The sequence below is a fragment of the Oreochromis niloticus genome, linkage group LG9, assembly GCF_001858045.2.
Source record: "Oreochromis niloticus isolate F11D_XX linkage group LG9, O_niloticus_UMD_NMBU, whole genome shotgun sequence".
NCBI lineage: Eukaryota > Metazoa > Chordata > Actinopteri > Cichliformes > Cichlidae > Oreochromis > Oreochromis niloticus.
In genome coordinates this window covers 7,227,988-7,288,935 of record NC_031974.2, presented here as the reverse complement: position 1 = coordinate 7,288,935, position 60,948 = coordinate 7,227,988, and the positions used below count along the sequence as shown (strand labels likewise).

Below are 60,948 nucleotides of genomic sequence, written 5' to 3'. Positions count from 1 at the left end.
AGGTTAGACAGTCAGTCAGTAACATGCTTAAACTGAAAAAGGCATTTCTATGAGTTACCTCTTCAGCACCTGGGCAAGAGAACCCAGGCTAAGTCCAACGCCAGACCAAAGCTAACGTTAAATCTACAGTTGTACAGTCAGAGAAAATATTTAGACTCTCTGTAAATCACAACAGGAGTTTCTTCCGAAATCTCACTTTTCTGCATCAAGCAGTCCTGCCACACACCTCAGACAGTGTCAGTGAAATATTCTTTAGGTTTTTTTTATTCTAATTCATTCAAACACTTTCTGGTTGCACAGTTGAACTCTGTGTTAAGAGGTTAATTACATGAATACTGTGAGCAGTTTATGATTAACTTGTTCCTCAGTGTGTCACAAAAAAGTATTTCAGACATTCAGATGAAGGGTGTGATTTTATCACATTAAGTACACTAACCTAGCATAAGTCACAAACCAGCTGGGTCAGATGTCATGTGACGTCACATAGTATTTACTCACCTTTTAAATGCTCAGGTGAAACACAGCAGGAGAATGGCCGGGATCAAGTGTATCGTGTTTTTGGTGGTCCTGACTTTTCAGTGGACTTTTATAAGAGGAGGTGAGTAGAAAATGTAATGCAGTCATTATGCAGTGAAGTAGGAATATGGCTTAAACAATGTTTGAGTGTATAATAGTGAGTTTGTCTTCTATACCAACAGTGAGGATTTAATTAAACCGATGTGGAAGCAGATTTCTTTTCTCATGTATTAATCACATATTTTAATCATATCACATTAGTGATAGTGATGGTACTTTCTCACTTAGTTGTATGCATGTGAACTTCAAGTGGGCCTTGTGCTCTACACACACAGTGAGGCCATTGTAATGGGAGACGTTAAACAGATAGTGAGACTCCTGCTTATCAGGGATGTAAATCCTTACGTGACAGCCAAGCAGAAAACAACGTCATAATTCTCTCTGTGAGGGAGAAGGTCCCTGTGAGAGGGCCAACATGTAAGAGTTTGTGGAATGTTCTTTGTCTGTGTCTCTGCGTATGAAGGTGCAATGGCGGCGGCCACAGTTCAGAGATCACCCTAGTATTGGTTGGGATGGTTCGCAATGCGGAGAGAATATCCTAATATCTTAATATCTTAATTGTGGGTGACATAGTTATTGTGAAATAAAGCTGTCAATGTTTGAGGTTTGACATTTCTGACAACATACTTCAGTTTGCTACTGTGTTGTGTTTTCTTATTTCAGAGATTTCTTTTTTTATTTTCATGTTTCTTTGCATGACTTTATTTAAATATGTTTTTATGTCTCAATGTGGAAGCCTTTAAAACATGCATATATGACTAGTCTATGTATCAGGTATCTTTGTTATTGATCGTATTTAGCAATTGTTCCAAATTTACACTAATTTAATAATAACACCATTAAATTATAAATTCTATTTTACCAGATTTATTTTGGATTTGCTCTTAACAGCACTACAAATAAGTAACTTTGTGCTATTTCGTGTTTCACCAAACTCTTTCTGTAGCATCCTCTGGTATGTGGACATGGTGTCTGCATCTTAGCCAAACTCTCTCTAAAAATCTTATTTTTTATCTTTCTTTGACAATGAATTGAGGGGCAGCACAAAAGTTTACTATGAGATAAATAATCATAGAATAATATGAATAACATAAAGCCAGAAAATGACCAAAATGGTCAGAATTTTCTTTCTTCCTGATATTTTTATTTTGATCTTGTGCTCAGAGCTTGTCCCTGCTAATGCTGCTAAGAGCTTAGATTCTGGGCAGTGATCCTCCCCAAGACAGATAACTGGTTTCAGCAGATCCCAGGAACAACATCCAAGATTTCTGTACAGAAATCCTAGGAAAAGTAGACATACTCTGCAGGACCTTGAAGCTCCCAGGCCTCTGGTGGAGGACTTGAGCTTGGAGGATAAAGGCTACCCACAGGGCGATTGTTTTTTTTGTTTTTTTTTTTTGGGGGGGTTATTTTGGTTTTTGGTTTTTTTCTAGATATATAATAGATATTACTTTAACTTTATTTACAAAGTTTAAAAAATTACCATGTCAGGTTAAGTGTCAAAATAACTGCTTTATTCGGTGGGATAAATTATATTGAATTAAACATTATATATAACTCACATTACACATGGTTTTATTTCTCATAATGTTGAAAGCTTCAAAACATGCATATGTGGCAAATGTTTGAGGTGTGTGATCATCATTAATCGTTATTGTGTATATTTTTAGTTTCTCATTTATCAGCTGTAAATTAGTTCAATTCTGCTTTCAGTGTCCTTTATTTTCATAACCTTGTACTTCAGGTTTTCAGGTGTTCAAGCCTGAATGAAGTCTGTTAGAGTTCTTTTGTAAAAACTGCAAAAATTCATCCACGCTGACTTCTTTGATGAATGATATTTTGAATGCATTTTTCCTTCAACAGTGAAAACCTTTTATTTACAGTATACACATTTTGGTGTATACTCTAGATAATTATATTATAATATAAAACACAATGATGCAAAATTGGAATTAAAAAGTTAAACATATAAAAATGGAACCCAAAACTCTATTAATAATGATCAGGCTCACTAGAATAATGAAACATAAAAGCATCAAAATTAATAAATCAAATTAAAAACAATCCAAACTTCCAACTCCATAATAAAGGAAAACCTAATAAGAAACACACTCAGATACGTAAAGACACACGATTTGATCGTGTGTCTTTACGTGTTATTGCAGATACTGAAGTGTCCTGCAGTTTCATGGAGAACTGCATGTTGCCGTGCAGCTATGGTGGCACTGCTGTAGTCATCCACTGGCATCAGGTATCAGCAGGAGACATTACTGTCCACTCATTCTACCACAACCAAGAACAGCTGAAAGATCAGAACCAGCGCTTCAGAGGCAGGACATCACTGTTCAGTGACCAGATCTCCACAGGAAACGCCTCACTGCAGCTGACAAAGGTGGAGGTTCAGGATGAAGGCAAATACAAGTGCTACATCAGCACTGACGGAGAAAGTCAATCGTCATTCATTAACCTTAAGATACGTGGTAAGAGACATATAATTTATTCATTCAATAAATTTGTCTCCCCTGTTAGTATCCTTTTTTCTGTTTTTATTTACTGCAAATGTGTCACAGTAATACTTAATACTTACTCAATGAAAGGTTGATTCAAAATACTACACAGAACTTTAATAGGTTTAAAAAAAATATTAAATCTAAATCTTTGTTGTTGTAACACTTGATCATATTTCTGTATAAACACGTGTCACACCAAAAATTGATGAAGCTGACCTAAAATATGTGAACATAACACCTGCTCCTTTTCTTTCTTTTGCAGCTCCTGTCAAAAAAAGTCAACATTCAGCAGGTAGGAAACATCATCACCTGCAGGTCAGAGAGGATCTACCCTGAGCCTGAACTCACCTGGTCCACCAGTCCTTCATCCAACATAACTTCTAACACCACCACCATAGTCCGGCAGACTGAACAGCTTGTTTACAACATCAGCAGTTCTTTGATTGTTTCAGACAGTGAGACCGATCAGGACCACAGCTGCACCATCAGCACTCCCAGAAACAGAAAGAGAGCAACTTTATTTAAACCAGATAAGAATGTAAAAAAAAGTGTTTGTTTTTTATTAAAGACATATTATCCAATAAACTATGATGATGTTAAATTAACCTTAAAAAAGTATTAAAATGATATTAGAAATAATAATCAGTTCATCAGTTTAACCAGTTATAAAAGTTCAATTTAGAGTCATTTTACCAAAGGTTGAGATTGACAATATGGTCACGTAAATTTTATAATTTGAACTCTATGGATCTAGGTCTTTATGTTAGGAAAACCACCCAATCCAGCTTCTCAAACCTTTGCAAAGATGATCCCAAAAGCACCAGTGATGGTGTTGTGTTTGTTTTATTCTGGGCAAACTAGACATTAGTTTTCTTTCATACCTAAATTTGGTTGATTGGTCCTCCAATCTCTTGATTGTAAAAGATTGGAGATCCTGTTGTAAAAGCATATGTGGTTTTAATATTACATTGGATTTAAAATGTGCTTATCCTGTTCATGTACATCTATGAGTAATGTTTTTTTTTCTTGAAGTTATGCTTCCTAGTGTGTTGCATGATGGGCCCTTTTGTATGAACCCAGTGATTGTTCCTACTAAATGAGACATTATGCTTGTGCACTGGTTGGTACATCCACTTCTTAGCAGGAGAGCTGAGGATGTTAATCAATAGGTTGTGTGAGCTTTCAGGTGTGTGAATAGGTAGTTTTCTTTCACTTTTCTACAAATTCATATGTAAAGGGACATTTTTTTAATAATCCCGAGAAGATAACTTTTCACCTTTCACATTTGAATCCCAGTGTTGTTCACACAAACATACTTAATATACAGAGTTTCTCTGATGTGTACTGGTTTTGTACCCCCAGCCCTAAAATACATTACATGGCTTAAAAACTTGACTTTGAAGGGGTCCTGCAGGCATCCTATTCAGGTGCCTGTATCACCTTATTTGATTTCATTCAGCGAAAAGGAGTAGTAGCTCTAAACTGAGCCCCTTCCACATTAGTAAGCTCAACACCCCATCTCTAAGACTGGGCCCAGATGTGCTGAGGAAACTCATTTATGTGTAATTTTAGTCTGTCAGTCGTTACTCACAGATCAGCCTGTAAATCAACAGTTTTCCTTTCACACTCAGCTTTCTCTTCACCACAACACACCACTACAGTAGCTTCTTAGATTGACTCAACATGACCCATTTTTTAGGGTTTCTCCATTAGGTGGCAGTACCTGCTGCGTTTTTAATACCTACTCAGCTGAGGTACGAAACAACTTGAGTTAATGAGAAAATGTGACGTCAACACTGCATGCCACCGACAGGCCAGGCAATGATCTCACTCAATGAGTCACGAGACCTACTCCTTCACAAGAATCAATCTTGCTGTTTTTGATACCCCACAACAAGCTGTCCAAAAACCAACACTGCTGCACGCTGCTTTCTCTGGCTCTCTATCATCAGCCTGAGTCTGACAAAAGCCAAAGACTAAGTAGCAGGTATACCGGGGCTTTAATGCGTCCAATGTTGTTGTCTGTGAGTCACAAACAAATAACAGCACAGGACCTTCAGGCCATCTTGTTACAATGACCCCAACCACACTGATGTGGTACTCAACTGTAAAGGAAAACAACCAAGACTGATGCAAGCCTCTTTGAGTTGATTAGGGAATCATGGAATAGATCCAATCTGTCAGTCTTCCACTTGACACTTCCCACACTTAGTTAAACTCCTCTACTTGGGTTAGAAACTAAACTTCACACTCAACTCAGCCCAATGTGAGGTCACTACCTTAGGACACCAAGCAATGCTCAAAAGCAAAAAACAGAGATAAGATCCTGAGTCCACACATTTACTTCACTTTGAGATTCCACAAAATTATGAATTACTATATTTGACAAGGGACAGCCCTGGTGGAGACCAGTGCCCACCAATAAATAAGTCTGACAAACAAAACTACAGTTGTACAGGGACCAAAAACAAAAACAAAAAAACTAAAGCATACTACAAGTAGTGATAGCACACAAATTTGCCTCATGTTTGCTCAGAGCAGGAGGAGCAACAGCTGGTACTTTGCTGTCTTGTATTTTTTCTAAAGCACTATAAATCCAGGAAATGGGGGAATGTTGCACATTATACTTATGATCCAGATGACAAAGTTATCCAAAGTTTTTACTTATTCCCTAATCAATGTTTCTGTTTCATTATTTCAGCTTCTGTCTTTCGGTCAAACACTGAAACAACCATCCCCTGCCCTCCCTCTGATGCTCCCTTCTCATACCTTATTTGGAGATTCAACCACAGTCAGTCCATTGTGACCAGGAGTGGGGCTGACATCTCCTACACAGTCTATGCAGGGTGGGAGCAGCACGTGAAGCAGGTCTCAGAGTCAGGAAGCATCACATTACAGGACCTTACTGCAGATCATGAGGGGATATACACATGTGAACTCAGTGATGCTGAGGAGACGAAAGTGTCTGAGAATGAAATCATGATGATGACGACAGATCAAGGTGAGGTACCATAAGTTTGATTTTCAAAAACTGTCTGCAAGTTAATTTAGTCAATTTAATGTAAAGCTGCATAAAACTGAAGAGTTTTTTTAAATATCAAAAAGCAACAAAGAAGAATGATGGGACTCAGAATTCAACCCATCTAGGAGTCATCGCAGCAGCGATTCTTTGCTCTACAGCATTATTATGCCTGATCCTGTACAGCAAGTGCAAATAAAAAAGGTAAAATTGAATTCTGGCTGAACTTTTTATTTTTAATTTTTAATGTTTGCACTGATAGACTCAGGCAGTCTATAGACCAAACCCAGAGTACAGAAAAGGCATTTTAATGAATTACTGCAATGTATGAATGACAGCATATGAACTAATATGTTAGATCAAACTATTGTTGCCATAAAATTACAACATTTTGTTTTGGGGTTTGATTTTGTTTTGTTTTTTACAAAAGCCTAATTAACTGCTGTCTCATCTAACAGATGAAGTGTCAGACTGAAGCTCCAGGAGATCAAAGGTATGAAAAATTCAGTGACAGTAGAACAGGAAAACAAAATCAAGTCATTTCTGATTGATGTTATAGCTTAGTTTGGTCTGCAGATTGTTTTCAATGATAAACATGTTTTTGACACACATTTTAAAATCAACATCTGACACCAACCAACCAGCTTCCAGCTAATGCCATTTGTCAAGTAACAATTCCAATTAAGACAAATGGTACTGTGTTACTAACACATGTAAGTGGGGTTTTTTTCTGTACAGCTTGTGTATAGTTATGGAAATAGACTCCTGCTGCCCCCCACCTCCCCCCAACCCCCCTTCACACAATAAACTAAGTTAAAAATTACTTAGTAAAAAAATTGTGTAGATGTTGTAATAATAGCATTAAAGTTTTCATAGCTCTAAATAGCATGAGGATGAAGCCTATATTTAAACACAAGACTTTTAGTTAGAGAAACACTTGGTCTTTAGTAGCGACAAATGTCTGCCTGTACTTATTGCTTCTCTCTGTCCTGCATGTCCTTTTCTTTGCCTCTAGAATTTTGAGATAATTTGGATGGTGGTTATTCCAAGATAAATCTTCTCCTGGAATAATTTTGCTACTATGGCTTTTTAAATTTCATTATTTGATTTCATGTATTATTTATATTGTTATTGTTTTTAATCCACAAAGCTGGTGTCACGTGATGCTGGAAGTGCTAGCCTCTTTGTTTTTCTTCTTCCTCTTTCATTGTGTGAAATGTAACAGTAACATGAGCAGGGTCTCCTCTACTGTGTTTTGGTGGATTATAATCTCTGTGTGGATGTTGATGACTCCCAGAGGAGGTAAGAGAATAAGAACATTTAGGAACAACTTTCATTTAAACAGTAAAACGGTGTGCAGAAAGATAGTCTTTTATTAATTTAATGCATGACCACAAGCCCAGGGCTGGACTGGCCATTGCATACCAGGCATATGCCCGGTGGGCCGCTCTCGTTAATTTTTCATTTTTATGGGCCGATGGGGTTTTATTTCTTTTCTTTTTTTTACGGTATAAATGAATGGTGTCAGATTGGCCAGTTGGTCATGATCGACTCTGGGCTGGAACAACTACAGCCAACTTTAAAGTTGAGGTGAAAAAGAACACGATTCGTCCCGTACTACTTCTGCTAGAAAGTTGCCCAGAAAGAGGAAACCAGCAGATGTCGCGTTAAACAACAGCAGCACGTTTAAGCTTGATCAGCTGTTGTTAGCATTTATTTAATATTAATTTCTAGTATCAGCTGATGTTTGCTGGAGCCACAGCTGTAAAAGCTGCTAGTCATGATGGTTTGTATATCTGGTGAGAGGGAAACATGAAGATGAAACCAGGAGATGTCCTTACTGAATCATCAGAGCTGAACAGGTGATGGAGAAACAGGTTTACCTTTTAGGTGACATGAATGAGTTGAAGGGAAGTTATGAACTGTTTCTGAGAGACAAATAACACCAGCATCCTTTTCTATGTAGCTGACAGCTGGTAACTGTGCAGGGGCGGGTCTAGCAAAGTGTTGCCAGGGGGCCAGGTAGGGCATTAACAGGGAGAGGGGGGCACAAAGAAATACTTTTCTTTCTTATTCTCATTTAAAAATGTCTAGTTTATAATTAACATTATCTGATGTAAAATGTATAGAAATCCATTATTGTATTCAGTAAATATTAAGTCTAGTATATATCCTAGTAAGTTATTGTATTCTCTCCTTTGGGAAGGGACCATCTGTGCAGTCTGCAATTCTGCTGAAGAAAGATGTTGAATCTATTTAATTACTAGAGAAAAATAATAGATTTATAGATTATACCTTTATAGATTTATAGAAACCCTTTGAAATGTATTTATTTATTTTAAACTTGAGTGGATTACTGCTGAGAATATGAGACAGACATTATACTAATCCACTGAATATACTGTAAATACAATTTAACGATAACATGTTAACATACATCATAACGTATAATGCTATAACATTAATTTTCCTTTTTTGAGTTTTGTTTTTCATTAATTTTCTTTGGGGTGGGGTGGGGTGTGGTGGTGGTGGTGGGGTTATCAGTGTAATTTTGAAATTGACTGATTGTTTTGGCAGTCTGGGAATCAACACATTCAGGAGATGTGACATGAAACCTTAGATGTGTGGCCACTAAAACTAATAAAGAGGCTTTAAAAAAGGTTGTTTTGAACTGGATCCTTTATTGTTATTATTCCCTGTACTTTTATTAAGTCAACAATTAAATTTTTTCTTACGACTGTGTATTTCACTGAAATCAAAAGTAAAAAAAAAATCTATCCTGCCTTTCCAAGGGTTGTCTTGTTGTTACCTCGCCACAGCACCTGTTGTCACTTTAATTTGCACCAAAGCAGGCAAAAGGGATTCACTGTCACGGACTGCCGGGGCAGACCGAGTGTGTGGAGGACTCAGGTGCGGACACAGGCGAGGACAAGAAACTGAGTTCGAACGAAATGCGAGCCTTTATTGTGGCTGGTGACAAGGAGTGAAAACAAGGCAGAAGCGCAGTGACAAAACTAAACTATAACTAAACTGGGAAAGTGATACTAGGATAAACTAGGAAGACACAGGAAACCATAACTATGAATACAAAGGCTGGCTGAGACAACATGGAGGGTGGGAACACAGACGACGCGACACAGACTGCATGAAACACAGACTAAATACACATGAGGGATGATCAGGGGAAGTGGCCACACATGGGAGCACAGCTGACACACATGAACCTAACGACAGGACAGGAGAAGTGAAACTAAATACACTGGCATTGAATATAGACTTTCAAAGTAAAACAGGAAACATGGAGATTAGACATTGAGATAAAACATGACATGAACTTAACATAACTGCATAGACAAGAAACGTAGATGCAGAAACCAGGAAGACTGAGTGCAGGGGGAGATGACATAAGGGAACAAGACTAAATTGCAATCTAGAAATAAACAAGGTGAACTAAGCTAAGGCACAAAAGAATACAAAAGATACATAAACTCAAACACTGGGTCGCTCGACCCAGGACCATGACATTCACAACAGTTTTTGCTTAATAACTGAACAGATATAACTCAAATATGAAAGCAGTAATATTATTTCTTCTTTTTATATGTAGGTCTGATTACGTCTCACTAATGTAATATTTACCTGATGTTTCAGATACTGAGGTTTCCTGTGTTTTGATGGAGAAATGCATGCTGCCATGCAGTTCCCAGGATGTCACTCAAATTATCATTCACTGGTTAAAGACATCAGGAGACATTCATGTCCACTCATTCTATGACAACCAAGACCAGCATGGACATCAGGACCAGAGATTCAGAGACAGGACCTCTCTGTTCAAGGACCAGATCTCCAAAGGAAACGTCTCACTCCAGCTGGCAGGGGTCAAGGTTCAGGATGGGGGCAGATACAAGTGCCACATCAGCACCCTTCAAGGAAATAGAGACTCATTTATCAACCTAAATGTTAACGGTATAAAAAACACCGAATATGCAGAGAATACAGACACGTCAGAAGGAAAGAATAAACAGCCACAAATTTCATAGTCTTAAAGTTTGAGAGGATGGAGTTTTGTGCTATTAGCTAACCTGATTAGCTAACTGTGAATGCAACACAAACACACAGGTTTGCTGATAATAATGTTAACATTTTATTTAAAACCTAGGTTTTAATGTAAATGTATGCTTAAATGTTGGAAACTGGATCCTTGTATGTCTGATGTATTATTATAAATATTTTTTTACAGCTCCAGTCCAAAAAGTCAACATTCAGCAAATAGGAAACCAGATGACCTGCAGCTCAGAGGGAATCTACCCTAAACCTAATCTCACCTGGACCACCAGCCCTCCATCCAACATGTCCCTCCAGTATAAAACCACAGCCCAGGAGACTCAACAGCTTCTTTACAACATCAACAGTTCTCTGATGGTGTCAGAGAGAGTTAAAGATCTGGACTACAGCTGCACTATCAGCACACACAGAAACAGGAAGCGAGCCACTTTGAGTCGAGCATGTGAGTATTTCATGTAAGAAGGAAACTTAAAAAATGGAGAAGCACTGCTTCCTAAGAGAAGCAACAAAACAGAATTTTCTTTTGAGAGGTCAGAATGATTAGTTTCATTTTAAGTTACTTGCTTATAAATAAGAACATTAATTTTTCATGCTCCCTGATCCAGAGGAACAATGAATTGGTAGCAGTTTTGAACAATTTTGTGCTCAAGGCACAACAGCGGGTAAAAATTTCAACACATACATATATAAATAACTGCTTCAAAACATCGTGTCATGTGACAGTTCTGAGTAATGCTTCTTTTTACACAAGTGCCACCACTTCTGCTTTCACATACTTTGCTCTTGAGCCCTGTTAGTGACCAAATGCACTGTTTGGCAACTACTGCATGAGAATATAATACTCCAGAATGGAGCGATGCTGACATTCAGCACATTGTAATGTGAAGAAGCAGTGAAGTGAGAAATGGTGGTTTTATTAGAAAATTACAGCGGTTTGAGTCCTTAACTATAAATTTAAATACATTAACCCTTTCAGGTTGTGGGTGATGATGACCCTGGCACCAACTCTAGAAGAAATTAGAATGTGTATTTGTGGTGCTTATTAAATTTATTAAATAATATAATCATTCTGTCAGACACACATTGTTGGGTTTGTTGTGTGGCATGCAGAGTTTGGACCCAAAGGCAGGACCTGAACACAAAGAGATAACTAAAGGAGGCAGCTTTTATTTGCTGAAGCAAAATTAGAACATGAAAAACAAGAAAACAAAACCTAACACTTCAAACTGGGAAATGAAAAACAATACATTAGGAAACTAGAAATCTGGGAACTAGGAGCAGGGAGGAAACCGAGCCGGCGTGTGTGGGGGGGTGGGGGGGAGGGGGACATCAGCACGGACAACACAACAAGAAGCAGAGGAAGACCGAGGACGTAAATACACAGAGGATAATGAGTGGGTGGGAAACAGGTGGGAACACAGCTGGAAGTAATCAATAACAAGGAGACAAGGAGGAAGCAAAACTGAATACACTGAACCCAGGATGAGATACTGTCAAAATAAAACAAGAAACACACTGAGAACACAGTACTAGAAATACAAATGACTAAACAAAGAAGAGCAAGGAAACTGAACCATGAAAAGCACTAAATCAAAGAATATTAATGAAACCCGAAAACATATAAACACTGTGTCACACATCCAGGACCATGACACACATGAAAAACTATTTACATGTTTATCCAAACATGTTTTTCTCCAAAATCCAGGCTTAGGTAGGATTAGGGTTCAAACATCTACACCAGGCTCAGTATTCATCTGTGGTTCAAAGCAAAGTCATTCACAGAATTTCTGACCTTTCAGGACTACACATATATATATATATATATATATATATACATACATATATATATATATATATATATATATATATATATATATATATATATATATATATATATATCTACATAAACTTAAACAACATGCTAGAATTCCATTAATGTTTGGAGTTTGGATGTCGTAAGATACTTTATTTCAGTGGGTTTTACTCCTTAAAAACGTGTATTTGCTTCTGTGTTATTTCAGCTTCAGTTATCAGTAGCTACACTGGAACAACGCTCCCCTGCTCGTCCTCAAACATTTCTCTGAGAAAACTCCTTTGGAGATTCAACCACAGTCAGATCATCCTAACAAAGACTGGGTCTGATGCTAACTACACAGTGTCAGGGAGGTGGAAGCAGCATGTGAGAGGTGTGTCAGAGTCAGGCAGCCTCACACTGCAGGACTTATCTGCTGATCAGGAGGGAACATACACGTGTGATCTCAGTGATGCTTCGGAGACAATAACGACTAATATCTTTGTGAAGCTAAATCAAGGTAAGATTAATTAGGAATTTGTAACTTATATGAGAAAAAGCTGTTATCACCTGTTATTACATGTGTAACTTGCAAAAACAAATAAATCAAAAACATATTAGGAAATCCAGAAAAAAATAATTAGTGTCTCACCTTTAAGGGAAATCTACCAATACTGAAAGTGCCATAGGATGGGTGTTTGCAGTGGTTCTGGTTGGAGCAGCAGTAGCTGGTTTGGTATTGCTCTGTAAAAAGAAAAGAGGTAAAAGGACATTAGTATTAATATACTGTACTTGTTTGTGGCGTGCATGTGCAGTTGCTTGTTCCCCTTTGACCTAGCACTTTCTCTTGTTCATGTGACCACATGGCCCTCTTTGTTTAATGTGATGATTTAATTAAGTTTATTTTTTGGTATTTGTGAGTATGAGTCTATTATACTGCATTTCGTTGCCTTGTACCTGTGACATGTGCAATGACAATAAAGTTGAATTCTATTCTATTCTATTATAAAAACAAAAATAAAGCCTCCACATGGAACCAGTGGGTCCAGCCAGCACAGAAACCTGAAGTTAATGCCTGGACATAGAATAGAATAGCCCTATATTTAATTCTACAGTCGTGGCCAAAAGTTTTGAGAATTACATAAATATTGGAAATTTGAAAAGTTGCTGCTTAAGTTTTTATAATAGCATTTTGCATACACTCCAGAATGTTATGAAGAGTGATCAGATGAATTGCATCGTCCTTCTTTGCCATGAAAGTTAACTTAATCCCAAAAAAACCTTACCACTGCATTTCATTGCTGTCATTAAAGGACCTGCTGAGACCATTTCAGTAATCGTCTTCTTAACTCAGCACAAGGCTGGAGATCATCATGTCAGGCTGATTGTGTTAGAATGGCAGACCTGACATGTTAAATGGAGGGTGATGCTTGAAATCATTGTTCTTCCATTGTTAACCTGCAAAGCAACGCGTGCAGCCATCATTGCGTTGCATAAAAATGGTTTTACAGGCAAGAATATTGTGGCTACTAAGATTGCACCTAAATCAACAATTTATAGGATCATCAAGAACTTCAAGGAAAGGAAAGTCCGTTGGGCATCTGTCTTTGCCTTTAGACAATAATTCTGATGGCAAAAGAGCCAAACGGGACAGGCAGAAAAAAAAAAAAAAAAAAAAAAAAGAACTTCAAGGAAAGACATTCAATTCTTGATAAGAAGGCTTCAGCACATCCAAGAAAGTCCAGCGAGCACCAGGATTGTCTCCTAAAGAGGATTCAGCTGTGTGATCGGAGTGTCACCAGTGCAGAGCGTGCTCAGGAATGGCAACAGGCAGGTGTGAGCACATCTGCACGCACAGTGAGGTGAAGACTTTTGGAAGATGGCCTGGTGTCAAGAAGGCAGCAAAGAAGCCCCTTCTCTCCAAAAAACCCATCAGGGACAGATTGATCTTCTGCAGAAAGTTTGGTGAATGGACTGCTGAGGACTGGGGCAAAGTCATATTCTCAGATGACACCTCTTTCTGATTGTTTGGGGCATCTGGAAAAAGGCTTGTCCGGAGAAGAAAAGGTGAGCGCTACCATCAGTCCTGTGTCATGCCAACAGTAAAGCATCCTGAGACCATTCATGTGTGGGGTTGCTTCTCATCCAAGGGAGTGGGCTCACTCACAATTTTGCCCAAAAACACAGCCATGAATAAAGAATGGTACCAGAACAGCCTCCAACAGCAACTTCTTCCAACAATCCAACAACAGTTTGGTGAAGAACAATGCATTTTCCAGCACGATGGAGCACCGTGCCATAAGGCAAAAGTGATGACTAAGTGGCTCGGAGACCAAAATGTTGAAATTTTGGGTCCGTGGCCTGGAAACTCCTCAGATCTTAATCCCATTGAGAACTTGTGGTCAATCCTCAAGAGGCGGGTGGACAAACAAAACCCCACTAATTCTGACAAACTCTAAGAAGTGATTATGACAGATTGGGTTGCTATCAGTCAGGATTTGACCCAGAAGGTGATTGAGAGCATGCTCTGTTGAATTGCAGAGGTCCTGAAAAAGTAGGGCCAACACTGCAAATACTGACTCTTTGCATAAATGTCATGTAATTGTCGATAAAAGCCTTTGACACGTACGAAGTGCTTGTAATTATATTTCAGTTCATCACAGAAACAACTGACAACAAAGATCTAAAAGCAGTTTAGCAGCAAACTTTGTGAAAACTAATATTTGTGTCATTCTCAAAACTTTTGGCCACGACTGTACTGGTCCTTATCGGTGGAAATTATGGGTGCTCCACGCCAACTGTGCAGGGATAAAATATAAATAGACAACAGGAATAAATGAAATAACAGGAGAAATATATACAATGAAGTGGAATATATACAAACTTCTATCAGTTCCTGATGACTGAAAGTGATCAGTACGTTGCAGGAAGATGGAACGAAAAGGCAGAAAAAACACAAACAACATACAAAGGTGCACAGTAGTTCGGAGTGCTGTGCCGCTGCTTATGTCCGTACACTTCTACAGTAGAGGCTACTGTAGTGGCGCTGTAGTTTACTGCTTATGTCTCATTTGTTAAAACAGCTCATTCTCTTATGAAAAAATGCCACAACATTACGGACATTGGTATTTGGAAATGCATGGTGGTAAATAAAAAGTTATTTTGTCACAGTTTGATTTACGTAGTTCCGTTTTCAAATTCACTTTAGGGCATATGTGTTATATCTCACAAGAGGAAATTTCACAAATGTCAACTCAGGAAGTTTCTGTCTTGACCATGATAAGCAAGCTTGCTTCATTTTAGTCACGCTCCTAACAGTTGTCCTCCTCCCCCTCTGCTGAGCGCTGAAGTGGAAGTTCCTGAGCACATGATTGCCAAGTCATCTTTTAGAAGGTTAAAATATATTCAACCTTAATGTTGTAACAATAGCTGTGAGCAGTAGCGGTTTTAGATACGGGCGACACGGGCGGTTGCCCGGGGCGGCATCGTGATGGGGGGCGGCATCACGGGCATCGGCAAAAAAAAAAAAAAAAAAAAATGCTCGTACTCATGCTGCCCCGACGGCAGCCAGGGCATATTGGGAATGGCATAGGCACCGATCGGTTTTCTATCGCCCATTTGCTGGGAGTAAGGGCGCCCTCCGTTTGCGAGGTGCGCCTGCTGCTTGCGGCACAGGGAGGAGAGGGCGGGGCGGCGGGGGATTCTCTGGCTGGCTGGAGCAGCATCTAATAACCAACTCGCAAAATAAAACAAAATAAAAACAAACCAACAAACACGAAAACACCAGACATTATGATACAGAGTTATAATTTGCACCGATGTTTTTTCGAAATTCTATACACGAAAACTGAGCGCGAGAGCCCTCGGTGCGCCTGCGCGCTGCTGAAGTCAAAGTAAACTTTATTGTCATCTCCGCTACATACAGTCCAGTATATAGAGAGACGAGACGACGAGGCTCCAGTTACAGCAGTGCAAATAAACGAACAATAAATATAAGAAGAGTAAGAAAATAAATATACACTTTAGGACTCGGAGTAAAGGGATCAATAACAATTTAAAATTTATAATTTACAGTTTGATGATTTAAAGTCTCACACATAACCCGTCGAAAGGGGACGGAGACCTGCTGCTTCCAAATAGAGCACATTTCATTCATAATGTTGTAAATCCAAGCCCATTATGTATTCATGATTTGAATCCTGGGTTGTGTGAAATCCCAGAAATGCACCCTAGACAAAGTTAATCTGTGATCTAAGGTGTAGGTCTGTTAGGTTATGTCGTGGTGATCCTCGGGTTGGGGGATGGGTGTTCATACTGGCGTGCAAAATTAAAACCAATGGAAGATGGACAAGAAAAGTTCAAAGCCATCAGGTGCTCAGTTTAGAAAAAATAGAAAAGAAGAGGAGGAGAAACGAGCAAAAGATACAGGTAAGCAGATGTGTCATTGGATAATGGCAGGTCATCCTGAAACAATCAGAATCAGAATACTTTATTAATCCCTAAGGAAATAATGTGGGTTACAGTTGCCCCAAGAAGAAATGGTAAAAATAGTAACAGTAACAGACTAAACTCCAAACAATACATTATGTTACAGATTTTAATATTAATTAGTCATTGTCAGTTGTTGATTTGTCCTGTTCTCATTGTATGACGAATTATGATGGCTGTTTGGTAGCTGTTTGCATACAATGCATACTCTCTCTCTCTTCATATGTGTGTGTGGACAACAGTTTTATGTTAATGTACAATCCTTAACATGTTTTGTGTGTGTGTGTGTGTGTGTGGGGGGGGGGGGCGCCAGAGGAGTGTTCGCCCAGGGCGCCAAACAGGCTAGGACCGCCACTGGCTGTGAGACATCCTTTAACACTTCTGCTATCAAATTGTTCCCTGGCCTGAAAATGAATGCAATTAGAGCAATCTAAATGCAGAAGGGTTTAGTATTATCATGAACATTCACTGAATTCAAATTGGGAAAAAGATTTGAATGTCATTTTATCAAAAGACTGAAACAGTGGTGCTGCTTTATACTGTCCCATTGAGAAATAAAGCATGCATAAAGTGTATGAAGGCTGCCAAATTACAAAGTGTCTGATTGTCAATAAATGCAGCTAAGCTATCAATTTGAAAATCCTTTGTCACCTTGTTGTTGAGTTATCATATTCACATAGTTGGATGTCCGCGCCTCCTGACACCTGAAAAATACTTTCAGACTGTCTTGAAGTGACTCTGGCAAACCGCTTAGTGATTCTGGAAGGGAAAGCATGTTCTCCACCTGTAGTGTTTATAGTGCAGGTGGAGCGCTGTTGAGTTCAGCTGAGGATGTTGTCCTCAGTCATAAAAGGATGCAGTGCCTACTCTTGGTCAGGGATGAGTTGCTGCACAAGTGGAGGAGTTTAAGTATCTCAGGGTGTTGTTCAGGAGTGAGTGGAGCGGGTGATGGACTGATGGATCGGTGCTGCGGCTGCTGTGATGTGGATGTAGGGAGAGCTCAGTGGAAAAGCGAAGCTCTTGATTTTACAGGTCAATCTGCATCTCTAACCTCATCTATGGTCACAAGCTTTAAGTAGTGATCAGAAGAATGAGATCATGGATACAAGCAGCAGAAATCAGCTTCCTCCAAAGGGTGGCTGGCCTCGCCCTTAGAGATAGGATGTGGAGTTTCGCCAGGGCATTGTTCAAGGCATGTCCCACCGGGAGGAGGCCTTGTGACAGACCGAGGGAGCCCTGGAGAGAGATCTCTCAGCCGGTCTGAGAGATATAATGCTGATTGTTAGATCCACAAAAAATTATTTTTGTTTGTTTATTTTAATTAACAAGAAATACAAAAAATAAATAAATTGACAAAATAAAATAATAGTGTTGGGTCTGCGCTTCAGCAGGCCCACTAGTTCAGAGACTTATCCCGCATGAAGAAAGCAAGACGAACAGCTTAACTGGTTTTTATTTGCTAGCAATGGGAGCCCGCTCGGTAGCACCTCTGCCCTCGGTGTCAGACCACTCCAAAGAACCAGCACCCCTGCAGCCTTTTATTCTGTGACCCAGTTTCACAAACACCCACTGTAAACCCCCCTGTGGTGCGTCATAAAACTAAGGCACTGAGTGTGTGTGTGTGTGTGTGTGTGTGCGTGTGTGTGTGTGTGTGTGTGTGTGTGTGTATGCATGTATGTGCAGTGTGAGAGTGTGTGTGGATGTGAGTGTTTTCGTGTGACTTCCTGCTGATCACATCTCCCCTCACCCTGTATATGGCTCAACCCTTTTTTAACAGTCTCACTATGCACAATCACAGGTGAGGACATAAAGAGCAGGAAGTAAAACATCCTCACTAAATAAGGACAGAGAATCTTCACATACTTTTTACTTTTGAAGGCAAATGCTATGCTATCATTTTTCTGTAAAGCAAATTTACCTGTGGGTATAAATAAAGTTACCTTACCTTACCTAGGATGTCTGCAGTCAAACACGATAGCTCCCCCCCCCCCCCTCACCATTCAACAGGCTGGGGAGGACCAAGGCTTACAAATTTAAGTAAAACAATGACAACATTTAACAATTTCAACCTAACAAATAGATACAACAATTAAACCCAAATGAAACCTCACATCAAACAAAAAGGGACATATGGTCACGTGAATGAGCAAAGATGCCAGGTCTGGAGGATTGAGCATGTGCTCATCCACATGCCCATGTACTTAACATTCACGCACACAAAACAAGTATATTACTACTGACATGCCTGCACTGCTGAATTGTGCATTGTGTTTATTATTTTATGGACGATGTCTTATGAATGCAAAATGTTTCTCAGGTCAACAAGAAAACCACAGAAGGTCAAAGTCTGTTAATAATGTGTAAGTATCCTAAACATTACAGAGGAGCTAACTTCCGTTTGCTCTGATCGTGTTCTAAAGTTGATATGTTATATTTGTAAAAATGAAATAAGTGAAATTAAATTTTCTGCTTATTTGGGTCAAAAATTAAAATGAACTGCAGATGTGCTGGAAGTAGAATTCATCAACATCCATCATATGGAAGCATAAAACGTGATATGAATATGTGAGAAAATCAAAGAGCTGGTTTGTTTGACTGACCTTTATATCAAATATTTTTTGTCTTCCTGTCGTTTAACAGAGATGCTGAATTGCAAGAACTCACTGAAGACGGTTCAACTCTGAGAAAAAGAAACCAAACAGAACCCGACCAGCCAACAACTGTTTAGGACAGTTGGGACCACATTAAAGGGAAAAAACAGAAGGATACTATTAATTTAAAAGAGTTAAATGTTAAATGTTGAAAGTAAAACTAAAATATTTTTCTTAAATAATGTCCAAATGTTGTAAATGTATTTGAAATACCTCAGTGAAAAGAAATTGAAATAATGGCTTGAAAACAAGTCAAAATTTTATTTCAGAGAAACATCAAAAATATTTAAAACGATCAATGCAAACACTGATAGCATTTCTTTATAACTGCAGTGTGTAGTGTAACAGTAATGCCTGCTCTCAGATTATGCTCCACATTTTCATTGTTAGAGTTTGTGTTGCAATACAAGAGAGCATCTCACACAGTGCTACGTGCAGGTGTAACCACCAGTTGTTCCAAAAATGTGACAGCTGCTTCCAGGTTTGAGTTTTTTTCCTTCTGAAGAGATATAATGTACTAATATTTCTCTCTATAATATCTCTCTCTATAACAGGGGTGGGCAATTCCAGGGCCCGAGGGCCGGTGTCCCTGCAGGTTTTACATGTGTCCTTGAACCAACACAGCTGATTTAAATGGCTAAATTAGCTCCTCAACATGTCCTGATGTTCTCCAGAGGCCTGGTAACGAACTAATCATGTGATTCAGGTGTGTTGACCCAAGGTGAGATCTAAAACCTGCAGGACACCGGCCCTCAGGGCCTGGAATTGCCAACCCCTGCTCTATAATGTACTAATATTTATTACTACACTGTATTTATGCACGAAAACAGATAATATTAAATACTAAAATACGGTTGGTGGCCAGTGCTCCCCCTCAGCTTCCTAGCAGATACACTGATGGTATCAATTTCAAAATCCTTGGCTACCTCTTTTTCGAGATGTCGCGCTCTGAGAGTCAAACTTTTCCGTGGTTTGTTCGAGGTGCACCTGGTGCATCTGTTGCACCCTCAGAGAGCCATGACTCCATTCTCCTTTTGGCAACTTTATTCTCCTCAGTTCAGGTTTGGAGGTTACAGGCAGCATAGCACATCATCAGCAAAACAATGCTCTCACATTTCACACACTGTTTTTCTTTTTTTTCCTGTGCCCACTGATGACATCACAAGTCTGAACTCTGACCTCCCGGAACTGGGGAACTACAAAAATTAACTGAAATGACAATAATTAACTGGATATCTGTCCAGAAATCAAACAAAATCAAATCTGTATACTCTGTAAGGATTTATTTCCAAAGATTTAGAAAATGTGAATTTTATAACCACTTTTAGTGCACAACACATCAATTTGAAGGTCCTTCATCGCTTCGTTCAAGAGTTATTGCGTTCACAAACTTTGGTGTCCACATCGCCCGCTCACCTTCTCCTCGCCCGGTGGGGTGACGATAATACCCTAAAAAAGGCTGATCGGGTAAAAACTGATTTTTGAAGTATGATTTCTCTAACTCATCTGCAGAAGGGATTTTGCAGAAGCAGCCATGATCTGGGAGTAGTTCAATCTTAAACTTTTCAACTTTATCCAGACATTTTTACACTAATCTTAAAACAGTATTTAAACACGTTGAGTCAACCAGGTCTTGGTAGTCTAAGGAGCTTGAAAAGAAAGCGACTGGACTTCTTTTAGTTCCATGAAGATGTTTCTCCTCTCATCCACACTGAAAAAAAGGCCATGTTGGATTTACTTGATTCAATAGTGGACATCGGTTGCACACAAATGTTTTGCTTTGGCAGAAACTTAAACAATTGAGTTCAATCAGCACAACTTTTTCATAGTCAATAAACCTGTGCATTTTGTGTTCATAAAACGCGATTGAAACATGTTTAGAAGAAGTAAGTTGAGCTCTTGGAATATTTTAATCCTTCACAATTTTGTCATTTTATTTCAACACTATTCAATAACTTTTACCCCAATACTATTTGGTCACTTAAATACTACATGTTCTCTTCATATTAGATAATGTTCAACAAAGTCTAGATCCTGGTTACCATAAAAATTGAATGGATGTACAACAACTACCATCCTCCTATCTTTATCCTGGCTGCAGGAGGGCTGGAAAATAACCCTGAAGTGATAGGCAGGGTACACCCTGGACAACTCATAAGTCTATCACAAACAACCATTTGCACTTACATTGACAGGTAATTTAGAATCACCAATTAACCTAACTCTGACAACTGCATGACTTTTAACTGTGGGAAGAAACCAGAATACCCAGAGAGAAACCAGTGCAAACTAGCCATACTGTGGATTTGAACCCAGGATCTTTTTACTGTGAAGCAACAGCACTAACCACCATGCCACCAATCCAGACTTACCAAAAGTAGGAAAGCTATGATTTCAAGGCTTGATGCAGAATTTTTTTGTACATTTTTGTCCTTGACAGGTTAAACCACAATAAATAGCAATAGCATACACGTGGTGTGTGTGTAATTGTCTGCCTCTTATAACTCCAGTGATTTTCCTGCAGTTTGACATCTCGTGCGATCTTGTGAATTTCATGAGTTCAGCAACTAACCACTCTTACTAGATTGTATCATGTCATCTCAACAAGAACAAGTTGTTGGATTTCATACAGATCCTTCATGATTTAATTACGTTTATAGAAACATGATATTATTGTGTTTAAATTACAAGTTAGACTTTTTTAATGTAACAACCACCCAATTTGCTCGATTTGACTGAGATGGATGCCTTCCTGAAACCACGATCCAAAGCGTACGAGACTGAAAGTTATTGACTTACTTCACTCGAACATGATATGAACAATTTAATCTAGCCTCTCTGCATATCATGTAGTTTCTACACTATATAGTTACACTTAACTTTAAAGCATGAGGCAATTGTGTTAAATACACGCAAGTTGCTTACATAAATCCAAGAGCTGGCCAATCCCTTTTTTTCAGTGTAGTTCTAACCTGCAACACCAGGTAGAAAACGTTGCCTCTCAGCCAGAAGGGAAAGAACAGGAACACATCCATGTAAAGAAAGCTCTTAAAATATGTGTTTATCCCAACTGTGCCTTCATCAAATCAGTGAAGATGCACAGGAAAAAGACCAGACAAAACGACAAACAGAACAACTCTGTCATTCGTTATCTAGCAGGTTTAACTCAAGAGAATTTTCTTAAAACACGAGATCCCAAACACTTCACATCAAGCCATACACTCAAACAAAAACAAATTCATCCTAAGGACAAAACTCCCAAAAAGAAGCTAAACAATGTATCGTATGCTGTGCAGTGCAGCTAGGAGTGCTCAGACTTCTGCATTGGAGAGACCAAACAGCCACTCTATAAATGCACGGCACAACATTGAAGAGCCACCTGTACACAGTGTTGGGAAGGTTACTTTTAAAATGTATTCCATTACAGAATACTGAATACATGCCCCAAAATGTATTCTGTAACGTATTCCGTTATGTTACTCAATGAGAGTAACGTATTCTGAATACTTTGGATTACTTAATATATTATCATGCTGTTTACAACTACGTGAATGTACTATTGCTGTGATTTATTACTGTTACTGAAGGTCCGCGGCTGCGAACCGTAGTAAAGGGACCTCTGGCTAATACGGTGGGTTCCGTGTTGGGCTGGTAGCCGAAAACTAGCTTTACTTTGTTGTCTGGGTCAACTTTGCTTGCCAGAGACAGAGAGAGGCGTTGAAAGGCTGCTCCAACAGAACTTATTTTTTCAGGAGGAAAACACGAACACAGTGTACAGTTGAGTCTTAATAAGTCTTACAAATGGGCTCGTCAGGCACTCTTCTTGGCTGCAGTGGTTATTATTATATTTACATGCTTCCAGCTCCCGTTTTTGCTCCGTGACAGCTCGGACTTTTCCTTTCTCTCCCTCCCTCGCTCACAGACACATAACGTGTATGGCAGTCCATTCTCGCTGCAGCACGGACTACACTGCCCATCAGGCTACATTCTTTAGGGCCATGCCTGTAGCATTCTGCCTTTTAGCTTAGCACAACAACAACAACAAAAAAGCGCTCTCTCACCCAGGAAACACGCAGAGAGAGAGTCAACCTGTAACCATGGCAACCGTAACGCTGCCGCCTGGAACAACAGAACACAGCTGTCAAACAAACCCAAACAGTCCTGACCCGCGAGAATATGAAACAGGAAAGTACCGCCGTGTAATCCAATTATTTCAACAAAGTAACTGTATTCTGAATACCACCTTTTTAAACAGTAACTGTAACGGAATACAGTTACTCATATTTTGTATTCTAAATACGTAACGGCGGTACATGTATTCCGTTACTCCCCAACACTGCCTGTACACAACATGTGCAGCTAAAGGTCAAAGGTCACTCTTTGAGGATGCCAGTGATTAAATACCTGGGACTCTCCATCGTTTGGTTTTAGAACTGAGGAAGCTTATCAGATGAGAGGTGAAATGTCTCCAAGGAAATTAAAGAAGTCCAGTCACTTTCTTTTCCCACAACAGAATTTCATAAGCAAGTAACCATGTAAGGAAGCAAATGACAGTGACTCAGTCGATTAAGTTAAATGTAGTTATTTCCCCAACAGCGCCCCCTGGTGGACTGAAGCATAAAACAAAGATTGTTTACCGCCCAAATTTAAGTGACCAGAAATTTAAATTACAGATACAGTAAAAGTATAATAACTATATCAAATAAAAAGATCATATTAGAGAACATTATATTTAGTAAAACAATTTTATATGTGAGTGTAGTTTTTGTGATATTTTTCGTTGTTTTAATTTCTATTTAATTTAATTTAATAATTGCTTTATCTTGATTATTGTATTCTTTGACCAAATTTTCTGGCAAAGCACTTTTTACTTCTTTAAATTATTTGAAAACTTAAATAAAGCCTTTTTACACATAGAAACTTTTCTCTTCAATTTTTGCTCATTTTTATGAGGTTAAATAACAGTTATCAAAAAGTCCAGGCTCATATATATATATATATATATATATATATATATATATATATATATGTATATATATATATATATATATATTTCAAGGACCACAGCTGGATACTGGAATGCCTAGAATTGTACAAGATCAACAGGACCCTAAGAGCCTACATCAGGAACTCAATGGGGATGTGGCGGACAACACTAGAGGCCAACTCCAAGCCCATAGCACAAGTCACCATCAAGTGCGGGATCTACCAAGGCGATGCTCTGTCCCCACTGCTGTTCTGCATAGGCCTGAACCCCCTCAGTGAGATCATTAACAAGACTGGCTACGGATACCGACTACGGAACGGAGCAGTTGTCAGCCACCTCCTGTACATGGATGACATCAAGCTGTATGCCAAGAGTGAACGAGACATCGATTCACTGATACACACTACCAGGCTATACAGCAATGACATCGGGATGTCATTCGGGCTGGAGAAGTGTAGTCGGATGGTAACAAAGAGAGGGAAGGTAGTCAGAACTGAGGGGATTGAACTACCAGAAGGCAACATTGCAGACATAGAGGACAGTTACAAGTACCTGGGGATCCCGCAGGCGAATGGGAACCATGAAGAGGCCGCTAGGAAAGCTGCAACCACCAAGTACCTGCAGAGGGTCAGGCAAGTCCTGAGGAGTCAGCTGAACGGTAAGAACAAGATCTGGGCCATCAACACCTACGCCCTGCCCGTGATCAGGTACCCTGCTGGGGTAATAGGCTAGCCAAAGGAGGAGCTAGAAGCCACTGACATAAAGACAAGAGAGCTCCTTACCATGCATGGAGGGTTTCACCCCAAGTCCAGCACCCTGAGGCTGTACGCTAAGCGGAAGGAAGGGGGCCGGGGACTGGTGAGTGTCAGCACCACAGTCCAGGATGAGACAAGAAACATCCACGAATACATCACGAAGATGGCCCCAACTGACAGCGTGCTCAGTGAATACCTCAGGCAGCAGAAACCCAAGAAAGAAGAGGGAGATGACGAACCATCATGGAAGGACAGGCCCCTGCACGGTATGTACCACCGGCAGATAGAGGAGGTGGCTGATATCCAGAAATCCTACCAGTGGCTGGACAAAGCTGGACTGAAAGACAGCACGGAGGCACTAATCATGGCAGCACAAGAACAAGCTCTGAGTACAAGATCCATAGAGGCTGGGGTCTATCACACCAGGCAAGACCCCAGGTGCAGGCTGTGTAAAGATGCCCCAGAGACAATCCAGCACATAACAGCAGGGTGCAAGATGCTAGCAGGCAAGGCATACATGGAACGCCATAACCAAGTGGCCGGCATAGTGTACAGGAACATCTGTGCTGAGTATAACCTGGAAGTCCCAAGGTCAAAATGGGAGATGCCCCCAAGGGTGATGGAGAATGACCGAGCTAAGATCCTGTGGGACTTCCAGATGCAGACGGACAAAATGGTGGTGGCTAACCAACCGGACATAATGGTGGTAGACAAACAGGAGAAGACGGCCGTAGTGATCGATGTAGCGGTTCCGAATGACAGCAATATCAGGAAGAAGGAACACGAGAAGCTGGAGAAATACCAAGGGCTCAGAGAAGAGCTCGAGAGGATGTGGAGGGTGAAGGTAACGGTGGTCCCTGTGGTAATCGGAGCACTAGGTGCGGTGACTCCCAAGCTAGGCGAGTGGCTCCAGCAGATCCCGGGAACAACATCGGAGATCTCTGTCCAGAAGAGCGCAGTTCTGGGAACAGCTAAGATACTGCGCAGGACCCTCAAGCTCCCAGGCCTCTGGTAGAGGACCCGAGCTTGAAGGATAAACCGCCCGCAGGGGCGTGCTGGGTGTTCTATATATATATATATATATATATATATATATACATTACATTTTAACACCAAAGTAACATTCTTTAGGACTAGTTTATAAGAAAAGAAAACTTGAGATAGCATGACTCAAAGACTGAATATTATTGGATTTCATTCAAAACAACAAAACTCAAAAAGAACAGCCAAAAAAACACAAACATGAGTTTTCTAAACCAAGGACACATAAATGTGACAAAGTTATTTTCAGGCTACTTTTTACTAAACTGAAAAGCTAATGAATAAACACAATGCAGAGTATGTGTGCTTTTACTGAGAGACACTTGTTGTTGGATTTGCTGCTGCTGGTTAGATCCTCATCTGGTGGTCTCAAGGGGGACTTTGTGGATCCATGCAGACCACAGAGGAAGAGAAGGAAACAGCAGGTGTCCAGGTGAAGCTCAGACTGTTCCTGAAGTGTGGGGTAGCTGGTGAGCAACACTAAGCTTTTCTGATTGCCTATGTGGAAAATGTCTCAGTGCCTAGATCTTTTCCAAGAAGGGGGGATTCTTCTTTCTCTGCCTTGCTTGGATATGCAGGGCCTGGATCTCTGAGACCCTGTCACCTCAGGAATGCTCATCCAGACTTTGCAGTTCTTTCTGACATCTGTCCTCAGAAAAAATACTGCAAATATTCAAGTAAAGTAAAAACCAGAAGATTTGAGTCACAGATGCGAGAGCTGCCAGCTTCTTTACTCCTGTTCCACCTGCTGTTTTTTTTAAATGAAGCCTCTGAGAAAAATGTCTTTCAGTATGTCAGTTCCTGTGTGCTCACTATAATCAGTGCTTCATTTGTCAAGTCCCTGCTTATTTTAAAAATGCTGCCATGTAAAAAAAAAGTCAATGCTTGACCCTTCTCGCCATAGCAGTGTAGACCAATCTCAAAAAATACCATTTATTGCTAGGATTTCAGAAAAGGTTTTTTCAGTTTTTCAGTTTTCAGTTTTATTTGTCATATGCAAGTTAGCACAGGGTCAACATCGCAATGAAATGTGTTTGACGAGCAGCGGTCTCTCAGCAGCATGATACAGTAGGAAAAAATATAATAAAATATAATATAATAAAATAAAATAACAAATAGAAAAATAGTAAAGAACAAAATATTAGAGAGACATGGTAAAAGAGAAAAGATGACTAAATATATATGTATCTATAAATATAAATATATGTACACTAGTGATTAAATAAGAAAATCTTGAAAAGAAATATGACGGGAGGGCAGATGGGATATTGCACAGGAATGAGCAGCAGAAAATTACAGTATTGCACTTTTTAAATATAAATATCAATAACAATAAAGTGAAGTGACCAGTGCAGATTAAACAGAGTACTTGTGAAGCTGCAGGGTAGCTTCTGAGTCCTGTGTTGTGTGTGTTTAAGTGTTGTGGTTGAGGTGTCGTATGGCTTGATGGTAGAAACTGTTTTTAAGTCTTGTAGTCCGAGCAGACAGACTCCTGTAACGTCTGCCAGATGGTAACAAGGAGAACAGCTGATGTGCTGGGTGGCTGTGGTCCTTGATGATGCTGTGTGCTTTACGGAGGCATCGCTGGTGATAAATGTCCTGAATGGCAGGAAGCCTTGTGCCAGTGATGTGCTCTGCTGCCTTCACCACCCTCTGTAGGGATTTACGGCTGCTGGCAGAGCAGCTTCCGTACCAAACTGTGATGCAGCTTGTCAGCAAGCTCTCGATTGCACACCTGTAGAAATTTGAGATGATGCTGGCGTTCATGCCAAACCTCCTCAGCCTCCTCAGGAAGTAAAGCCGCTGGCGAGCTTTCCTGATAGCAGTGTCTGTGTGAAGGGTCCAGGAGAAGTCCTCAGTGATGTTGACTCCAAGGAACTTGAAGCTGCTGACCCTTTCGACCTTGACACCGTTGATGTGGATGGGCTGGTGTTCCCTGACTGGTCGTTTCCGGTAGTCCACTATCATTTCTCTAGTTTTGCTGATGTTGAGAGTCAGGTTATTTTCCAGGCACCACTCGTACAGCGCCATCACCTCCTCTCTATAGGCCGTCTCATCATTACCTGTGATGAGGCCTATGATGGTTGTGTCATCAGCAAACTTGATGATGATGTTGGACTCATGTTTAGCAACACAGTCGTGTGTGAACAGGGAATATAGGAGGGGGCTAAGCACACACACTGTGGCGTTCCTGTGTTTAGGATGAGTGATGAGGAGGTGTGCTTACCAACTCTCCCCACCTGGGGCCTGTTTGTGAGGAAGTTTAGAATCCATCTGCAGATCGGTGTTCCCAGCCCAAGGTCGACGAGCTTCGTGGCAAGTTTTGAGGGGATGATGGTGTTAAATGCCGAGCTGTAGTCGATGAAGAGCATTCTTGCATATGTATTCCCTTTCTCCAGGTGAGTGAGGGTGGTGTGCATTGAAGAGGGTCCAGTGTGTCAGGGAGGGAGGAGCAGATGTGACCTTTGACCAGCCGCTCCAGGCACTTCATGATGACGGATGTCAGTGCAACAGGACGGTAGTCATTCAGACAGGAGACCACTGATTTTTTGGGAACGGGAATGATGGTGGATGCTTTGAGGGACGTGGGGACCACTGACTGCCTCAGGGAGAGGTTGAAGATGTTGGTGAACACCTCTGCCAGCTCGTCTGCACACACTCTGAGTAGCCGGCCTGGGATGCCGTCCGGTCCTGGAGCTTTGTGAGGATTGACCTTTTTAAAGGTCCATCTCACAGCTTCTGTTTTCAGAGTTAAAGTTGCAGCCTCACTGTCCTCCTGAGGGTAGAGGATCTGCTCTCTGTTGTCTGCATCAAAACGAGCATAGAAGTTGTTAAGCTCGTCTGCGAGAGATGCAGTGGGCTGGACACTGACTGTGTTGGCCTTCTTGTAGTCAGTGATGCAGCGCAGTCCATTCCACAGTCGCCTGGTGTCAAAGCTGTGGTAGCTGGACTCCATTTTGTCCCTGTAGTCCTTTCTGGCCTTTTTTATGGACTTACGGAGGTCATACCTGGCTGCTTTATATGCATCAGCATCCCCGGAGTTAAAGGCAGAGGTCCGCACTTTTAGCTTGGCGCAAACGTCTTTATTTACCCAGGGTTTCTGATTTGGGTATATGCGGACAGTGGTTTTTGTGATGATATCATCCATGCACTTTCCAATATATCCAATGACAGAGTCTGTGAGTTCATTGATGTTGCCATCAGCTGCATCCACAAATATCTGCCAGTCAGTTGTCTCAAAGCAGTCCTGCAGGACCTCCTCAGCCTCACTGTCCCATTTGTAAATAACCCTGGAAGCTGGTTTTTCCTGTTTTAGTCTTTGTCTGTATGCAGGCAGCAGCAGAATGGAACAATGGTCTGCCTTACCAAAAGCTGGGCGGGGGAGGGGTTTGTAGCACTCTTTGAATGGAGTGTAACAATGGTCCAGTGTTTGATCACCTCTTGTGGGGAAGGAGATGTGCTGATAGTATTTGGGGAGAACCTTCTTCATGTTGGTTGTGGCTAAGCATCTTAAAAAAATTACTAAATTGTCCTTCTTGGTTCTCCACCTCTTTTTTTTTTTGTTTTGTTTCCCCCTCGATGTTGATGAAATAGCGATACACAGCTAACAGCTTTCAGGACAGACCTGTTCGTCTAGATACAGCTGAGATTAGCTTCGGCACCAGGAAATGTATGTTTTCTCAAATCTCTTTTCTTTTTTGGTGTTTTGGTCCCATGAATTGGAAACATGATGGGCGTCTAGTGTAGGTGTGCGTGGGTGTGTGTGTGTGTGTGTGTGTGTGTGTGTGTGTGCGTGTGTGTGTGTGTGTGAGCAAAAATGTTGTTTGCTTCTTGCCCAGTCATTCAGATGCAACTCATCTTTCCTGATCTAGCATCATGAGGTTGATTGACATGTGTACTTTGTGCTCCATTGTGTTGAGCTGAGTTGTAACCAGGTGCTAACAAAGTTTGCAGTCGTTAAGCCTTCCGTGATGACAAACACTTTTGGTTTGCTGATGTCTTTGTTTTGTTGCCTCAGGAGCTAATGTGGGTTACAGAGCTGCTTTTCCTAAACTGAGCATTTATGTTTTTCATTATCTGATGTTTCAGATACTGAAGTATCCTGTGTATTTATGGAAAAATGCATCTTACCGTGCACTTTCCAAAGTGACACTGACATAGTCATCCACTGGCTGCAGGAAACTGCAGGAAACATTTATGTCCACTCATTCTACCACAGCCAAGACCAGCCTGCACTTCAGGACAAGCATCTCAGAGGCAGGACTTCACTGTTCAATGATCAGATCTCCAGAGGAAATGCTTCACTCCTGCTGATGTGGGCAGATGTTCAGGATGAAGGCAGATACAAATACTACACCAGCACCATCACAGGAAACAAGGAATCATTTATAAACCTTGAAGTAAATCGTATGGAGTAAAATATGAATATAATAGCACATGAAATAAAAATACAGAAGAACATAAGACAAAATTGTGAGCATACAGGTTATGCTTTTTTAATTTATGAGTTTCTCTTCATATTTAGTGAAAATTCGTTGAACTTACACTTAAAACCTGCAGCTCTGAGTTAATATTGTAACTGTAAGTCGCAATTCATTATGTCTGCATATAGCAGGTAAGAAAATTCTGACTGTAACATGAGAAATTTGAATACACTTTTGCAGCTCCAGTACAAGAAGTCAATCTTCAGCGAGTAGGAAACACGATGAAGTGCAGCTCAGAGGGAATCTTCCCTGAACCCCAGTTAATCTGGTCCACCAGCCCTCCATCCAGTGTCGCTCCAGTATGAAACCACAGTCCAGCAGACTGAACAGCAGCTTTACAACATCAGCAGTTCTCTGATACTTTCAGACAGTGATAAAGATTCTGTTTTTAGCTGTAACATCAGCACTCGTAGAAACTGGAGGAACGCAGCTTTAAGTGAACAAGGTAAGTCTGGAAACCAGCGAATCAAATAGGTGTGCAGAGTGCTGGTTATTTACTTTTCTTTACAATTACTCAGTCATCAACACGCAAAAATGTGTCAGTTATTTATAAAATGTTTACGATAAATATACATCCGACAGTTTAAATGAAAAATAATCAGCTGGTCTGGCACTGTACTGCAAATGGAAAAGAAGGTAAAGTGATGTTCTTCTTTCACTTTTTATTGTATGTTGCTTTTATTGATGTTTTATTCAGATAAACAAGGAAAAATATAAGAAGATCAAAGAGCAATTAAAGCAAACAGGAATTAAGTTTTGTTTATTAAAATGTTTAAACCCAATTAAAAGGAGAGTACTTTTGTCAGCCAGTTTTCTATGAGTCTAACTACTGTCTCAATTTTTTTAAGGATTCAATTCAGATTAAATAAACACATTTAATCCGATGAAATGAAGCATAAATTATGTGTATATATGTTTTTGAGGGCTTTTTTTCTTTTCTCTTATTAACAGAGAGATGGGAATAAATCCTTCAAACAGACGAACTCTGAGCACCGACCAGCTTTAGTCAAATAAAGACTTCAAACTGTGTTTATATCATATTGTCCTGAGTGGGCTTGAATTAATTCACGCAAAGAAGACTAAAATAGAAACAACAACAGCAAAATAGAAAATAAAAGCTGATCAGTTAACAGTATTCATTTGGTAGTCATGTGCAATATTTTTACAATTTTCCATTTTTTAAAATTTGGAAAATAAAGTTTACATCATATTTTGTAAAATCATTTAACCTCTTTTTTTCTATTCATGTGTTTTTGATGTTTTATTTTTTGAGTTTTCTTTTTCTTACCTACTTTCTGTTTCATTAGGTGTATTTTATCTTCAGTCCAGCAGGTGGCAGTGTTGTCAAATATTTTACAGTGGAAGCAACTTTTTCTTTCATGAATCGTTGAGTTTTTCTGTGGTTTAACTATCCCATTTATTTATTTATGTATTTATTTGCATGTGCATGTAAGCATGTATGGATTTATTTATTGTTTTTTTTAACTATTTTGTGAAAGGAAACATATTTTTACTCTGTAGGGGAAGCAAACCTAACTTGGACAAAAAACACAATAAAATCCAAATAATTTTTTTTAAATTCAGCACACAAAGTAAAAATATATTTAAGTTGAATTCCCTTGGTATGTAAATATAACGAGAAATAATGAAGCTGAAGTCTGTTCTTATCTACTCAGGTGATTGTGTTTTAATAGCCTCTCATTCATAATGACAGTAACTTTTGCTGCCATGTGTTCTCATTCTGTTCCTTCTGCTAATCTTCTTTTGGTTACAGTTGGGATTATCAAACTTTTAATAATTTAAACTTTAATCATTTTTTAGCTAATTCACATACATCTAAACTTTGTCACCTGTTTCACTCTGTGCATATTTTCCCTTGTGAAACATTGAAACTGATGTTTCAAGTGATGTCACTTCATTTTATTGTGTGCAGCTTATTCCATTCATATCTCACTACAATAAAATGATGCATTATCATCATGCATAAATGGGTTTTTAAGATGTTGATCATCAATGGTCTTAAGATATTTTTGTGGTGTATAGTATTACACTTTTTCACTATATTGTGGTGTAGTGAAATCTAAAATCTGGAGAGATCTACAACTATCATCCTTCTAATAAATTAAAGCATTTTTAACTGTTTGCTGGATCTAAAAAGTTTATAAATTATTTCCAGGCTTGTCTGCCTTAACTCCACCTCGTGACCCAGTACAGATATGGGTGATCCCATATGCAACAGGAGTATGACACTGTTGAAATCTATATCACTGACAGGTTTAACAAATAAAACCCCACCTCATTAAAATTAGTGGACTGGCTGAAGCAGGAATGTTGAGCTTTAATTGGGAAGCTGTGGTGGTGGGTGACTAATTAAGCTAGAGGTCTGAATTTGATCGACATGACAGAAAAGCAGGAAGGGAAGGAAGTCATTCCATGAGTCAGAGTCATTCCTTTGATTCAAATCCACACATTTATTGATCCTTATCATCCATATAAAACATTAAGGTTCATTACTGACAGATAACTAAGGCTACGTTCACACTGCAGGCAAAACCGCATCAAATCTGACTTTTCTGACCCTATGCGACCCATATCCGATCATGGTCTGACAGTTTGAACAGCACAAATCTGATATTTTCAAATCCGACCTGGGTCACTTTCATATGTGGTACTGAATCAGATACATATCTGAAGACAAACCATTCCCACCACTCCTGGTTCCGACTCCATGTGCATATTTACCTGTGGCAGCCACTGCTGCAAACAAGGCCATTGTTAAAGCACGGCTCTCTTTTTTCTCAGTGTCCTTCTTTCTGTAATTAATTTATCAAATTCTGTCAGTTACGACTGTGCAGAAATTGATAGACTGCTGCGACAATGATCCATCCATGAAAAAACATCTACCTCCTACACTTCATCTGCTGAACCACTAGATACTTTCATTATCTAAATTACTGAAGATATATAGTACACCAAACTCTGGAGAGTTTAAAATTCTCCATAATAGTGGTTAATAGTGGTTTTGAAATATATGTATTTCAAAACCATGATAAAAACTTAAAATTACATCAGTTATACAAAAGATCTTGAAATGTATTTAGGAAACTTCAAAGAAAATAAAACTGAACCTAGTGTCTGCAAAAAGACACTGTGATGATCCAAAACAACACAAAAGGATGACGATAGATTCTACATGGTGTCTAACAGAGGAGCTCTCAGAGCATGTTTACAGCACTGTCAGACATCTGCATTTCTGATTTCTGTCACTGCTGGATGAAGCTCTGCTGTCCACTCCACCTCCCTGTAGCCTGTCCCTGTCACAGCATCACTACACACAAGCTGCTGGTGTTTCAACCTCTCTGAACCATCAGGACACATGTGCACACACACACAAACAACTGTGTTTATGGGTCCTTCCATCTGCAAAGACAAGAAAGGGAAGAGTAGATAAATGAGTGTTTGCAGAGACTGTCTTCATCACTTTTCAGTGTTGCAGCACATCCAGTATTATTATTTCTTGATGCATGCTCAATCATCCAGCTACGTACATCCCAAAAGGTTGGTGTTTTCAGTGGGAGAGAATTTGCATATTAATGATTAAGGAACTGACCTCACAGCCCATTGTTCATTCAGTGGTGCTAGTTTCAGTGATTGTGCAAATGTACTGTTTATAAGGTTGAGGAAACCTGCAGTCAGCTGAGACTGAAGAAGTCACATGAACGAGTGACGAAACGTTTCTCCCACAAAACGCTACATGCAGATCAACAAAATCAAACTTCTGGGTATTATTAATATTATTAAGAGCAGCACTACGGATGGGTATCGAAAGCCGGTTCTTGTTGAGAACCAGTTTCCACTGTTTCAATTCCTTGGAATTGTTTGGCATTTTTGCAAACGATTCCCTTATCGATTCCAGTCGCCCCGAATGACGTCACCACATTGCGGAGCGTCATTTACCTGGCAGGGAACACGGCGCCTAAGCGGCTCAAACGCTCAAAAGTTTGGTTATACTTTACGAGAACGGATGACAACAGGGCAACTTGCAAAGTAGATATTTCATTTAAGGGAGGAAACACTACGAATATGCAAAAGCATTTGCTCACAAAACACGCGATAACCTTAAATGAATGTCGTGTTTTTAATTCCGCTCCGGACTCGTGAATCTCAACCCAGCAGCAGCGGTAACTTTTACACGTCCTCTCCCGTTAATGCGGCGGGTAAATAATCAAGTAACAGTGCATATTATGTTAGCGCGATCTGCCTCATTACAAAACCTGCCATTACTGTGCATTTAGGTGACCGTGATGAGAGAGACAGAGTCTGGCTGGCTCAGATGCTGGCATTTCTCGCTGCAGTCTACCGGTAGCGTCTCCTTTCAGGCCAGGATAGACGAATGTCACCGAGCAGTGACTAAGTTTGTGGTCAAAGGCTTGCACCCATTTGCCACAGCAGATGCCCCCGATTTCCAGTAAGTGAATGTGTTTAATTGTAGGCAGGGACATTACTGGATATTCTTGTGTAATTGCTACAGAATAATTTATGTTATACTTTGTTATTGCTACAGAAGAATATTTATTTTATTATTTTACATTTACAATTTTTTTTCCTGGGTACCCTGTGACACCCCATTGAAGAGCCGTAGGCTGTGGATCTCTTAAGATCTCACTGTTGGGTTTGTAAGGCCATGTTACTCCTAAATTTCTATCTTGTTCAAAGAGAAGATATAAAACAAAGTTCTAAGCTATTCGACCTTAGTGTTCTCCTTTTTAAAAAAAGAATCGATAAGAGAATCGATAAAGAATCGAATCGTTAAACAGAATCGAAAATGGAATCTGAATCATGAAAATCTTATCAATACCCATCCCTAGGCAGCACTGACTTCAGTCTTCTACAGTGGAGATTAACCGCTGAGAGGCCTGAATTCTTCCTTGCTGCACAAACACTTTACTAATGGATTTTCTCTTGTTTCACTAAAACCAAAGGTTGCTGTGTATTGTTGAACTTCTTACCAGTTGCTAAAATATCAGGTTACTAATATACATGGAGGCTACCACTGAACAAATGTCAATGAAAGCACTGACAGTAAGACATATACAACCTTGATTCCTGGAGGTTATGACCCAGGTCATAATTTTGTGTACTGCATTTACTCCTCCACACCTGGAGCAGTGGTGTTCATTTAGTAAGCAGTTTAATGTAATTTACAGGTGAAAGCTGACCATTGGTTAGAGATTGAATGGGGCTGGCTATAAACTGGGACCTGTCAAGACTGACAGGTCCTGCCTGCTTCCTGCTTCCAACATATCTCTGTGCGTGTGGGCTTGACTAATTTTCCTGCATCATTGTTGATTTCCATGATAGGCGAGTTGGTTGTTTTCTTTGTAGAATGTTTTGTTTGTTGACAGTTTCTTCCTCTAAAAATAAATAAAATATTCTGTAAAATATTTAATACATCTGTGTGATTTGATGTTTCTGTGTAAATAAAGCTTGTTTCCAGCTGACACCTTTACAAATCCAGCTTTATTCTCTGTAGATGTGAACATTAGTTATCGTCACATCAGCTCAAACACATGATCACAAACTTCTGTGTCATTTGATTGGATGTCTGTTGTCTTTCTATCAAATATGGAAGCCTGCCACTGTTCTCTTCTTACAGCCTCACTGAGTTAAGAAGACCAGATGTACAAGAAACACTGGATTTCACACTAACTGTGCTATACTGGGAAAGCAGCCTGGACTGAGTCCAAGCCTCTACTTACTTGAGAACCTCCAGTGTGTGATGTGGGCTGTCCACAAGCTCAGACAGCTGCTTCACATGTGATTCCTGCAGGTTGTTCTTGGTCAGGTCCAGCTCTCTCAGATGGGAGTTGGACTGAAGAGCTTTGAACAGATAATCACAGCTGGTCTCTGACAACTTGCAGCCCCATAATCTGAATGAAGATAGAAGATGTAAGTTTAAGAGGCAAAGTCTGTGATAAAATCATTTAAGGTTTGATAATTTGATAAGAAGATTTTCTTAGTTCATTAGTTCAGTTTTAAGATTTGAAATGTGAACCATTGTTCTGCCACAGTTAAAGTGTTAATTAGGTTAATGTCAGGATATATGTGTAGGTTAATGCCAGCTTTCACATCATATATATCTAAGTACAACTAAAAAATGGTGTCTGACCTGAGAGTCTCCAGTCTGCAATCTGAAGTCTTCAGATAAACACACAGCTGCTTCACTCCTGAATCCTGAAGGTTGTTCCAGCTCAGGTCCAGAAGTTTCAAATGGGAGGGGTTGGACTGAAGAGCTGGAAGCAGGTAATCACAGCAGATCTCTGACAAACTGCAGCACTGCAATCTGCATAAGGAATTAAAAAAAAAAAAATGTGTTTATTACTCAGAGTCTGTGCTTGAAAGCATCCAGTGTCATAATTGATAAAAATTAACGTGAGGGTTCCCGATGGTTAGGCTGACAGTGATCACTGACTGTTTTTAGGGGCTTGTTCAGATGTAATAGAACAAGATAAAAAGGATTAAAACATTTTAACAGCACAACAGGCTTAATAAACACCGAGTAGTTTAGGCCCGGAAGCAGAATTCATACATCATCACTTAAAGACCACCTCTCGGGGCACAGCTAGCTCAGCAGATGCCACATGATTGGAAGGTTGGGCATTCAAATCCAACGAACAGCAGCTATCCTGGATTTGTAGCTGCCCACTGCATCACTGAGTGAATGGGTTAAATGCAGAGGACTAAGCATTTTCCTACAGGATTAATGATGTATACATAAACAATGAGATTCAAGATAAGGCAAATTTGATAATATTTGACAGATCTGTAAAGCAGAAATATCAGTAAAATACACAGGAAGTAATATATCTGAAATATTAGTAAAAAATAACTTAATATAAATGGTGAATAGCACACTTTTGTGGCATTTGTCAACACCATCAGAAAAAGGGTTAACACCGTCAGACAAAAATCCTGATGGTGTTGACAAAATACCCTACTTTCTCTCATAACACATGTTTTTCTGACAGAAGCCATCTTGTTTTTCATCAGTTGCTTATGGCCTCTACAATCTATCTAAATTAAGCTCTATTTACTAAGAAAAATAATTAAATCTTGGATTACATCGACTTTGGTGTTGACACAGGTTTGGTTGTGACACAGAGTTTTATCAGAAAGGTGTGCAATAAATGAAATTAAAATAAAAAAAATTATCACAGCAGTGACCTTATGGCATGTGTATCAAACAGGAAGTGGTAAAGGGGTCCTCAGAGTGTAAGCTATCCACAATAATTCCGTATTTTTTTGTACTTTTAAAAAAATCTGATGGTGTTGACAAAAACTCTGGACACGATTTTAATCACTTAAAAAATATGTAAAAATGAATTTTCAATTGCATATTTTGATATTATATAAGGTATTGACTTAAATACTTAGTGACGAAAGCCATGATGTTTAATTTTACATTACTTTTATTAATTTTTTTCTGTATTTTAATATTATCACACCTGCTTCTGGACAATGGATTTTTAAGGTACTGGTAATGTATTGTGCCATTTAAAATAAATATATATGTATAAAAAATGCAAAATCATACTTTTGTTGTATAAAAATTGCCTTGGTTTGTCTTTTAGGCAGTTGGGTTAACACTTGTATGCATATTTTTAACCACAAAATTGGGTTTTATCTGCTGGACATGTTTTGTCCCTTATCTCAAGAATCACTGTTAGACTATAAATACTATACTATCTGGGATTGGGATCTAAGCACAGTTAAAATTTGGTGTCGAACCTCAGAGTCTCCAATCGACAGTGGGGATTCTCCAGAAAACCACAAAGCTCCTTCACTCCAGAATTCTCCAAATTGTTGTAGCTCAGGTTTAGATGTTTCAGATGAGAGGGGTTAGAATTCAGAGCTGAAAACAGAGATCTCATATATGACAACCGACAGCTCTCCAACCTGAAAAAAAAAGAGAAAAATGAAGTTACCAGTCATCAGTGAGGTTCTCTTCAAGATTAATGCACAGAAGTTTTTATCATGGATTTTAAAATCAGTCTTCAAAGTACAAAACTGTTAAAGAATGGCGGGCACTAAATAAACATTGAAGCAGCTGGATCTGACCACATGACTTTATCTTTGTCTGCTGAGCAGAAGTCAAAGCACGAACATGACAGAGTTATCTGAATGTGTTTCTTTTATTCTGAAAATAAAAACAGTGGTCACTTGATCTTTTTTCATTAGTATTTTCTACATGAACACTATTACAGTTTCAGTCCTAATCTCTACACTAGACTGAAGCTCTAAACCTGAAGTGAACTGAGGTGACATTACCTGAACTCAAGGTTCAAGTTCATGAGAGCCTGAAATGGTCTGCTGAAGAATGTGACTGACAACTCTTTATAAAATGTTCTTTACACTCAAACTGGTCAGTAGTTTTTCTTTAAAGATTTAGTGCTGAAAATATTCTCTGTCTACAGAACAGATGATTTAAAACAGACTCTAAGCAGGCACTGCTTCACACACCATGGTAATCTGTCTGCCTGGTTAGTGAGGTCCTTTTGGGCTGTAAAGGCAGCTTTCAGTCAGCTGTCAGTGCAGATCTTCTGTTTTTGTGTGAGTTCTTGTGTCGTTATCTTTCTTTACAACAACATAAGATATCTTTGGTGTGTAATACTCAAAATGAGTTAAAACAAGATCATTTTTAGAGGAACAGAAACCTTTAAAAAACTCTCAGCTTCTCTCTTCTTATACTCTTTTGAAGAAGCCTCTCTCTTCTCCAGCTCTTTTTAAAAAATCCTCACATACATCCAGAATCCTGCTTTGCTGTTGTGTTTTGGCCTGTGTCAGGCTGCTGTTTTCTTTAACACATACATCACCAAAGCAGCTGTGTGGGTTGTCAAAATCTCTGTAGCCTGTTTTCATCTGCTATTTATCAGTGTGACTGACACCCCGCACAGACTCTAAAGACTCATCACCAATCACCTCACCTACTCTGACTGACTGAGCCTTTGGACCTGTGGAGGCTGAACTACTGTAAAAATATCTCTCTACCATAACCTGACTTCTGTCAGCCTTTGACTGAACTTTGCTCAAGTCTGTCACGTCTGTTTGGAGCCAAAATTAAAAATAATCATTCAGTCAATTGGAAAAGCAAACATTTCTGAAATCAATGACACTTCTTTATATTTTTGTTCATACAAATCGTGAACCTTTATTAACCAAGAGTGTGAGACTTAGATCTTTGATTAAACAACAACAGCTCCAGTCAGCAAACTCACCTCAGAGTCTCTAGTCGACAGTCTGGACTCGACAGTCCATCAGACAAGAACTTTAGTCCTGAACTATGCAACTTGTTTCCAGTCATGTCCAACTCCACCAGATGGGAGGGGTCGGATTTCAGAGCTGAGGCCACAACTTCACAGTGAGTCTTTAAAAGTTGACAACGTTGTAGTCTGTGACAAGAGAAAACATCAAATATGTTATTATAAAAGCAGGAATTATAAACAGACTGAGTGAATAGGAGGACAAAACAAAGTGATTTCATAGTCGAATAAACATTTGTTCTTCACATCTGTGGTTCAGCTCATCTCATATTACTGTGTTTGAGATGACACAATGATTTTATTTAGTGTTTCTTAGATGAGCAGACTTACGGGAGAATCTTGATATTTAATTTACAGATGAAAACAAAATTGCATTTAAACCATGATGATGTCCACATTCTGTCAGTGAAATCTGATCCTCGTCAATGGTAAATAGATTCATTCCCATATAGGACCTTGCTACTCTACTTGAGTAAAAACCTTTCTACTCAAAGTGTTTTATAGAACCTGCCTCATTCACCTTTTCTATAAGAAGCCTTTAGATTATAAACTAAAGAGTGAAGAGAAACATTTGGACTGTTTCCTGTTTTTAATTTGGCTCCAGGAGATTTTGAATAAAGTCAGTTTAATGGAAAGATTCACCTGTGAAAGTGTTGTCTCTTTGCTACAACGTGATTGTTCACATCTACCTACATGAAAAGAAATCTGCTGACTGTTACCAAAAGGTGCTGAAGCTAATCACTAAAAAATATCGATGAATGAAATTACTCTGGGTGAACTACATTAAAATGAGTTGTGTCTCTGTGTGAAGAGAAATCAGAACAAATTTAGAGCAGAGTTAATCAACTATAGATGTGAAAACTCCCTAAAAATAAAAAAATACTTTAGTACTCTGTATATTTGAAGAACTGAACTACTGATCTAAACTGATTAAATGTGTTAATGATCACAGCAGGACTCACAGAGCCTTTCTGCAGTTGCTCACAGCTGGAATCAGTCTGTGTCGTCCTTCATCTGATGTGTTGAACTTCTGCAGGTCCAACTCATCCAGAACCTCCTCCGACATCTGCAGCATGTAGGCCAGAGCTGAGCAGTGGATCTCAGAGAGTTTTGTCTCTGATTTCAGGGATTCTTGGATCTCCTGAAACAGTGAGCTGTCATTCATCTCAGTCAGACAATGAAAGATGTTGATGCTTCTGTCAGGAGAGATTTGAGAACGTCTCATCTCTTTTAGGTTGTTGATGATTTTCTGGATAACTTCTGGGTTGTTCTCTGTCTGACTCAGCAGACCTACTAAGAGTCTTTGGCTGGACTCTAGTGTGAGGCCATGCAGGAAGCGAACAAACAGGTCCAGAGTGCCATTTTTACATTGGAGGGACTTTTCCATGACTTTGCTCAGAAAAACGTCCAGAGATGTCTCATTATATTCTTCCCCCAGGACTTCCTTTAGTACCTCTGTTTTCCTGTTGGTGTAACACTGAAAAGTGTAAACAGCAGCCAGAAACTCCTGAATGCTCAGATGAACAAAGGAGTAGACTGGTTTTTGGAAAATCACACACTCTCTTTTAAAGATTTCTGTACAAACCCATGAATTAACTGAAGCCTCTGTGACATCCAGACCACACTCTTCCAGGTCTTCTTGGTAGAATATGATGTTTCCTTTTTTCAGATTTTCAAACGCCAGCTTCCCCAGCTTCAGAAGAACTTCCCTGTCAGCATCTGTCAGCTCCTGTGGACTTGTTTCATGTCCTTTTTGGTACTTGTGCTTATTCCTCTTTGTCTGAACCAGTAGGAAGTACGAGTACATGTCAGTCAGGGTCTTGGGTAGCTCGCTTCTTTGGTCTGTATTCAATATGTACTCAAGGATTGTGGCAGTGATCCAGCAGTAGACTGGGATTCTGCAGATGACATTGAGGTTTTTGGATTTCTTAATGTGGGAGATAACTCTGGACAGCTCCTTCTCACTAAATCTCATCCTGAAGTACTCCTCCTTCTGAGCATCAGTGAAGCCTCGCACTTCTGTTACCCTGTCAACACATGTAGGAGGTATCTGATTGGCTGCTGCAGGTCGGGTAGTTATCCAGATGAGAGCCGAGGGAAGCAGATTACCTTCTATGAGGTTTGTTACTAACTCACTGACTGATGATTTCTGAGTAATGTCAGAAACAACCTTCCTGTTACTGAACTCCAGTGAAAGTCGACTTTCATCCAGGCCATCAAAGATGAACAAAAGTTTACAAAGAGTCAGTTTCTCTGTGGTGACTTTCTGCAATGTTGGATAGAAAACATGGAGCAGCTGCAGAAGACTGTACGGCTCATCTTTAACGAGATTCAACTCCCTGAATGAAAGCAGAATCACTATGTTGATGTCTTGGTTTTCCGAGCCTTCTGACCAGTCCACAATAAATTTCTGCACTGAGAAGGTTTTTCCAATGCCAGCGATTCCGTTCATCAGAACCACTCTGATTGGTCTCTTCAGGTGAGGTAAAACCTCAAAGAGTTTGTGACACTTGATTGTTGGGTCATGGTCAGTATCTGTCTGTGAAGTTGTCTCCAGCTGCCTCACTTCATGTTGAGTATGAACCTCTTCACTCTGTTCGTCTATGATGTAAAGCTCAGTGTAGATGGTGTTGAGGAGGGTTCCACTTCCTGATTCACCAAATCCTTCGGTCACATGTTCATATTGTCTCTTTAGATGTATTTTATGTTCTTTTACAATCTCCTGCAGACCAACACCTGCTGTTAAAAAAAGAGCAAAAAGAAAACAGTTATGCTTTTATTACATCTAAACATAACATTATTTAAATGGTTTGCAATAAGATTTTTTTCTTCCCATACTTAGATATTTTTGAGAACACATTAGATGCAGGGGGTGGGGGGGTGGACCCTCGAGATGTGTCCATGTGTTTAGATGGAGAACGATTTAATAAGAAATAACAAAGTCTGCTAGTCAGCCTACAAAAACACAGCATGGTTAGTTATACTTTTAGATAATCCTCATATAATGTGGCTAATTCATCCAAAAATTAAGCACTTCCGTTTAGGAGAGGGGATTAGAGATGTGCTGTACTCAGAATACAGCTATCCACCATCAATGAATTTTGTAGTGCTTTATTTCTAAAGATAAATGGTAAATGGTCTGTATTTATATAGCGCTTTACTAGTCCGTAAGGACCCCAAAGCGCTTTACATATCCAGTCATCCACCCATTCACACACTGGTGATAGCAAGCTACATTGTAGCCACAGCCACCCTGGGGCGCACTGACAGAGGCGAGGCTGCCGGACACTGGCGCCACCGGGCCCTCTGACCACCACCAGTAGGCAACGGGTGAAGTGTCTTGCCCAAGGACACAACGACCGAGACTGTCCAAGCCGGGGCTCGAACCGGCAACCTTCCAATTACAAGGCGAACTCCCAACTCTTGAGCCACGATCGCCCCAAAAAGAAGATAGACACAAGTGTTCCAAAATGTTACACACATTATAATCCTGCATTTTATTAATAGGACAGTCTGTATCTGTAAAACTGATGGTCAAAGAACTGCCAATTAGCAACAACCAGCTTGGTGCTATTCGCTGCACATGCTTTCACTCCTTGGATTGTTAGAGGTCAGTCAGTGATGGAGGTGGGGCAGGATCCTGGTGCTGTGCAAACCACAAACTGGATAAGTGGGAGTGGGATGACATTTTATTCTGGTGTCCTGGACATTTTAAATATCTAATCCCTGAGCACTTTCTTTTCTACCTGAAATATTTTTACCATGTCATGTATTGAATCCTGATATAAAATATCCTGTGAAAGAAAGTCTCTGTCTTTAAGTTTGTTTTAAAAATTTTATTAACACTGTTATTAATATGTTACTAAATAGAAACATGCAGGTTTTCAATTTGTTGCTCTGTTTCCCACTTTTTACACAGAAACTATCACCAGTGTTTCCATTTAATAATCCAGAGCATTAAACATAATATTTAAATTATTGCTTTTAAGCAAAGTAGACTATTGGGAAGATAATGTAGGATTAATTCACGCCTTATAATATAGTAATACTATCTAAACATGTTAAAAAATCAGCCAATATTACCTTTTTATTATGATATATTATTATGATCATATTTGATAGTAGAATACTGGTTTAACTCTTTTTCTGCAGCTCCAGTTTGTTTTTAATTATTTTCAATCAACTTGCCGATAAAAGCCTGTGTGCCTTTACTACACAATACCACTTATTAAAGATCAACAGTTCCACCTTGAACTCAGTTCACTTCCCTCGGCCCCTCCCCGATCCCACATTAAGTACCGAGGATGTATTACACAACTCTGACTGTAACAGTTTTTCTCAGAAATGAGTCCATGAATAAGCGGATGCTTAATCCTACTTTGTAGACAGCTGCTCTTACTGGATATCTGCAGTTGTGCTTCAGTCCTGGATTTTTCTGGTCCACAGCTGGTAGAGACTGGATCCTCTGAGATCGCCTTCCTCTCTCTGTGAACACATTTAAACACATTTTAATCATTAAAGTCAATTATTGTTTATCGGTTAAAAAAAACTGATCAAAATTTGACAACACTGTGCAGACGGTCTGATGACCAAAAGAGGAACGAGAAAAGGGAAATACTTTTTAAGATGAAGAAAACTGGTGCTTGAATCATCGATGTGATGTTTGCTTTTGATTTCATCAACAGTAATAAAGTGCTTTCCCTGTCAGCCTGTCTTACTTAACACTGATCTGTCTCCAGCTTTCACCAACTACAACCTCAGCCAGGTGTAGTGGTATTTAAGCAGTGGAGTGTGTTTGTCACATCTGCTGTTTCACACATATGGCCTCATTAAAGAAACTTTAATAAGCATGTTAGATTTATCTATTTCTAAAGCTATCTGACCATACGTTTTCATACATTTTTTACCTATAACTGAGCAAAATGTATCCAAAGTCAACCTGAATTTCCAAACATAAAATGATCTCAACATTTTTATCAAGTCTTAGATACTTTTTTCTTACTATGTCCCAGTTAAAGAGTCTACTCTCTTTCATTCTTCCTGTATGGTAGTACCCCAATCTCTAACTTTGTTTCTTTCTTCCTTTTATACTGAGACAGGATCCAGCCAAAGGACAGATGTTTTATAATAAAACACTTAATATCTTGTGCATGAAATATGCTTCATCTAACAGCTGAATTTCATTTGATTAAGCTGACTGTGAATATTTTATTTGTTTTTTGGAAACAAAGTGGTGGGGAGTTGGTCCGTTGTATCCTGGCAGCATTAGTCCTCTTAATGCTTCCTTTGTCTTTCACTCACTATTTTGTATGTCAGGATCATTTATTTTACTCACACTTGTTTATGTAGTGATGTTGCTGACATAAACATTTACATTTAACATAAAATATATTTTAATCTTGTGCTGAAACTGTTTTAATTTGAAAATAAAAATGACCTCAGTAAGAACTGGACTAATAGGGTGTACTGTTAACATAAAGGTTAAATTTAAATGGACTCGTGGTTACACACTGAGGGAGGATGAGAAAATCTTAGTAGAAACTGAGTCTTACGTTGTGTCTGAGGGTCCAGGTTCATCTCTGAAGTCTAAAGGAGCAACTTTGGAGTTGTCACTTCTCATAGAGGGACAGCTGGATCCTGCAGACTCTGCTCCACTCTTTTCTTCAGACTCTGCTCCAGTCTTTTCTTCCTCAGCACAAATGCTCATCTTGTGGACTTCTGAAAGTCAGTCTGAGAGGTAAACCAGAAACAGTGAGTTCACATTAGCAGAGGTTATTAAGTTACAGTCAGATTTCTCCAATAAGCTAATTTCAGAATTGTCATGTAAACTAAAAATCACATCATGATGATACACAGGGAATAGAGAGAAACTTAATTCATCTGGTAAATTTGAAGATAGTTTTCAGGAGCAGGCACTAGTTTGTGGATGCTGCTATGTTAACCTGCCATGTTGAATACATTGGCTGAGATGGGTAGTATCATTACCCCAATCACATTTTATGAATGTACCTAGAGACCAGCCATACAGGTAGTATGCCAAAGTCAGAGAAGAAGAAACCTGTAGGTGTTCAGACCATAGAGGAAAACCTTCAGACTCAAGATATAAATCATACCGATGTTGTATCATCTGAGAACGGGCTCCCTTAACCAAAGACAAGAAAACATGGGACAAAAAAGAGACGACTGACAGTATACTGATATACTGACCAACAAATTGTCATCCTCTTCCTCCTCACCTCAATCCTTATCTTCTGAAGTGAAGTCAGGGCTCTAATACACAAAAATGTGCATAAACATGTATGTTTATGGGGCTGCAAATACTACAACCCGGACAACAACCCAGCTGAAAAATAACAGCTGGTTAGACTAACATTATGCCAGCAATGTTTAGTCTGAGTGTCCTAAGAATCAATTTTTCGCTTTCATAAACGTCTTTTTCCAACTTCACATTATATGACAGTTTTTTGCTAATTGAAAAACAAGGTTAAAGCCAAAGAAAGGTTCGCTGACGCTGGCTAACAGCAGCTAACAGCAGCAGAAAAGTTCAGGATATCCTCAACATCTCATTTCAGTATCGCTGTCATTGATCAGAAATGAGCTTCACTGACTCATCAACTCGTTTCAGACTTGTTTATGAAAGTTGTACAGCCTCCTCCAGAGTGAATAAACATGGACACATATTGAAAGCCCAACATTTACTACAGATGAATGGTGACTACAGTTGTTTGTCCTACAGCAGCCACCGTTATGACAATTAATTTGAATTGGTTAAAAAGCAGAAGGATAAACAAGACTTAGCAAAGAACCACTTTATAAAGTGTATCTGTGGGCACTTTGTTACTGGCAGCCTGCCACACTGTCACAAAAACACAAATTATTCCCATTTTATTAACTGAACCTAAATCTTAAACCTGAATTTTCATATCTTGACACAGTGTCCAGTGTACCCTTGAAAAGAAATGTGGAAACTGCACAAATGGAGGACAAAAGAAGGAAACTACAGAAGATGACGAGTATCTGAAAGTGATGCTGTAGCAAATCCCTGTCACCATAAGGTCCCAACACAAACAGTCAGACATGATCAGATTGATGTTTTCTTTTGTTTTTACTTTGTTTTTAAATTGAGTCTGATCTACGGTCAGTGAACCAGCCACTGCAGTCATCATGATGCCATGGACTGGCCTTTCCAGAGCCCAGACCTCAATATTACTGAAGCAGAGTGAGATCACTTTGATGGATGTTGGAATTTATATTTTTTATATTGTCATTTGTGCTAAAATATATAGATATATAATCATTGCCTTTATGTGTCCCAATATGGCTATCGTTACGAAGAAAAAGCCAGACAGTCAGAGGATTTATTTTCAACCTTCTAACATTTCCAGTATCTGTGTCTGTGCTGACAAAATGTGCTATCTTTATTTAGAATGCAGCTTAGTGCAGAGAGCTATGTTATACATTTAGAAAGCACCATGTTCTTTTAAGGTGCTCGACTTTACACCTTTAAATGTTCATTTCAGACCATTGCAAGTTCCTGTTTTTGTAGGTTAGCAAGACGCTTACTTCTGCTTTTCTGCGAACCTCATACACACAGTTTAAGTTCATTGAAAGGTCGTATGTCTATGTATGGTATAGCTGGAAACACACACACACACACACACACACGGACAGGCGTATACATTGCTCACACACACATGCTTGCCTTAAAGCTGTCACGTGGTTAACTGAATTATATGTAACCTCTGTGGTCAATAAAAGAGTGAGGCGGACGCAGAGGAGTTGGAGTTGCTTGGACAGGCGAGTCGCAGCGATGCTCTCCAGCACTCCCCTTGCAAGTAAAATGTACACTAGTGTCTGTGTGATTGCTTTCAGTAACAGGTTCTGTTTACCAGCAGGGTTGACTTAAACCCAACAATGGACAAAGGAGCAAAAAGAAGACAAACTGCAAAGAAAAGCTTGGATGATGAAAATTATTATTTAAAGAAATTACAAGAAAGCTTGTCTAAGCGAGTTCACACTTTGTTGAACGATAAATGTGTTCGTGCCAAGTAGTTATAAGCAGTGTTGGGCAAGTTACTTTGAAAAAGTAATTACTTATAGTTACTAGTTACTTCTTCAAAAAAAGTAACTGAGTTAGTAACTGAGTTACAAGATTCTAAAAGTAATTAATTACTTGAAAAGTAACTATTGCATTTAAAAAAGTTTAACCCTCTGGGGTCCAGGGTATAATTGGCCATTTTTAACTACTTTTGATTTTCCCTCCACATTTTACCTTTACAAACTATTTACTTTGCCTTGTTTGGTATCATCCTTTTCAGCACAACCTCACGTGTCTGAATTTACAGTTATGTTTTCATGTTGACAAACTGTATTAACACAAATGATCTAAAATCAGACAAAAAACATAAAATCAGAGTAGAAAGCTATATATTTTACTGTAACAACCACAAACATGTTTATTGAATTATATTTCATAACTTTAAATGCAAATATAAATTGTCAATTTTAAAATCCTACGCACAAGTTTTGCAAACAACAAAGTTGTTTGTAGCCATTTACCTTTTACCCCTTTTTAAATAACCACTTCAAACTATTTACAGAACAATCAGCTGTTCTGCATTCAATAAGATGCCACACAAATTATTTGTGCCACTCCACTGGTATATATCACCTTGTTGCCTTTTCATCTTGAAGTGGTCATGTGATTGGCTTACCACGACTGCTTTATTCTTCCTCAGTAAAACAGCAGCACTCATGCAATTGTTTTGCCCCTTAGCTCGAGCTGTTGTGCCAAAAAGTGATCGTCTGCCAGAAAGTGATTACCGTCCGCGGAAGTGCGCAGCTGCTTAAAGCCGTAGCGCCCAGATTACTCACATAGACAGCAACTTCGACCGTCTGCTTGTTGAAAAAAGTAACACCGTTATTCCCATCACTGCTGTTAAAGAACATTTGCATGTTCTGTGTCACTTGTCAAGTATGATCATTGTTTTAATGATCTAGTGGTGAAAAACAGTTTGACCACAATCCTAAATTTTGTCTTGATGCATTCTCAATCATCCAGAAAAGTAAATCTCCAAAAGTTGAATCTGTTCATCTGGACGTAGCGTTTTGTGGGAGAAACGTTTCGTCACTCATCCAAGTGACTTCTTCAGTCTCAGCTGACTGCAGGTTTCCCCAAACCTTATAAACAGTACATTTGCATAATGACTGAAACCAGCCCACTGAAGGAACAATGGGCTGTGAGGTCAGTTCCTTAATCATAATTATGCAAATTCCCATGACCATTGATCAACAATCACTGACCAAAACCCACTGATCAAAGAACACTGATCAATGGCCATGAGAACCATTCACAGAGAGATGGGGAATGGCTGCAATCACAGCATTGTAAGATGGCGAAAGATGTACCCTAAAGATGTACCCTACCTCAGCAACAGGACCACTCTCAGCATCGACCAAGTGTGTTTGCTTTTGGAACTGTGTCTTCATTCCACCTACTTCACATACAAGGGTCAGTTCTACAGGCAGAAACATGGGTGTGCCATGGGCTCCCCAGTTTCACCCATCGTGGCCAATTTGTACATGGAAGAAGTGGAAAAGAGGGCGTTGCTATCCTACCCTGGAACACCACCAAGCCATTGGTTCAGATATGTGGATGACACCTGGGTGAAAATCAAATCTCAGGACGTACTACATTTCACGGATCACATTAACTCGGTGGACCAACACATCAAATTCACCAGGGAGGATATGAAAAGTGGCAGGTTAGCCTTCTTAGACTGTGAGATTTCCATCAGTAATGGGGGACATCTAAAAGCTGACGTGTACCGTAAACCTACACATACGGATCAGTATCTAAGGTTTGACTCTCATCATCCACTGGAGCACAAACTGGGTGTCATCAGGACGCTACAACACAGAGCGAACACCATCCCCACTGACACAGCAGCCAGGGAGGCAGAAGAACAGCACATCAAGAAGGCCCTGAGTAAATGTGGTTATCCCAGCTGGACTTTTGTCAAAGCGGGAAAGGCACCTAAAGAAAGCTCCAGCCGATCCAGGAGAGAAGGACAACCGCTGCCCAAGCGAAAACCTGTAGTGATCCCATATGTGTCAGGAGTATCGGAGCAGTTGAGACGCATTTTTTCTAAACACCGGGTCTCTGTGGCTTTTAAACCCCAAATGGCCACCCCAAGGATCGGGTCCCCCGACACAAACAGAGTAACATAGTGTACGCTGTTAAGCACCAGGAGGATTGCCAGGATTTATACATCGGGGAAACCAAACAACCTCTAGCGAAGCGGATGGCACAACACAGAAGAGCAACCTCATCAGGCCAGGACTCTGCAGTCTATTCACACCTACAGGCCAGTGGACACTCTTTCAATGATGAGGATGTACACATCCTGGACAGGGAGGAACGCTGGTTTGAGGGCGGAGTCAAGGAGCCCATTTACTTGAAAAGGGAAAGACCATCTCTGAATCGAGGAGGGGGCCTAAGGGTACATCTTTCACCATCTTACAATGCTGTGATTGCAGCCATTCCCCAACTCTCTGTGAATGGTACTCATGGCCATTGATCAGTGTTCTTTGATCAGTGGGTTTTGGTCAGTGGTTGTTGATCAATGGTCATGGGAATTTGCATAATTATGATTAAGGAACTGACCTCACAGCCCATTGTTCCTTCAGTGGGCTGGTTTCAGTCATTATGCAAATGTACTGTTTATAAGATTTGGGAAACCTGCAGTCAGCTGAGACTGAAGAAGTCACTTGGATGAGTGACGAAACGTTTCTCCCACAAAACGCTACGTCCAGATGAACAGATTCAACTTTTGGACACAATCCTATATGTTCTTCCTGTGTGTGGAAAAGAATCAACAATTTGTCCTTACAGTCAGCACACTGTGTAGATAGTTTAAAACAATATTTTCCCAGCAGTTTTATACCTGTTCAACCAGTTCCACACAGCACAGAGCATAAAGCAGATAACACACACTTGCTCAGTTTGTGCACCCGCTTTGCAAGTTATCAGTCCACACAGTGAGTGTTATTTAGCAGAACTCAGCCTGCATATCTGCAGCCTGCAAATATGGCCTGAAGCTTTGTGATTAACTGATTAACTCTTCTTCCCTCTATAGTCCACATAGACAAAACAAACTGATATATCTGAAAAAGCATGCCACGTCCTGCCTCAGCACTTCTTCTCCCTCTGTTCTCTGATTCCAGATGGAGTCAACAGTGCGCTTCAGTCATGTGAATCAAGTTTTCTCTTTCCATTTACAACAGATCAGACGGCCTTCTCTCTCTCTCTGTACGCATTTTTATTGAATCTTTTTTTTAAGAGCTCACAAAGAGCTAAACTGACTGCAAAGCATTTAAACATAGTCTGAACATTAGTGCAGTTCACTTTAATTGTATTTTAAATTATTGTATTTGAGGTCTTATTTGGTGATGGGATGTTAGCAGATGTCATGATAATAATGGGAAGTAAAGAAGTACAAATACTTACTGTATTTTCATAGAGTTGTCATGAATTACTGGCTGTGGACCCAAATGAAAGCTGATGAGACGCGCTGACAACGTAAAGTGAAAATGCACCTTTACTGAGTCCGTAGATAGTCCAACAAGCAAAATTAAAAACACATTTTGGAGGAAAAACAATACTAGTACTACTAATTACTACTAGTAGTAGCAGTACTACTAATACTACTAATACTACTACTATTAATAATCGTAACAATAGTCAGGATCCTCCTGTGGTGGCTTACCTAACTCAGTTTATCCTTTTACTTTCTCTCTCTGGTGTGTTTGCTGTGAGTGAACATTAAACCACGCCTGTGTCCTCTGTTGACGTCCAACAGCACAAAACAAATATTTCCCCAGGCACTCCCTTTAACAAGAGACTTGTAGTTTTTTTTCAAAGTCTACTTAATAATATATAAAATGCATTTTACAGTCACTATTTTTCTGTCATACCCTTCATTAATTTATTAAAGAAAATTAATCTTAAACAGTGTTAAGAGTGTATTTAAAAGAACCTTTGTTGTTGTAACATTTTGAAGCTAGCAAAGTATAAAGCCAGTACCATGTATGAACTGGTTAGCCAGTTTTTATGGAGGTTTCAATAACTGGTCAATTTCAATTAAATATCAGGAACTGAGAACATTTTTCTCAAACTTCCTTGTTTGTCATCAGTGTGGACCACAGACCATCTCCACTGGGGTTTGTTGAAACGTACCACGTTGTCCTTACAGAGTGAGAGATCTAATCAGAGAGGTCATTGCTGTTAGAGTGAATTGTTAAATGTTTGTCATTTTTATGCTTACCATCTCTACATTGTTTTAACTCTGTGATGAAAGGATTCTTCTGTCCTTCCCCCAGATTCTCGAGGTTCTGAGTGGGGGGCTGCAGTCTTTTATTACAGGCAACATCCTTGTGAAGGTCTTTTTGATGTTTGGTAAAACTACTTGCCTTTTGTTTTGGCTTCACTTTGTTATCTATGGTAAACCATACATTGGGTGTGAGGGATACTACCCTCTTTATGACCAAGGATGTTGCTCCTGCTTTTATGCTTTTATGACCCTCTTTGGTCAGTAGGAGGACACACACACACACACACATTCTTACATACTTACAGAAGTTCACACATATACATACAATGCCTTGTCTTAGAACCATGTGGGCATTGCTTTGCTGTGATGTGTTTTGTGTGAGCTGTTTCTCAATAAAAGGCAGCGAGAGGAGGCCATCGTCGGGGTCATTTTCGTGTTAGACACAGACGAGACCTACCTTGCAAGTAAATTGATCAATCACTGACTGTCTTGTTTTCTTCATGATGAATAAGTCTCTAAAACCAGTGGGGCTTGTGGAAACACAGACCCAACAATTGCAGAACTGATCTCCAAATGTTGATTCTGTTCATCTGGACGTAGCGTTTTGTGGGAGAAACGTTTCGTCACTCATCCAAGTGACTTGTTCTTCAGTCACTGAAGGAACAATGGGCCCAAGGAAAAATGGGCCCATTGTTCCTTCAGTGGGCTGGTTTCAGTCATTATGCAGATGTACTGTTTATAAGATTTGGGGAAACCTGCAGTCAGCTGAGACTGAAGAAGTAACTTGGATGAGTGACGAAACGTTTCTCCCACAAAATGCTACGTCCAGATGAACAGATTCAACTTTTGGAGATTTACTTTCCTGGATGATTGAGCATGCATCAAGACATTGCAGAAATGAGTTGGCATGGTCCCTTGGCCTTGGACCCAGAGTTGTGAGTTTCTCTGTGTTAGATTGATTGTCCCACCAAATTGTGACAAAAACAGTCAACACTGGATTTGCAGTTTATTTGTTTTAAAATCTGAGTTTACCTTCTGTCCTTCATTTTAGTATCAGTTTAGCTGTACAAACAACCATGAAGGGACTTTAAAAAAGCAACTCTCACCAGCTCTCTCTCTCTCTCTCTCTCTCCCTCTCTCTCTCTCATGTCCTCTCTCTAATTAAGCCCACATGGCTGATTTGATACCAGGTGCAGGTGTTCACAGAGCTGCCTTTGGACTTCCGTTTGTCTCATGTCTGTTTCAGCAGGTTCCATCATGAAGTTGTGCAGGTAAATCGGATACTTTTGGTAACATTAATCATAAGAGCCTGTTCCCCTCAGTGAAAGCTACATTTTTAAAATACAAACTTAACGTTTCTCTGCAGTCCAGTGCTCCATGTGAAATGACATGTTACAGGATCAGGATTACCAGGATCGGCAGTACCATGTGTCTGGTGATTGTCATGTTTCTGTGGATTCTGACCATTTCCAGAGGAGGTGAGTGAAGCATTCACTAGCACCAGCTGAGACAGACTGAGAAATGGCTCACTTTAATATTTCCCTTCATGTTACTGCAAAATATTTTATGTGCAAAACTTCATCAGTCATTAACAGTCTTTTTATCTGATGTTTCAGATACTGAGGTTTCCTGTGTTTTCATGACGACGTGCATCTTACCGTGCACTTTCCAGGGAAACACTAGAGGAGTATACATCCACTGGATGCACTTGTCAGAGGGACACCCTCTTGTATACTTGTACTATGGCAACAAAGACCAGCTCAGAACCCAGGACCAGCAGTTCAGAAACAGGACATCGCTGTTCCAGGACCAGCTCTCCAGAGGAAACGCCTCACTCCAGCTGACAGGGGTGCAGGTTCAGGATGAGGGCAGATACAGCTGCTACATCAGCACCATCAATACAGAAAAGGATTCATTTATCAACCTCAAAGTGCACAGTATGACAAATCTGAGGTTTTGGGGGATTTTACTTTCTTTTAAGTACTCGATATTTCAAAAGATTTATACCAACCTCTAATAAATGTAGCAGTTGTAGTGTTAAGTTGAAAAGCCACAGATCACTCTGTATTTTTCAGCCCCAGTCAAAGTCAGCATTCAGCATGTAGGAAACCGGGTCACCTGCAGCTCAGAGGGCATCTACCCTGAACCTGAGCTCACCTGGTCAACCAGACCTCCATCCAAGGTGAGCTTCAAGAATACAACAACAGTCGAGCAGACCAAGCAGCAGCTCTACAACATCAACGGTTCTTTGATAGCTTCACTCAATGAAACTGATCGAGTCTACAGCTGCACTGTGAGCACTCAGAGAAACAGGAGGAGAGCCAGTCTGAGGCAGCTACGTGAGTATGACCTCTCATATGAGCTAGGAAATGAGGTTGAAAGCTGCTTATTGTTGAATACTGAAATACATGCATTAGATTTACACAGAAGCACTTCATGTGTAGGCTGTTCATCTATACTTGACATATACTCAACCTTCCTCTGTGTTGTTTCAGCTTCAGTTACTGGCAGCTTCACTGAAACCACAATCCCCTGCCCCAGCTTTAACACTTCTCCAACAAGCCTCATTTGGAGATTCCTTAATCGTGCAATTTTGGAAAAGACTGGGTCTGGTTCCAACTACACAGTCTCAAAGGAGTGGAAGCAGCATGTGAAGGCTGTATCAGAGTTGGGAAGCCTCACATTACTGGGCTTATCTTCAGAGAAGGAGGGAATATACACGTGTGAGATTAGTAATGTTGAGGAGATGCTGATTAATTACACCATTATTCAAATAAGTCAAGGTAAAGGGATTTATGTTGGGTCCTTCTAATCCACAAAAGCAAGAATCATTCAAAACTTTTAAAATCTTTTTGACGTACAAACAAAATAAACATATTAAGGCATCCAGGAGAAATTTAAAAATCAGATTCTTTTCCTGTTTCAGGAAAAACATACATGACTATTATAGCCATTACTGCAGGAGTGGTAGTACTCATATGCATCCTATCGTCAGTCTCTCTGGTGCTGTACTGCAAAAGAGGTAAAAGTACATTCTGTCTGACTACTGAAATAATCTGTATATTTGTATCAATCTTATGGATCCAAAACATGTCTCAGGTCAGCAAGAAAACAGCATGACAGCGTCAGAGAGTGGCGAACCCAACATGTAAGTAAATATTGTGAATAAAAATGCACACCGTGCCATTAGTTATCATATTGGAGAACATTTTTATCATGGAGTTAGGACCAGTTTTCTCAAACATGAATCTAAATATTCCCTAGAGCCAGTTTAGATTTACTTACTTTGATGAATTCAGCTTAGCCAAAATAATTGCAGTAAAAAGTTCCAGAATAAGAGTTCAAAAACTCCTTCAGTCTGACAAATGGAAATTCAAACAATAAAGATGAATTCTAATTGTTGTAATGCTTTTACCTCAATTTCAGTTAACAGAGAAGTTGAACTTCATGGATTTAAAGAAGCAAAGTCTCCTGTGAGCTGTTAATACACCAAACGTCCCTCTGATTCATCCAACTAAAGAATGCAAACCTTAATAACAGAATTTTAAAAAATGTTTGATATGTAAGTGTAAACCAAAGGAAGGTGAAGAAAAAATGATCTTCTGCAGTGGGAACCCAACTGTCAGCCAGACACATGAATGTTTTATGCAGTAAAATAATGTGAAAGGAAGCTAATCGGCTTCACGTCTGATTGCTGGAACTGGAAGTGACCTCATCCCAGTTACCACTATGACTGAGATATTTTACACTTTCACCTACAAACTGCATGATTTTTAACTACAGGTTTTATTGTCATAATAAAAATGTGATGGAGAATCAGGTTTTTGACTTTTTAAAATATTTTTGTATTTAGTTTATTTATCTATTTATATCTGTGTTTGGGTTTCTAAGATTAGAGCATTGCTATCTGCATGCTGGAAAGATTTCTATGGGACTACAAAATTATAACAACAGACTGCTACGGGTACCAAAGATTTTGCAACCATCTACATCACGTCAGTCATTAAAAAGGAAATTCTATATGTGCTTAACTTTTCAGCTATGTCCAACATTTGGTCCAAAGTGATCATAAACACAAGCTCTATGAACACCACATCAGCTGAGGCCTACTGATACGGATAAGCTTCAAGATTCAATTCGATTTTATTTATACAGTGCCAAGTAACAACAAGAACTCAAGGTGCTTTTTATTGTGTGTGTGTGTGTGTGTGTGTGTGTTGTGTTAGTCCCCGAAGGGAAATTACTCCTCTGCATTTAACCCATTCACCCAGTGAAGCAGTGGGCAGCCACCAGTGCAGCGCCCGGGGAGCAGTGTGTAGGGACGGTACCTTGCTCAGGGGTACCTCAGGGTAGCCGTTCAGTGGGGTCGAACCCCCGACCTTCCGATCATGGGGCAGACACTCTACCTACTGAGCTATCCCTGCCCTAAGGTAAACCCTACAATACACAAAGTTTAAATGGCTGGACCAAATTTTTCTCTCAAAATAACGTGAATGAGGGAAGAGTGAAGCAGGTGACTGACAGGAGGACTGATGGAGCATCTCCAGTGATCTGGGCTCTGTGTTGCTGCATAAAGCACAAAGCCAATGCAGTCTTCTGATTGGTTGATACATTTCCCATCCTCACCTATACTCGCCAGCGATGATTGCATGAATAGGATTAGGATAAAGAGGATTTCAGTGTTTTGAAGTTTGATGTGGTATCCAGAAGAGGGTCCAAAGGAGCTGAGTTTCCTAAGGAGGCATAGCCGTTGGTTGCACCTCCTGAGAATCTCCTCTGTGTTGGCAGAGAATTTCAGCAGGTTGTCAAAGATGGTTCCCAGGTATTTGTACTCCTTCACCACCTCCACTGGCTTCCCGTGGATGGTGGTGGTGACTGAAGCAGCCAGATCCCCCTGTCTACTGGAGAAGGTCACCACCATCTCGTTGGTTTTGCTGTCACACCACTTTACAAACTCCTGAAGAGCAGCCCCGTGGTGTTGTGAGGGGCCTGACAGCAGTGACAGGAGAACCAGGTGACAGTTGGGCTGTGTGGATCTGTAGAGGATGAAGAGCAGGGGGGAGAGCACACAGCCCTGGGGGAGCCTGTGGAGGTGGAATGGAGAGCGGAAAGAGAGTTGTTGACCCAAACTTTCTGAGTCCTGTTGGTCAAAAAGTCCAATATCCACAGGATCAGCTGATCATCCAGGTGAAATTGGGAGGAAAGTTTAGTGTCCAGGATATGAGGCTGCTGAGTGTTGAACGCTGATGAGAAATCAGCAAACAGAAGTCTGGCGGAGGAGTCAGGGAGATCCAGATGTTTGTGGATGGAGTCCAAGATGAAGATTTTGGCATTATCGACACCTCTGCATGCACGGTAAGCAAACTGGAGTGGGTCCATCAGGGGGTCGGTTGCTCTTATGATGTGCTGTTTTATGATCTTCTCCATGGCCTTCATCACCAGGGAGGTGAGGGCCACAGGACGAAGATCATTCAGAGACTTTGGGTTGTTTCTTTTGGGGATGGGGAGGACTGTGGAGTGTTACAGCTGGGGGACGGTGTGACTGTCAATTGAGTGTTGAAATAGAGTCCAGAACACACTTTCTAGTTGCCCTGCACAGTGCCTCAGAACTCGACTGCTGATGTTGTCAGGGCTGGGTGGGCTCCTCTCCCTGCTCCTGAGGGCTCTCACCACATCTTCAGTCCTGAAGGTGAGTGCAGAGCTGCCAGGCTTGAGTGAGGATCTGGGCTCCTAAAGCTGGGTGATGTTGTCTGTCTCAGACCTGGTGCAGAAAGCGTTGAGGTCGTCAGGGAGGGAGGAGGGGTTGCTGCCCTCCACCTCGATGGTTCTGGGTGTGGTGACCGCAGTATTAACAGAGGACATGGTTTTGAGGCTCTAAATTTATTTCAACTGTGTCTTTATACTCCAGTTTAGCAGTTTTTATGGCCCTCTTGACCTCCTTTTTGACCTCCTTTTTGTCCAGTGCAGAGCCGGTGAAGGAAATCATTGACCATGCGGCTCACAGAGGTGCCATTTAACCCCAGTGTAGTTGGCTTCATGGTGTTTCCTGTTACATGTGGACTTTACCTGACAAAAGACATTTCAAGTACAAGTGTTAATGGAGCTGATTATCATGGTCCCATAAGAGCACTAAAATCTGAGTATTATGCTGTACATAAATGAATTTGAATGGGGTGAACGGTTGAGCAAAAGACCTTCCACACTGGTCACAGCTGAATCGTTCAACTCCAGCGTACATGATCAAAATCAAATTGTTTTTTTAAGCAGTGCAGGAACTTTGAACAACCAGCTAAAGATGAAGTTCAATTCTGTGCTTTAAACCCACTTTACTAACACATTAATTCAGTTTGATCAGGACTGCACAACATTTACACTGCAAAAAATGTTTTATTTGGATTTTATTTGGGAATCAGACTCCCATTTTCACTGTGTCCAATGTCCTGAATAAAGAGTAAATTAAAATAAAACTGACACAAAGATAGTAACATAATAACAGAGGTGCCCCATAACCCCAATTTTGAAAAAGCTCAGATGCTGTGTAAAATGTAAATTAAAAACAGAATGCAATAATTTAAAGGTTTATAAAGACACGTTTTTATACAAAATAAAAACTGAAAACAAAAACAAAACAAAAAAATTATAATATTATAAGAAAAAAAACATTTTGAATTTTATGTCAGCAACACATCAATAAATTTGGGCATGGACCTAATTAAAGTAGCAACTAGCAGCTTATGCTAACAATAAAATTATAGTTTTAATTTATCAATTTGTAACAGACGGTGTTCATATAACAGTTTTATTTTAGTCTCAGGGTCCCAGATTGAGCCAGAGAAAAACCTACCAGCAACAAACAGTCAACGCTCACCACACCCTTTGATCAGTAACCAAAACAGGGTCCCAAGAAACACAAGAAATAAACAATATAACTCAACAAATTTGCATGAACCAGTATTGCTCTACCTAGTATTGTTTTGTACTTACAAAGAACAAGCAAATAAAAGAAAAGGGAAAATACAGATGTAGCATTTCTGCCTGCTTGAAAGCTTCAAAATGTTTTAATGAATATATCCAAAAACGCTGTCCCTTGTTCTCATATTTTGTATGTGGAGTTGATCTGAGACAGCTGAGGCGAAATGAAGTTTCTTCAGTTCTAGGTTCAAATGGTGGAGAGTCCCAGATTTAAGCCCTGTGGTGACACTCCCACTGTGTTAAAGTGTTAAGGCTCTGTTAGTGTTAGGGCCTTAACACACCAGAAATGTGGGCTAAATAAAGTAGGTATGAGACCTCAATTCAGAGATAGGGTCAATTCATACATATAAGATATCAGCTAAGAAACTAAAAAATACACAATAATAAGATTAAAATAGATGAGATGACGGCGCTAGCTAGTCAGGAGTGCCAGATTAAATAGGTAAGTATTCAACCATGATTTGAAAGATTGAATAGAGTTCAAGGCACAAATAGTTGCAGGAAGGCTGTTCGTGAGGTTAGGTGCAGCTGAGACAAAGGCACAATCACCTCGGGTCCTCAGCTGAGACCTAGGTTGCGCCAAGAGTAACTAACCTGATGATCTTATTGCTCGACTAGTACACAGGCTGAGAAGGTCAGTGAGATAGCTCGGCGCAATGTTATTTATGATTTTAAAAGTAAGCAACAAGATTTTAAAATCAATACGATATTTGATGGGTATCCAGTGTAAGTCAGCTAGAACTGGAGTGATAGAAGCAAACTTTCCAGTTCCAGTAAGGAGGCGAGCCGCAGCATTTTGAACAAGCTGTAATCTGTGAAGAGGGACGGATTGGAGATAATAATCTGGAAGTCACAAAAGCATGGATACGTTTTTCGAGATCCTTGTGCGGTACATAATGCTTAGTTTTAGAGATTTGGTGCAGTTGGTAGAAGCCAGATTTGACTACAGAGGACACTTGTTTATCAAGATTAAATGAACTGTCTGGGGAAAAACCCCTCGATTGATTATAGTGTCAGAGAGAAAGCTGACAAGAGGCCCAACTAGAACAGCTAACTCATCCTGAGGAATATGACTGTTCTGAGTCCCTGCCTCCAAGTACTTATGCAATTAATCACTGGACAGCTGAACAGGTATGTTTATAAATAATATTATATTAGGCCAATTTTCTTATACACATTTTTGACCTGGGTGTAGAATTAATTGCTGATTGTCACCTCTAGAGTAGGCCAGGGCAAAAAATGGAGAAAAACTCTTTAAGCAAAGAGCACAAACAGCTTTTCTCGCCTCTGTAGTTAAACAGACACTAACAACTCAATTGCTCTACAGGTAAGAATTCTCCAGGTGAACAACTTCGGTTTGATTGGAGGTTGTTCCACCAGTTTGGGAACTGGTTTCCCAAAAGCATTGCAAACAGGTGCTCTGCTCGAGAGGACAGGGTGTGATAGGAGCTAACAAAGTTTTGAAATGTTTGTAATTGAGTTTAGAGGCTTCACTAAACACTAAAACTCCTGTTTCAGTTTCTGAGCTACTGCTCCTTCACTTCAGTCCACGACCAGACAATATTTAAAACAGTTGTCCCCATCATGGTCCCTGTAACAATGACCAACCAGTGTTGTATAATAAGTGGACAATAGTTTACTTACTTTTGAACTCAGTCAGCACTCATAGAGATTACATTATGTGACTGTAAAACATTTACCTGCAGTAACAACTGTTTGACACATGATGTAGCCAGTGAGTCAGATTACATCCTGACAGCAGAGTCAATAATTGAGAGAAAAATTAGCAAACTTTGACCTTTAAATGTTGTCATAAATCTTATTTCATAAGGGATTACAGTGTCCCCATCAGGAATGATGTTCATGACTGACCCCACTGATGCATTCAACCACCACAGAGTTATCAGAAAACTTCTGAAGATGGCAGGTTTTTGTGGAGTGGCTGAAGTCAAC

General features: G+C 39.9%; 2 protein-coding genes and 1 pseudogene across 4 annotated transcripts; 2 read left to right on the top strand and 1 right to left on the bottom strand.

Annotated features, from left to right (window-relative positions):
* Window positions 1-520: 520 nt before the first annotated feature.
* Window positions 521-19,663, top strand: LOC100710984 (uncharacterized; annotated as a pseudogene).
* Window positions 19,664-33,089: 13,426 nt separating this feature from the next.
* Window positions 33,090-51,465, bottom strand: LOC100711794 (NACHT, LRR and PYD domains-containing protein 3-like). 3 transcript variants are annotated; one of them, XM_019352694.2, is made up of 9 exons: window positions 51,201-51,465; window positions 45,244-45,961; window positions 44,091-44,176; window positions 40,654-42,430; window positions 39,647-39,820; window positions 38,160-38,327; window positions 36,541-36,714; window positions 36,131-36,301; window positions 33,090-33,791 (listed from the first exon to the last, which is right to left on the bottom strand). In XM_019352694.2, the coding sequence occupies exons 2-9, from the start codon at window positions 45,396-45,398 to the stop codon at window positions 33,776-33,778; spliced, it is 2,721 nt and encodes a 906-aa protein (XP_019208239.1). In that variant the 5' UTR covers window positions 45,399-45,961; window positions 51,201-51,465; the 3' UTR covers window positions 33,090-33,775. The 3 variants fall into 3 exon arrangements, with proteins under 3 accessions (XP_019208239.1, XP_005464406.1, XP_019208240.1); XM_005464349.4 differs by having other exon boundaries at window positions 45,244-45,421; XM_019352695.2 differs by having other exon boundaries at window positions 40,654-42,427; window positions 45,244-45,421.
* Window positions 51,466-53,172: 1,707 nt separating this feature from the next.
* On the top strand, window positions 53,173-55,836 carry LOC100712061 (CD276 antigen). Its single transcript, XM_019352691.2, has 8 exons — window positions 53,173-53,294; window positions 53,395-53,501; window positions 53,640-53,960; window positions 54,099-54,362; window positions 54,519-54,806; window positions 54,950-55,045; window positions 55,123-55,171; window positions 55,450-55,836. The coding sequence occupies exons 1-8, from the start codon at window positions 53,257-53,259 to the stop codon at window positions 55,451-55,453; spliced, it is 1,167 nt and encodes a 388-aa protein (XP_019208236.1). The 5' UTR covers window positions 53,173-53,256; the 3' UTR covers window positions 55,454-55,836.
* Window positions 55,837-60,948: the final 5,112 nt, after the last annotated feature.

Coding starts and splice junctions, on each gene's coding strand:
- LOC100711794 (XM_019352694.2), bottom strand. CDS start 45,398: ATGAGCATTTGTGCTGAGGAAGAAAAGACTGGAGCAGAGTCTGAAGAA. Junction 44,177..45,243: donor CCTGGACCCTCAGACACAAC/GTAAGACTCAGT, acceptor ATGTGTTCACAG/AGAGAGGAAGGCGATCTCAG. Junction 42,431..44,090: donor AGCACAACTGCAGATATCCA/GTAAGAGCAGCT, acceptor TTTTTTTAACAG/CAGGTGTTGGTCTGCAGGAG.
- LOC100712061 (XM_019352691.2), top strand. CDS start 53,257: ATGTCTGTTTCAGCAGGTTCCATCATGAAGTTGTGCAG. Junction 53,961..54,098: donor TATCAACCTCAAAGTGCACA/GTATGACAAATC, acceptor TGTATTTTTCAG/CCCCAGTCAAAGTCAGCATT. Junction 55,046..55,122: donor GGTGCTGTACTGCAAAAGAG/GTAAAAGTACAT, acceptor AACATGTCTCAG/GTCAGCAAGAAAACAGCATG.